Consider the following 72,089-nt stretch of genomic DNA (forward strand, 5'->3'; position numbering starts at 1 on the left):
AAAGAGAATTATTTCTTTAAAATACCTGCACGTAGGCCTATCAGGCCTGGTTTGCAAAACTCAGAATGACCACTAGATAGCAGCAAAGAAACTCCAGCTCTTTGCTGCCATCTGCTGGTACTCTGTATCGTTGCAGTCTAGATCCGGTAGCCCTAGCCCTATGGGACAACTCCTTGCATTATTTATATTCTGTTTTTGCTTTTGTTTCTTTTCTGAAGTAGTAATGGCTAAAGGTTTTTGTAAATTACAGCTAACTCAGCAACAAAAGCAAAAAAAAGACATTGGGAATTCTGACATATTGTCCTATACACTGGTTTATCTCAAATTTAAAACCTTGTTTTACATTGGATGAAGAATCTGTAGATCTCTAGTTGTGATTGAATTATAGCTTCTAGTAATTCTACTCAGTAAGTGACCTGATGAGGGAAGCTGAGGGTTGTAGTTCAGCAGCATTTGGAGGCCCAGTTCCCCACCCTATTTTACACAAAAACCAGTTTCTCAGATTTACAGCACAAAATAGGGCCTTAAGCTTAGTCAGATGCAAAGTCAGTTTATAGTTACTTAACACTAATGTGGTTTCTCCTAGTAAGATCATCCAGATATCACCAGGAAATAGAATTTTTCAAAAGATCCCCGTTGCTTTGGACTTGGCTGACAGAGATGTTGTCTTTGGACATTAGACCTTCATTTGTTTATTTATTCAATTTATAATCTACCTTTCCGTTCAGCAGATTGCTCAAGGCAACTAACTACACAGATACAGAGCAACATATGTGGTATCCAGACAGACAGACATGATAAATATAAAATCAAGATGCTTAAAGCCACCAATACTAAAATCATTTGCATTTAAAAGCAACTTACTTGAAGTCCTGGCCGTCCAAGAGCTGGCGATAGGTCTCAATCTCTTGCTCCAGACGGGACTTGATGTCCATCAACATCTTATAGTCATTGTTCTGCCGTTCCATGTCAGCTCGGACATCAAACAGCTGGGCTTCTATGTTGCTGATCAGGCCTTGGATCTGGCACAGCTGGGTGCCATAGCGAGCTTCTGTGTCTGCCAAAGTGCCTTCCAGGGCAGCTTTCTGAGAAGGAGAACGCACTGGTGAGAACAGAAGTTCAACGCTTTCTGAAAAAAATCTGTGGCATCAGTTTGAAAGAAATGTCAAATGTAGCTATGAAAACTGGGGCAAGATAAGCTTAGGGAAGAGAAGTTAGGTGTAAAATGGTAATAGTTATACAGTGGTACCTCGGTTCACGAACTTAATTCATTCCGCGACTCTGGTCGTGACCCGAGTTGGTCGCAACCCTAATCAAATTTCCCCATAAGGTTCAATGTAAATACGGTTAATCCATTCTGACCCCTCCGAATTTGGTCGCCAACCGATTTTGGTCGTGTCCCGAATCAAATTTCCCCATAAGGTTCAATGTAATTATGGTTAATCCGTTCTGAACCATATGTTTTTTTTTTTAAAACCACAAAAATATGACACAAAGTACAGCACGAAGAGAGAGAACGCTAACCTTGCTCGACGTGACTTCTGGCGTGGAGGACAGGAAGGCGGGTGGGGAGGCGGTTATTGCTTGGAGGGAGAGTCCCCCTCCCTACAGGAAGCCATGACCACGTGTCACGGGAGGGAAAATGGCCGCGGATCCTGTTCATCACCCGATCCAGCGTTCGTGAACGGAGGCAAAATTTTGCGAACGGAGCTGTTCATGACCCGAATTGGTCGTGAACAGAAGCGTTCGTGACCCGAGGTACCACTGTATTTGGCTAACTGTACTGAGCAGTAAAAGTCCAGTAGGTTAGAGAATTGCTGAAATCTGATTCAGCATCTTTTAGAAGCACTGGTGGAACACTTAGAATTAGATTGGTATGATCATTTAATATATACCAGCTATTTCATACTCCACAGTCACTAGTTGTTTTTCCACAAGTTTTCTATGTCATTGCCAGCCCCAAGCCATAAGTATCATGCAGGCTGTAAATACTGTTCTCTGGGCTCTGATGTAGTTGGGTTGCTTAGCATTGATATAGAGCAGTGTTTCTTAACCTTGGCAACTTTAAGATATGTGGACTTCAACTCCCAGAATTCCCCAGCCAGCTTGCTAGCTAGGGAATTCTGGGAGTTGAAGTCCACACATCTTAAAGTTGCCAAGGTTGAGAAACAACCGTATAGAAACATAGGAAGCTGCTTTATAAAGTGCAGTTTTTGTTTTCCAATACCGGCTGGGTTCACACATGCTTTCAGCCTTAATGCCATTTTCTTATTTATTGTATAGCATGTTGATTCCAGCTTCTGTCATTTGTATACTACATTTACAGTTTAGTGTGTTATGGATCCAACCTATTGTGTTCATTCAGTAAGCTGTGCTTAAAGAAATAATGGCTTCATAGAATGATGAATCCTGCATTTGACTAGTAATGCCTCCTCAGTTCTATTGGAGATGACAGGAAACTCTCAAAGCATTTGGTTGATATCCATGTGCAGTCCACACATGCGGGTGCACATACACATATACGTGCATTGCTCAAGAGATCAGATCAAGTTACTTATTTCAGGATTCAGACATTGGAATTCATCCGCCCCCACTGATCCAGGTACCATGCTGAGCTGGGACTGCAGCTCTATCTCCAAGCCCTGGAGAGTCCTTCTCAAATCCGTAATCTCTGTCTTGCTGGTCTGAAGCTGTTCAGTATTGACGGCGACCTCTTTATTCAGTTCTTCAGTCTGTATATTTTTAAAGGGGAGATGACATTTGTAAGTCAGATCCTGATTTGGGGAACCATACCAGCCCAATTTCTCTTCCTGAGTTGCTTTCTTGAATGCTCCCCCTGCCCCATTTCATTCTCTCCCCATTTCTCCATCTCACCTTGCTCGTAAACCATGCCTCGGCATCCCTCCGGTTCTTCTCAGCCAGCAGTTCATACTGGTCTCTCATGTCAGCCAGGATCTTGGTGAGATCAATGCCTGGGGCAGAGTCAACTTCAACACTCACTTGGCCACCCAGTTGCCCGGAGAGAGCACTCATTTCCTTTAAAATGAGATAAAGTCCAAGCATTAACTGGGGACCTGTTTGCACAGCAGCAATCAACTGCATTTAACTTCCCCTTCATTTGCAGAAATAGGTGAGCTACCCACAGGCCAGTTAGGATTAACTCAGACACAGTCTGAGTTTGCTTTTTTTATCAAAAGCATCCAAAGAACTCAGGTCAGTATGAAAGGCCTCTGAAAAATTATTCTTCTTTCTCACTGGACCTTCCCAGTCCTCAAAAGCTGCTTTGCTCTCTCTCTCTCTATCCTTTGTGGATATGCTGGCACCGTCTTTAGTTGACATCCAGAGCTTCCTGTGATGATTCCCTCCATTGTTTGAGAGAGGGTATAAAATTCTTGTCTAGATGACAAGGAAGATGGTGACAGAAAGGTATTGATGGAGAAAGCTCCAATGTATTCTTCTTTTTCCTTACCTTTAAGTAGCAGGAATACAGGGAGCAGCAGCAAGAACACAGCAAAATTAAAGATCATCATGTCTCCTACCAAGTGTGTTAATGACCCCAGTAAGAGAAAGAGAAGGAAAAGCTTAACTTCTCCTCTCACCATATATACCTCCATAGCCAATAATGAGCAGCAACCCTAATAGCTGAATCCAAAAGGCATGCAGTGCTCTGGTATTGGACTAAAACTCCCATCATTCCTGACTATCAGCTTTGGTGGCTGGGTCTGACTGGAATTGGAGTCCAAGAACATCTGGAGGACTGCAGTTTCCTCCTGTCACTTTTCCAAGGCGATAGAAAGCATGAGTCTGGTTACCCTTTGAGAACTAATTTCTAAGAAAAAAATCAACCCCAGGGAATCTACAGCTCTATACTGAATTACTTAAATGGAAGTATGGTGTGCTCAAATTCATCCTGCAGAAATGATTTCTCCTATCTCTTTAATAGCTGAGAAATTGAAGCTATCATATTCTGTAAGGCATTCTGTATGCATAAGCCTGTAGAATGATTTAATTCTGAACATTTGATTGAATCCTGTAGGGCAGGGTTTCTCAACCTCAGCAACTTTAAGATGGGTGGACTTCAACTCCCAGAATTCCCCAGCCAGGCTGGCTGGGGAATTCTGGGAGTTGAAGTCCACCCATCTTAAAGTTGCTGAGGTTGAGGAACCCTGCTGTAGGCACCACTCTACCATTAGGTAAGATGGAAGATGGTGGCAGAAAGGTATTGACAGAGAAAGCTAAGATTTTCTGCTGACTTCAGATTCAGTGCAGCATGTTGTCAATCAGCACTGAAGATTCAACCCTTAGTGCAGTTAGCTTTTGTACATAGAAAGGAGGCTGCATAATGCTTGTAAGTCATACCTAAAAAAGACCGATTTACATTAATAGAATTTAAGTTAGTAACATCCAATTTCAATCCCATTGTTTGTAAATGTTTCTATTTTAATCATGGCAAAGTGAGATTCCAGCCCAGGTAATGGTTGGGTCTTTCTTTACCTCCTCATGGTTCTTCTTAAGATAGGCCAGTTCTTCTTTCAGGCTTTCAATCTGCATCTCCAGGTCAGTTCTAGCCAAGGTCAGCTCATCTAAGACTCGGCGAAGGCCATTAATATCAGCTTCCACACTCATGCGCAGGGCTTGCTCAGTCTCAAACCTGGTTAAAGAAAGACCACAATTTTTCTTAGGCATTGTTTAAAAAATCATCACTGATTCTGTTTAAGTTTGTTGACGCATTTCCTAATGTAGAAATGTTTACAGTGTTAGGCTGGTTGATAGGGAGGGAATAAAGATATCTGGATACAGAAGACTGGCATTATGTTATTTATGTGACCACTTCCTTTTTAACAAGTAACAGAGCTATGCAAGAGATCACCCATGCATAGATTCCTTTTAGATTCCTTCTTCTACTCCCTTCCATAATTTGCAAATAGTTACATATACATTTTCCCCCATTTTCCTGCCCATGAAAGATTTACTTACTTGGTTTTAAAGTCATCAGCAGCCAACCTGGCATTGTCAATCTGCAGGATGATTTTGTTATTTTCAATTGTTGCAGTCAGGATCTGCAAGACAAGAAGGAACACACAGTTGGAGTGAGTCGCTTTTGGTCATAGCACATCCTTTTTTTAAAACTACTTTGAGCTCCATGCGCACACAGTCTATAGTCTATTGAAAGATGGTAGTCATGAACTGAGTTAGCATGGGCATCATTTTTAGGCTTCTTGGAGTGAATGGATTTTTTTTCTAAAGAAAATCCATGTTGTATCTTAGGAAAGGTGATTCAGCTGTTCACCTGAAACAACTTTGATCCATACTAGATTGGATTCAGTATTGAGAATAGTTCCTTTGGAATCAGTGGGGGTAAAGTTCATTTAAATCCCATTATTTGCAAGGATGTATTTTATGACTAAATATGGCTGGTTTTGCCATAATACAATCATAGGACTCACCTTACACTGTCCATTAGTCTAATACAAGCTCTACCAGTTGTACAAGTCAAACAGGTGCTATCTACTGGTTTGACTGGACTATGCAGATAACAAATTGATCACCTGAAAAATTCACCATAAGCTCTCATCAGAGCCTCACAGGCTGTCAGGTGGCATGAAGACATGATTATCACTTGCTCCTTGCAAAGAGACTTTTTAAAAAGCTACAGTGTAAATCCAGGATAACAAAGATCAAACATTAAAAGAAGAATGGATGATAAAAAAAGCTGCTACTTTGAAGCTGCTGTCTAGATATTAAACAGACAAACCCATCTCATGTGATTAACTTCAAGTAGCAGCAGGTATAAGATTAAGAATATCACCCAGACAATGACATAGCACCACTTCAGATATGTTTTCTTTTATATACATATATATGTTTGTTGGATTTCTAATCCCACCTTTCCCCCAGGAGTCCAAGGCAGCTTACATGGGAATCTCCATTTTATTGCCACAAAAACCATGTCAGATAACTTTTGCTGAGAGAGAGTGACTGACCAAGGGCACCTGGGACCTGAATTTCTGGTCCTAGTCCAGCACTTTAACTGCTGTACCATTTTTTTTTTATCCGCATTCAGTCGTGACCGATTCTGCGGCGACTGCCTGGACGAGTCCCTGCAGTTTTCAAGGCAAGGTATTTCGGAAGTGGTTTGCCCTTGCCTCCTTCCTAGAGCAGAGCCCAGCTGGCGAGCTCAGGAGGTGGGGTTTCTGTTGCTTCGCGCCTTTTTCGGGCGTGCGCGGCTTCCGTGTTACCGGCAACTTGGTCCCGTCTCCCATGCAAGCGCCGCCAGCAATTTTCCTCCCACCGGGGTGAGAGTCCCCATTTCTCTACTCACGTAAATTTTCGAGCTGCTGGCTTGGCAGGAGCTGGGGAGGAAGCAGGAGCTCACTCTGCTGCGCGGAGCTGGGCTCGAACCGCTGAAGTGTCGACCATTTCTGGCCGGCAACTTTCAGTGTCATTAAGCCACTGTGCCACCGCGTCCCCTGCTGTACCATACTCAATGTCAACTTTTGCAAAACATTCATGTTTGAGATTCTGCTACCCATGTTGCACCAGATTCTATCCAACTCTACCTGTAACAGGTAAGTTTTGGCCTGGCTCTGCACTTCACCTGCTAACTTCCTTTTGGGCTGAGCTTCAACCTGCCAGGCTCTTTAAAACTAACAGCTAACTTGAAAGATGTTAGTCATGAACTGGTAGGCTGGTACCAATTCCTTTATAATAACTGTTTGTTTTTCTTTTACTCTCTGTACTTTTAGGGTGTATATGTGTGTGTTCCTTTCCAAACAAACTGGTGTTTTAGTGACTCTGCTGTCACAAAATAAACTTTGATTCTATGTATGTAGAAAAAAAAATAGTTTACTTAATAATTATTAGTTTCTTGTCTTCCTTTTCCTCTTTAACAAATAGTAGTTACTGAAACAAAGCCAAAACAGTGCTGTGGAAGTTAAACTGACTGTTGAACAGGAAGCCCTTACTCAGATTCTAATTCAAGATATACAGGAGGCCTTTGGGAATATTAAGACAATGAGGGAAGGGAGGAGCTTCAAAGATCTTTTTCTCAAAGGGTTCTAAAGGAGAATATTTGCACTCTGTTTTCCAGAATGGGGGCTTTATGCATCACTGCAAAATAGGAAAAAAATGGCAAACTCATTGCACAAGTACAGATACACATTTAGTAATAATTCATATAATTTAAATAGACATAGGAGACATCTTGCTGAAATGGAGAAGACTGAGACCAGGTGACTTGTGTACTTCCTGCCAGGACATCCTAAAGGAAGAGTCAAAAAAATCGAGAGATGATCCACCACCATGTGATCGAAACAATCATCCTGACTTTACTGACTTTCCCCCTGGGGATGCCCCTGCTTTCTGTTGTCTAGATGATCACTGTTAGTGTACAACTTCAAGGCCTCTTTTTTCTCTTCATAGACTATTCTTTTAATGTTTAAAGTGGGCTTGTATTAGCAATACCCTTCAAATAAAGGATTGTCCTTGGACAATCTTTCAAACAGGATACCCACAAGAAGAGGGCTATCCTTTGTCCCTTCAAATAGAATGCTGTCCCCTGTAAAACAAAACTGATGGCACTCCTATTACCTGGAGACATATAAGTAACTTCCTAGTACTAGGAGCAAGCTAGCACTGTGTATGTGTGTTGGGGAGGGAACTACCTAGAGTGTGGAAAGATGGAATTTTTGGGCAATCTATTGGACAAGTTGTTATTGGGAGATGTCATATTACATGCTTTGAAGTTGGTGTGGCCTTGAGCTGATAGCAGCACACAATTTGGGTATAAAATTATGCCCATGGAGCAGAATATGAGTTAGTCCATGGCTGGAGACAAATGCCAGGAACAGACAAACTAGCATGCCTGGGCTCCAAATCTAAACAATCTTAAAATAGACTTCAAAGGAAAAGGAATGATGTTAATTATATCCCATTGGTTCATTGGGACTCTAAGCATGACTTGGATTCCATCCAATCCAATGTACACAAGGTGACATGCAAGTATCAACAGAGTTCTTCAGGAGTGCATTTCAATCCCATCATCTTCTCAGCACGCAAGCATTAGAGGACTTAAAGAACACACAATGATTATTTCCCTGCAGCAGTAATGAGGAAGAGAAATTGTGCTAACATGTAGTGGTAGTAAGGAACATCTTAGAAAATGTGGCAGTCCAGCATCTAGCTAACATGAGAGTGGTGCTAATAGCTGAGACCAGCTGCTAACTCAAGAATCTGGAGATACCTTAATTCTCAGCTGCACATGGATCTAAGTTTGGAAAATGCAAGACCTTGTAGCTACATGAGATATATCTGCCTTATGCAGATTATTGTTTAATTAATTATTGAGCATTATTCAATCAATCGATCATTGCATAATTAATGCTCTGTATGACATCCTGATTGACACAGGTGCAGCTAATCTATGCCATAAAAATCTGTCTATGCTATAAAGATCTGATTTTGATTCCTGTCTTATATACATAATCACATTACCTTTATATGGTTTCTTTAATGTGAACTATGCCATAACTATGCTGTACACAGACAGCCATTTTTGTCTGCAGTCTGGTAAAACAGACAGTTCTTAGACCCTTCTTAAATATAATAAAAATGACATACAGGAACTTGAATGCCCCCCTGACTGAAATTGATGCTTTCCAGTGAACAGAAAGTTTTTGCCAACGGTGTCCAATGTTTCAAGGTAAGTTGCTGTTACACCCACTTCACAAATGGGAACAGCGAGTGCTAGGAATTTATTAAAACAAGCTGATCAGTTCTCACCTGAGAGTTACTTGAATTTGGGCTTGTCAGATTAATCCCACTGGGCCATATGAGAATAACTTCTTTGTCTGTAATAATACTTCTGTGTTTTTAAACACTGGCAGAGCAGCTAAATCTTCAAAAGATTGCCTATCTCACAATTTTCACATTGCAAGCCAAAAAAAGGCTCAGGAGTTGAACTTAAGGGTTGAACAAGGGCAGGTATGGGGAATCTGGGGGTGTTAGTAGCTGATCTAGAACTCTCAACCAGCATGGTCAATGGTGAGGTATGCTGGAAGCTGCAATTTAGTTCTCTCTGCAGGGCCACACCCCCCTGCCCATTTTAGGAGCTTCAGAAAAAGACTAGGTTTACACTTTGTGCTAAGTCATGGTTTCTTTAAACATTATTCTTTGTATCAGCTACAAGTGGCAGAGTTTGCACAACATATAAAGTCATAATCCAAGATGGACAAAGCAAAATTTGCATAGCATTAATCCAATGACAGAGAAACCTTTTTATAACAGCCAGTGGCTATCCAGAAACTGTCATTGCTAGAACCTACATAGCACAATCAAAAGACTTTTCACAAGATGCTGAAACATTAAAAGATCCCTCAGGATTCAATTTCCCCAAGTCTGAAGTCCTACCTTGTCTCGGAGGTCTTCAATTGTCTTGTGATATGGGCTGTAATCACGGGTTGGACTCGGTCCCTGTTTCTGGTACCACTCTCGAATTTTAACCTCTAGTTCAGTGTTCGCCTCCTCCAGGGCATGCACCTTATCCAGGTAGTTTGCCAGGCGGTCATTCAAGTTCTGCATAGTTATCTTTTCATTTCCCGAAAGGAGGCCATCATTGACACTTAGGTTCCCACCAAAGCCACTTCCAGCTCCACTTCCAAAGCCTCCACTATAGCCACCACCGCCATAGCTAAAACCACCACCATAGCCACCACTTAGGCCTCCTCCAATCCCAGAAGAGACAAGTCTAGCAGAAGAGACAGAGATACCATGGCCACCAGATCCCCCATGGATGCTTGGAGCTCTGAAGGAGGAACCACCAAAACCGCCACCACCTATGGTGGAGGAGGATTGCCTAAAGCTGTAAGAGGTCATGGTGAAGGGATGTCACAGACCAGCTCCTGACAGCCAAGTGACACACTTTGTGCTCTGGAGACAACAATATGAGTACTTCTCCCCCTCCCTGCCTCTTTTATTCTGTACTGCTGTGGGAGTTGTCTGTCCAACCTGCTGATATGTGAGCCCTCTGGAACCGACCAGCCCCAAACCCTTTGTCAGCACACAAATTCTCCTCATTGGTCAGTCCTAAAGAAATGGGCTGTTTCTTTTCCAAATATTTGCTTAGAAATATTTTCCTCCCCTCCCCTTGTCTAACAATGTGTCCCCCTCCTTCCTTTTTAGAACAATAGTTGTGATTCACAGTAGGTGGCTTTCTGCTCAAAAACAAGACATTGGTAATGCTAGGTGATCATTTACTTAAGCTGCAGCTAAAACCTTGAGCACACACACCTGTCCTGACACACACTGGTTCCTTTGTGAAAGGGGAGGGGGGAGGGAAACAACTTGGAGCAGAAATCCAGCAGTTGAAGCAGGTAAGACATTCCAGTGAAACTGAGACCAGGGTGGCTGCTAAAAGACTCTTGCTCTCCCCCTGCCCCAAGTAACATTCGTCTTGTTAAAGGGCTGCGGATATACTCAGAATATTTCAGTTGCTCTTAACTGCTACAAAAACAGATCCCTTTGAAAGAAGAAGGTAAAAGGCTGACTCTAATCACACGTATAACTCTCATTTATAATTCTTAATATCTTAAGAGTGTTTTAGCTGGGAGGGGAACCCTAGCATACACAGGTTTCTTTTTTGCATAGGAATCAAGAAATTCTTGAGGATATTTCCTCACGTGGATGAGCATTTTCATGCATAGCCATCCCTTATGATTTGTTCTGTGTTGCACTTAATGGTGGAATTCAAGCCACAGAATGTGCACCATGGGATAGGACATGTTTGCTCTTACAGTATGTTGGTGTAGAGAAAAAGTGGGAATCTAGGCTGAAGCTGCTCGGTAGCCAACATCCAAGTTGATCTGGCATTTTGAAAATGGGATTCACCATATACCAAAAGCCCCAAGAAAGGGGAGGCTGCTTGGTCACAGCAAATGTTCTGGCCAGCTTTGTGTTTAAAGATGTGTCATCCTGTGATATGAACCCAGTTTGAACTCTCTCATCTGCCAGCACCCATGTGTAAGGGAATGTACTTGATCTTCAATTGCTGTGAATGGCTCTGAGTGATGGGAGTTGTAGTCTGATATTTCTGGATGAACCCAGTACGGACAGTGCTCGTTTAGCCATAGACTCATTTAGTGACTGTTTGCAGTTACGATGATGATGAAAAAGGTAACTTTCCCACCAATCCTTGCATTTACGACCCTCACAGGTCTGTAAAGCAAACAAAAGCTGAAGTGCAAGTAGTCCCCAGTTTAAGAATTCCCAAGGTCTGTCCTTAAGTTGAATTTGTATGTCAGCTGGAACAGTATTATTGTATAATACTGTATAAGTAGTATTGTGTAATTAACTTGAACCATCGTGCATTTAACTCAAATCATTGTGCATTCAACTCAAATTTTGCTACAAAAGGCTCCATTCTTAACTATGGGTCATCCTTAAACCAGGTGTTCTTAATCCAGGGACTACCTGTAAGATGATAAGCACAGTCATGATTTCACTTAGCAACTGTTTCACTTAACAACCAAGTTGCCAGTCCCAGTTGTGGTCACTAAATGAGGACTACTGTATAGGGAAAGCTGTGCCCTACAATAAAGGTTTTCTTTCATATAACAGATAATTGTTAGCCTACATTTTCCAGAGCCTGGGGGGGGGGGGAACCCATGGGCATTTCTCCGCTTGCCTTGTATGAAAGTCGCCAGAGTCACTTTGTGTGAGATGGGCAGCTATATAAATGTGACAAATAAATAAATAAAGTAGGTAGTCATTCTACCACCAGAGTGCTTTAAACTATTCAGTGAAGAGAATTTGAATTTATTTTCTAGCAAGACATATCCATGCAACTGCTCCTCTAGAACGGTACAGGTCCGGTTCCCCAAGCTTGTGTGACCCTACATTTCCCATTAAGCCAGTATAAAAGTGATTTATACTGAGGCTAATAACAGTAATTCAGAACACCAATCAACTGATCTAACCTACTGTTTGTCAGCCTTGGCCACTGTAAGCTGTGTGGACTTCAACTCCCAGAATTCCCTAGCCAGCATGCTGGCTGGGGAATTCTGGGAATTGAAGTCCACACAGCTTGAAGTTGTCAAGGTTGAGAAACACTGAATTCTAATTTAACTAAGGCAGCTCTAGCAGCAGACAGTCTACAGTGTAAAACGAAAAATTCCCAAGGCCCTCTTGAAGGCCAAGAGGCTGGGGGTATACTTTTCCTCAGGAGACCTGATGTTCCAAAAGTTGGGGACAGCCACTAAGAAGGCCTGTTGTCAAGTCACCCCCCACCCCCCTTCACTCCCAGGGGACAAGCCCTGCACACACAGGGCATTCAAAGAGCACAATGCTTTTAAATCAATAGTAATATGAAACAGTGAAGGACTGTTCATTAAGAAACTCAGCATAAATGGTTTCCCAGGATCACAGCAATGAAAGGGCCAGATGTATGTCATGACAACTATGGATTACCATCAAAAGGCCTGCTTCAAGGGCTGTCTTGTGTGTATAAGCTTCATTTTTACTGCTGGCTAGAAGCACACATGAAGAAGCTTCTGCACAAACCTTTGGAGTCCTATTTGGGGTGTTTCTTAAGGAGGCTCCTGGAGGCTTATGGCATATTTGCAATATATGCTTTATTTAAACATGTGTACAGAATACACATAGGCAGATGTTTGCAGTTTTAATCCTTCTAACAGATATGTTTCCCCTTTATTTTCTAACTGGGGTGGGATAGACTCTTTTCTTTCCTTCTCTCTCTCTCTCTCTCTTTCTTTCTTTCTTTCTTTCTTTCGTCTTCTTTCTTCTTTTGGTATAATTTTTATTGAAAGATTTTACATAATTAAAAGATAAATGACAAAAATATATAAAAAGAAAGTAGAACAAGAGAAAAAAAGAAAGTGCTAGAAACAATACAGGTAAAGAAAAAGATAAAGAAAGTTAAGGAAGCAGCTTCCAATCTTCTTTGCAGCAGTTACACATTTTTACCATTTCTCCCCCTTTAACATTACATTATATAGTTCCCTTCTTCCCATATTCAACCCTTTTTAAGCAGCAAACTCAGAAATCACCAATTCATTTTTGTCCATTTTTGGACAGGGATGGGCTATTCTTGTAGCCCATGAAGGCTTCTTAAGTTCCATCTGGTTCCCTGACTTCGGCATGATCTTATTCTCAATTTGACCTGAACTACATTTCCTCAGAAATCTCGTACTTTATCATGGGCTGAATCAACACATACCTTAGGGGAAGGTGCAGTGAAGAGCCTCATTCCGCTTTTTGCTTAACAATAGATTGACCAGGATAGACCTGTCCAGCTGGTTACACCAGCTTTCTTTTACTCGTACTGTAACCTATTCCTTGATCAAATAACAGAATCATCCTGTTGGAAAAGTCTTTTAAAAGATCATCTGGGCAAAGCCACTATTTCAATAACCTAAAGTAGGAAAGTGACTGGGAATTCTATTCCATCAGATTTGAAGACCACCGGTTTAGGGCTCAGTGGTCTGAGGGAAGAATGGAATACGTAGGTGTTGTTCTCATTCCCAAATAGTTGCACTCTCTAAGTGAAACTCTTCTGGGTTACACTGAAGATCTGTCCAGCATCCTGCTTCTCACAAGGATCAAACTGATCTCTCTGGGAAGTCCACAAGCAAAAAGCTGAAACAGATATCTCCTCTGGTGTTCCCCATAACTTCAGTTCAGTGGCATTTTGCCTCGCATCTTAGAATTAATATATAATTGTCATGACTACTAGCCCACAGGGACTATCAGCAGTCATTTACAAATGCTCTTGATAAATCCAGTGGGATAAATGCTATATAGTAATAGTAATAATATCCCCAGACGCTACCTTAATAACTCTTAGGACCTTGGTTTGGACTTGAATTATTAAATTTTCACCAGTCTTTGTGAATCTAATTGTAGATTACCCAAATAATAATAATAATAATAGTACCAATAATAATAGGCACCTTAGGTGCAATCCCAAAACATTAAGATTACCACTTGAAGGCCCTCGGCATTGACAAAACCACCATTAGTCAATTGCAAAAGGCAGCTTTACTTGGAATAGTTTACATCCTGCGACAATACCTTTAACACCATCAAACAACATCTGCCTATCCCAGGTCCTTGGGAAGGATTCAATAGGTGGATAAAAATGCCAGATCTAGTGTTAACATCTGGCTGACTGTGCAACCAACAACAACAATGTTGTTATTGATTGTTATTGCTATTGTTATTGATGTTGCTATACCGGGTGATGTTAGGATTGAGGAAAAGCAATCGGAAAAAATTACAAAATATTGGGACTTGCAGATCAAAATTGAACTCTTATGGAAAAAGAAATCTGCTGTTATACCAATCATGATTGGAGCCCTTAGAGCAATACTTAAAGAACTCCCTCGATATTTGGAAATTTTGAATTTATCAGACCGGAACACCCGAATTTTACAAAAAAAAATATCCTGCTTGGAACTGTCTGTATCCTCAGATGCTACCTTAATTAGGTCCTTGGTTAGGACTTGAATTATTAAGTTTCCGCCAGTCTTTGTGAATCCAATTGTATATTATCCATATAATAATATTATAGAAATCTACAGAGACTGAATTCTATAGGAACTTCTGCATACTCAGAATTACAAGGCAAATATTCTCTTTTAAACTACTACTGGTTATTATCTCTTCTTCAATCCATTAGTGCACATTTTGGGCATTTGAACGTTTATGCCAATGGAGGCACTTTGAAAACTGGCCAGGCTATTTGGAGCCAGGCAGTTTTATTATGCTTTTCACAGATTGTCTCATGGATCTCGGGATACTGGCATTCATCTCAGACATGTAAAATGTGATACAGTAACACAACAGGCGCATTGTCCTTCTCATAAACTGGCTGCAAATATAATAGGCTGAGAATGTAGCAGGTCTGGCTTTAATCCTATACCTATTTATCTGGGAATGAACTCTCTGATGTAGGAGCTTAGTTCTGAGTAGGCAAGCGTTGGGAGTGATATTATATCAGAGGAATGTGAAGATCTGAGGGAAATAAATTCATCTTAACTTTAAAAAGTTGTGGGGTGCCTCAGGGCTCGATGCTCTCCCTTCTCCTGCTTAACATCTAAATGAAACCACTGGGTGAGGTCATCTGTGATTCGGAGTTCGGTATCATCAGTATACTGATGATATGCAGTTTTATGTCTCAACCCTGGGCTGCGCAGGTAAAGCTGTTTATCTACTGACCCAGTGTCTGGAGGCTGTTTGGGTTGAGATGGGGCGAAACAGACTTCAGTTCAAGACTGAGTGGTTGTGGCTGTTTAATCTCCCAGGGCCAGGGATATTTCCATCATTGGTCCTGGATGGGGCTATACTTCCCCATTCAAGACTTGTGCGCAACTTGGGGGGTCCTTCTTTACTCATAACTATTGCTCGAAGAGCAGGTGGCAGCAATGGTCAGGAGGGTCTTTGCACAGGTTCATCTTGTGTGCCATCTACGTTCCCTCCTGGATGCCCCTGAAGACCTCCAGAAGCTACAACTGGTACAAATGCAGCAGCACAAGCAGTAATGGGCACTTCTTGATATGCCTATGTGTTACCTCTGCTACGTGGGCTGCATTGGTTGCCACTTGTCTTCCAGGTGCAATTTAAGATGCTGGCTGTTACCTATAAAGCTCTATAAGGCTTAGGGCCTGGATATTTGAGGGACCCCCTGACTGTTTCTGCCTACCTGGTACGTTTCAGCAGAGTGGGATCACTTCAGGTCCCTTCTATTAAACATGGTCATCTTGTGGGACTGAGGAAGTGTGCCTTCTCTATCATGGTCCCTGCCCTCTGGAACAGCATCTCCCCCAAGATTTGGATGGGTTTTGAAAAGCCCTAAAAGACCTGGCTTTGGTCTCCGGCCTAGGGGTTAACGTTCATGGGGCCCCTGGTGTGGTTTATTATTATTAGGATTGTTTTGGACTGGACTTATTATGTATTTTGTGTTTTTAAGTGTTTTCATTGTTTTTGTATTTTGTAAAATGCCCAGAGTCTACTGGAGTGGGTGGCTATAAGATAGATAGATAGATAGATAGATAGATAGATAGATAGATAGATAGATAGATAGATAGATAGATAGATAGATAGATAGATAGACAGACTGACTGACTGACTGACTGACTGACTGACTGACTGACTGACTGACTGACTGACTGACTGACTGACTGACTGACTGACTGACTGACTGACGCTAATGGAAACTTTCATGATTGAGTAGTCCATAAAACTCCCTGTCAGTCTTCTGGGAGGCCTGTTGTTTTGTTATTTTTGTCTTAGAGGTGATCACTAGAATAAAATTTAAAATGCATAGAAATTTCAGACTGTCTAGACCAGTGTTTCTCAACCTTGGCAACTTTAAGACGTCTGGGCTTCAACTCCCAGAATTCTCCAGCCAGCTGGGGAATTCTGGGAGTTGAAGCCCAGATGTCCTAAAGTTGCCAAGGTTGAGAAACACTGGTCTAGAAACTATCTTGCAAGAACAGTTGATTTAGAAGACAAGGATTGTGGCAGATTAGACAATGAAGAAATAATTACAGCGTAGCATCTATGATTTCATTTAAAAGACAATAGTGCACTTTCTTGCCAAAAGTGTAAATAACTGATTCCAAAGGACAGTGGTAGAATGCTGAAGTAGTTGTGGTATAGTCTGTCAGGGATGAGCAGACTTTAAGCTTGTGGATTTATTTTGGCACCCACAGACTGATACAAAAGAAATATAGTTAAAATTACACAAATCAGAGTCCAGGAATTTGTTTTGTGTGCCAGAATTCAATTTAAAAAGCCACTGTTTCTTATTTAAACTTGCCTTTACTTTAGCAGCATGATTTAGACTGGAAGGTGAGATTTTCTAATAATTGTTTAAGAGCTGGAAATCAGAAAACCTTACTGACAATGCCAATCATGGTGAGTTAATCAGTAAATCCAGGTCTACATCCTATTTATCTTCTGTTTTAACAAAGACTTTCCTGCTTGCTGAGCTGATTACCCTTTGTTCTTCTCTCTTCATATCAGGAAAACAAGTTGCTGGGTGGAATCTGGGACTGTTCTAATTATTATGAAAATGAATGACTGTGAAAACTAGACCCTTGCAGCCCAATATTTTAAGTTAGTCAGCATACTCTCTGTGCTCTTTCTTCTTCTATCTATAATGACCATCACTCTCTTTTAGCCAACAGCATACAATTCTTCCTTTCCAAAGGCCCCCGTGACATTTTCTCCTGCCACATTTTCTCTCTTTTTCTGTCTCTCCCCTCCAAGTCTTTGTCTGCTGTTTCCTTCACATTTCTCTGTAATCTTTCTAAACCTGCTCCAATCTGATCGTTTCATGGCAACGGGGATGTCTTCCTGAACACTGACAAACAGAAGATTGCCCTGCACCTAGCAGATTATAGTCACTAATATGAATTCTGATGTAATTTTCATGCAAAAAACTTCATATTTTTATTTTCCTGGCCTAATTAGCATCTTTAGACATTTGTAAACATCAGCATGGAAGGGAGACAAGAACATATAGTTGCCATATAACACAGTTATAGTTTCCATCTAAACATCATTTCTCAATATGGTAGTTTGGAGTAGAGGAGATACTTCTTTTGTAGTTTCATTTGTGAACACTTGAAGAAGGGTCTTGTCTACTGAGATAATATCTCTGTAGTTCCTTCAAATTTTCAAGTACAACCTGATTCAGATTTCATTCCCTCCAATACAATTCTTGCTTCTATCATGGAATTAATGGTCTGACTTCCAATGTGGAATCAATGAGTTAGAAGCATTTTGAAAATCTCCAAACTTCAGAACACTGGCACTCATCTTGTGCACCAGTTGCACCCATTCCTGGACTGAGAGGCCCTGCTCGCAGTCTCTCATGCCTTAAGTCACTTCCCAAGTGGATTACTGGAACACACTTTATATGGGGCAGCTCTTGAAACCACCTGCAAGTTAAAACTGGTTCAGAATGTGATGGCATGTGCAGTTCTGGGTGCCGCTCAGTTTGCCCATGTTACACTGCTGTTATGTGAGCTGCACTGGCTCCCAGTTTCCTTCTGGGTGCAGTTAAAGGTGCTGGTTATGACCTTTAAAGTCCTACATGGGATGGGACCAGGTTATCTGACCCTAAGTGTATCTGCCCATCCCACCAGCGTGGATAGGGTAGGCACACTCCAGGTTCCTTTCCTTAAACATTGTCACCTTGTGGGTCCTTAGAAGTGTGCCTTTTCCATTGCAGTCCCTGCCCTATGGAATACCTCCCCCTAGAGATCTGACAGGCTCGCGCCCTGTCAACCTTCTGGAGAGCACTCAAGACCTGGCTCTTCCCCTGGCCTGGGATAGGGTTAGCTCAGAGTAGGATGAGAACACCGGGAGTTGCATCAGGAATGTGTGGCTGCAGCACCAGGTTTTTCTGTTTTTCTTGTTTTTGGTTTTATTGCTTTTTGCTTTTAGCTGTACATGTTGTTTTTATGGTTGGGTGGTAAGCTGTCCAAAGTTTGGTTTGAAGATGGGCGGCAATACAAATGTTTAAAATAAATAAATAAACAAATAAATAAATGTGGGACCTCAGAGACATGCCTTCTCTGTAGCCACCCCGGCCCTTAGAAACAGCCTTCCACCTGAGACCTTTTTCAGCCTTCTGGAAGGTGGTGAAGGTGGCTTTTCCCCCAGGCCAGTGGGATGGGGAGGAGCCAGCAGATGTAAAACTGACAGGTTTTGTGGGGAGTGTGCTGCTCCATGTATGGATGACATGGTTGTTTTTATTGTCGTTTTTATTGATTATGTTGTGAGCTGCCTAAGATTACTGTATATAAGATAGGTGGCTATGTAAGTTTTATGAATGAATGAATGAATGAATGAATGAATGAATGAATGAATGAATGAATAGAAAAATGTTGTCTTGGTAAGTGGTAGATTCCCGTCACTGGGTATTTTAAACAAAGGCTAGACAACCAGCTGTCAGGCAGGCTGTAATATCAGGTTTCCTACATTGGCAGAGAGTTGACCAAATGACTTTTAAGATGCCTTCTAACTTTGTGGTCCTGTGTGCAGTTCAATAGAAGTACAATAATCATGCAAAGAAAGGTCTTCTGCTTACTGGGCTTCCACAGAGACATGAAGGAAAGCAAGACAACCACTTTGATCCATGCTTTTGAACTGGCCCATGAAATGCCCCATCTGAATGATATGCAATGGTGTTCCTTGACAGATAATGACATTGTTCTTTCTTCTATATACTGTCCTTTCCAAGGACAAGGAAAACCTGCCTAACAAGTCATTCTTTCAAAGTTTCTCAAGAAGGTGAAAAGTTAAAATTGATATAATTTATTTACTGAGTCCACACTCCATTTTTCCTCTGAAGAACGATACTTAAAGAACTGGTAAAAGTGGTCAAAACAGAAAAGAAGGTTCAACTATCAGCTATAATTACAAAGATAATGAAGATGATAGATAGATAGATAGATAGATAGATAGATAGATAGATAGATAGATAGATAGACAGACAGACAGACAGACAGACAGACAGACAGACAGATGACAGGCAGGCAGACAGACAGACAGACAGACAGCAGACAGACAGATTATACTCCTTGTAAAAGTTTAGTGATCCCAATAAATGGACTCTACTGTTTTTGCCTTAAGAAAATGCCATATGGCATCTTTTTCTTTTTCATGTAAAATTTAGTTCATATGCCTTATCACACTACATAACCTCATAGCTGAAGAGTGTTATTTGGAAGCAATTTAGGTAGGCCTGCTTTACTCCCTGTAAAGAGCTGAAATGCAAACATTAATGATATGGTCACTATCAACTAAAGACAAGTTTTCTCAAAAGAAAACTTCTCTCAGAACTTCTGGAACAACAGCGGCCCTCCAGCCTTGCTCCAACTGGCAATCTCCACAACTTCTCTGCATCCCAGAAGACCTTTCTTTACTATTCCTGCACTTCTCTGCCATGTCCTCTATCCTGTATCTTTGGTGCTTTATTTCTTACATTTTCATCTCTATACTTGGTCTTGTTATATCCTATACTCTAGCCTATTCCATCCCTTCCCTTTTGTCCTCAGTCAGCCTTAGCCAAAGTTACTTTGACAACCCGTGAAGCTTGGAGCTCTGGCTGGATGGTTGTCCTCAGGAATTGTGCTGCTCTGCTGGTTAGCTCCTCCTTTCTTGCCTGTGATTGTCCTGGGCTAGTGCCCCGGTTTGTCCTACTGCTGGGGAAAGGGTGTGATGCTCTGGGAATCTGCAGCCCTCTCTGCTCACTCCCACAAATGGCCCTGTTGTTCCTCCTGGCTCATGGCTTCTGTCCCCCTCAAGTGGAGCTTGCCAGTCCTCTGAGCTTTCTCCAAACAAGATGCCAGCATCCTGAGTTTCCCTCCAACATGTGATCACACTCTGGGCTTTGATGGAATGGATGATAGTGCTCTGTGCACCCTCCTGGACTGAAGATGCCAACCCTCTGTGCTTGGACGCAGCTCTCTTTCCCAGTTTAAAATCAACGTTCTATACACCACAGACTTAGCTCTCTTTCAGAAGAACACTAAACCCATTTAATAGTAATTTTATTAAAAATTACACTTACAGCGATAAAAAAACTAATACAAATTAAAGAAAAAAGAATTTAAAAAATAGAAGGTGCAGGAAAAAAAAAGAAAATAGACAAAAATAGAAAGTCCATAAGAGAACCTTTTGCATAAAAATGAAAAAAAAATGAACGTGATTTATGGTTTTGATGATTAGATAGGATAGATTATAGAAAGAAGAAGAATATGATATCACTTTAGAGAGAGAGATTAAAATATATTTGTACTTATAATTGCTGTGAAGACTATCAGAAGCCACTTCTTTATAACTTTTTCTTTCTTTTCTATTTTTCTTCAACTTCTTTCTTTTCTTGCACTTTTAGCATTTTCTTTTAATTATTTCTTTTATTTCTTTTACTTACTTTATCTTCTTGTTTAAAGTTTTAATAAAAATTATATAAAAAAGAAAAATACAAAAGAAAGAAAAAAAATAAGAATATAGTAAGGAAAAAGAAAAGAAATATATAAAGAAATGACTTCCCCCTTCATCACAACAAGTACCAACAATTTTAGTAACTTATCACATTCTCTTAAAATACAACAAATTATCTTCCCATATCCCATCTCTTATCTTTAAACAAATCCCTAAAACCTTGTTGTTTCACTCCTGGTCAGCAAAAGCCCATTACCAGAGATTACCAGGTTGCCAGAGATAGCAACATATCTATTTTAATCTTGATCAAATAAACCAACTTTATACTCCTTCCTTTTACTTTTAATGATCTTTAGTCCCTTCAAATAATGTCCTAGAACTTGATTTCTTTTCATTTTTTTCTTTGTTCCTTCTCACAAAATTCTTCAAAGCTTTAACAAGCGTCTTTTGTAAATCCAACATAAGAAAATTATCTAGGTCACTCTCTTGGTTTGTTATTTGTATACAGGTAGTCCTTGCTTAATGACCACAATTGGGACTGGAATTTAGGTCGCTAAGCAATGCAGTTGTTAAGCGAATCATCATGTGACCGGACCCGATTTTACAACCATGTTTGCAGTGGTTGTTAAGTGAATCATGTGGTAGTTAAGCAAATTATACAGTTGTTAAATGAATCTTGCAGTTCCCCACTGATTTTGCTTGCTGGAAACCAGCTGGGAAAGTTGCAAATGGCAATCACGTGACCCTGGGACACAGCAATTGTTGTAAGTGCTTTTTTAGCTCTGTCATTACTTTGAACAGTCACTAAATGAGAACTACCTGTATCCCTTTTAATTATTAAGACATTAGCCAATTTCTTGTATGTACAGCGTAGCATCTTTTTCCATATCATTCTTGTAGCCTGTCATTTTTAAATCTACTTTCAGATCACTCTTTAGTGAGTGAGTCTTTAGAAAGTTCTGATCAGGTGGCCAGATGCCTCTGCAGAAGCCAGGAGTCCATTGTCTCCTGCACAGAAACTGAAGGGTGGGGGTAAGGTATGTCTACTGCAGTCTAATGTGGCCAAAAGCAGTTGGGCAGATCCTGTCCCAGCTGTGTCAGCAACTATAAAGTCAATGAAGGGTGCTAAATTTTATCAACAGTCAGAAAAATATTCAGGAGAAATGGGAAAGCACAACATTAAAACTGGGAACAGCTAAAGATAACTTTAAGCTGCCTCAGCTGTGCTCTGGGGATTAGCCAAAAGCAATGTTGTGAGGACATGTCATAAAAAAACAGTTACTGGGGCATGTTTATACCATGGTTTGAGGGCCATGAGGATGATTCCTTAATTTATAGACTGAGCAGGCATATAGGTCAGCTGGTCACATGCTTCTCTATTATATCAAGGCATGACTATTATTTCTAAATGTAAATCTTCAGATATGTAAAAAGTGTTTCTTTATTTCTGTTTTGCCCTGCCTTTTTATTTATTTATTTATTTATTTATAAATCAAATTTATATCACCGCCCAACTCCCCCACAAAATGTATTATCAAAATACATTTTGATAATGTATTTCCTCTCTTTTTGCCATGAGTGAGCGGGTAATGAATAAGAAGCCACTCTGAGGAACTGGCAGGTGATATAAGATTCATTTCTGGAATCTGTCCCCACAGTTCAGTTGATCTCAGAGGCAACGGAGCATCCCACTAAGTTGAAACTGATACCATGTTGTGTTCAGGTTGAACTGGAAGAACCCGTATGTTGGAGTCTACCATTGTTTCTTTCAGGCTGCTGATTTTGAAGGGGAGGACTGTGTTGCTTTGAAGCCAGCTGTAGCAAGGAGGGAATCCTGTTCATCCATCCATCCATCCATCCATCCATCCATCCATCCATCCATCCATCCATCCATCTATCTATCTATCTATCTATCTATCTATCTATCTATCTATCTATCTATCTATCTATCACCTTCTTCAGCTTCATGTCTTCCAAAGTAGTGGGACCACAGCTCCCAGAATTTTCAACTAGCACTACTCTTCTTGAGAGCCCTAATTGAGTAAGTTTGGCATAACAAGTGTTATTTAATCCTGATCAACATACTTGCAAGGACTCCACCTTCTTCCTCTCCCACTCTTTCTTCACCACCACCAGTGTTACTGCCTGTGATGTTATCTCTAGAAAAGCAATCTCATTTGGCTTGCTAGATTATCAGATGGAAAAAATTGCGTGGTCTCTGGGGTAGATCATTCCTCACTTCTACTTCACTGGCTAGACTGCACAAGAAAAGAAGCTGCTTTAAGATGCTTGCCATCCGAGTCAAGATTTGGCCAATGTCTCTGCAAGATAACCACCCTTGGGGTTTCTTGGATGCATATCCTGTAATTAATCTGGCACCTGCAAATCCCTGGGGGGTTACCTTGCACCGGATATTCAGCTAGAGGTGCCAACAATGAAAGGAAGGCAGGAATGTAAGGATAACTTAAGAGACAAGTCCCAACACCTAAAGCGCACAGCCTGGGAAAAGCGAAGCCTTGCCTTGTGCAAAAGTATGAGTAGTAAATTGAGCATGTGTATGATGTCTCTCTGTGTGCGTAGAGTAATCCTGAACAGGATTAGGCCAGTAATCCTCAATCTTTTCAGACTCTGCACCCACCTTTAACCACATCCTGCAATATAGAACCCACTTTTGACTTTTTAAATCTCTTTTCCATAGTGCTCTTTTTAAAATAGAAAATGAAATGGCCACAGAAATGCTGCTGATGCAACAAATTTAGGTCAGCACATCTTTTGGTTGTGATCCATAATGATCCTTTGGCACCGCCAACCTCAACCCTATCTTTTCTCTAGTGAGTACAAGCCGCGAGGATCTCATGAAAACATCATGATGTACATGATGTTACTTCCCCTCACCTCCTGCAGACTCTCATGTTTTCAAGTGCGTTGGGATGACCCACAGAATGTCATACTAACTGAGGATTTGGGAAGTTGTAACTTCAACTACCTCGAGAGAAGACCAGTTTAAAGAAGGTTGCATTAATTGGAGAAGCATAACAATGGTCACCAACCTGTTACCCTTAAATTCTGTGGATTATTAATCCCATTTTTCTTAGGCTTCAGGAGGGCATCAAGTTGGGGGAAGTTGCCATGTTGTTAACATAATTGTTGCTATTTTGCTACTGTTTTGCTACTTGTTGCTTAAATTATATTACCCAATTTAGGGATTCCTACTAAGGAATTCACTCTGCAAATTCAAATATAGAATGAGCCAATCCCCTCTTTCGGCACTAATACACAGATCAGACCTTTATTATATGATTATAACATTCTCAGTCCACAGGACAGATCAAAATATCTCTTTAAACTGCATTTTTCCAAAAGATAAGTAGTTCAAATGTATATTTGAGAAAAAATGTATATTTTAAGAAAAAATGTTTTTTAGATGGCTGGATAATTTCAGTTGATATATAATTCTTTACTTAAAAGAAAATGATATTAAATGCAGAAATGGAACAGAAGAATTTATGGACTGAACACAGAAAACTGACAGAGAGCAGACAGACTGATTTACCCATTTCTAGCTAAGAATGCTACTATAAAAGGCACTGGAACATTGACACACAAGTATAATCTCTCCAAAAACTGTTCTGGATTTATCGTTCTTTCTCTCCATGCATGCAGTATAATATAATGTCACATTCTGAGATGATAGAGATCATATGTCTTTTATCTAATAGCTAACCTGGTTTTCTATTTCTGCATATTTACCTCTTCATCACCAAACCTCTGACTTAAATATTTATTTATTCAATTAATTAATTAAATTGAATAAATAATACCCAACTCATAGACAGTCACTTGGGATGGCTTACATATAGTTGAAAACATTAAAAAGAGAAAAAACACAAGAACAAAAACACACAGAAGCACACAAAACCCCATAATACAGGATAACCCAGGTCAAACTACAGTATATTCCAATTCAAGTTATTTGAGGATGAGCTCATCCAATCCTCCGGCCCTAGGCCCAAGGGGAAAAAAAGAATTTCTCAAGACCACACTGAAGGCCAATGAGACTGGAGTCATTTGAATCTTAAACATGGGATGGATAAGTTTGTGCAGTGAGTAACACCCAGATGTGTTGTTACAATGGTATGGAAACATGCAATGTGCCTTTATCAGCCAGGGAATCAATCATTACCAAAGGGAAGGGGAGAAGTAATGAAGGTGTGACAGTAACTACATTGCTTAAAGTAAATGAATTCTTTCCCTTGCAGGCAGTGGGAAAATAGGGAGTTGAACTTTGGAGTGCAGCAAAGTTTGGGGATCTCCATTTGGTATCTTTGGTTTAATATGGATGGCAGTGGTCACACACCTTATAACACACAGCTGCTTCCAGGGCTGTTTCTAGTACTAGATAGAATGAAGCAGGGGTGGATAGAGGTCCTGCATGCAAGATCTTATTGTGTGTAAGCCATGGGGCTTTGGTTTGTGCAATACCACAGGTTGATTTGCTGGTTGATTTTATCACACCAGGCAATTACAAATGCTGGTGCCATTCCTAGTTTTCATTTTTGGCTGTGTCTATGTGGAGATCTCTTAGTGCTACTGATTAAAAGATATCTTACCCATGCTGCTTTTTTCCATTAGCTGATTGGTACTTCTGGTATGAAGAAAGATGGCGGATGTAGCAGCAAAACATATAAGAGTCAGGAAGAAGACACGGTGATTCCTGGAAAATTCCATGGAGGAGGCAGGCCAGTTACACAATCAAACCCATGCCTGGAAGCATTCTTGGGGAAACAGTTGTCTCTATCTCACTATTTATGCCCAGCTAGTGAAAGAGCTTTCCCTAGGATATGTTTTCTCAATATAACATTTTTAAAAAGCAATCACTTAATGTGCTTCCTAATTTTTTTTCAACATTCCATACCTTCAAGGGAGAATTTATCCCACAATCCACTGCAGAAGAGCTTATTTTGGTTCTGGCCCTCCACTATGTCCCCAGCTTATTCTCTTTTCATACCAGATCCTTCTTTCGGGGTGAGCCAGAGGTATTCCATATCTGAACAATACCAGATAAAAAATCCCCAAAGGGATATGCTGAGACTAGTAATTTTATTAGATGCCAAATTATGAAAGCAAAAGAACTCTTCTGTCCCAAATGTCAAGTTCAGACAAGCTTTCTGCAGAGGGGGCCTGCTGCCAACTAAATGTCAAGCCTGTCTCCTGCTATATGGAATCCAGTAATAAGTTTGCATATTGCTGGTGTCAGATATGGATGAGTTCTGCCACAGCCAAATTTAGCAATCAAGCAGCTGGCACATATGGGAATAGACTATGGGATTTTCTCATTTCTCAGGGGCTCCTCTCATCACTCGTCTTTTGCTGAGGCATTTTGGCAATTGCAAACCTGCAAAATAAAACCCTTCCTTCCTTCCTTCCTTCCTTCCTTCCTTCCTTCCTTCCTTCCTTCCTTCCTTCCTTCCTTCCTTCCTTCCTCCCTCCCTCCCTCCCTCCCTCCCTTCCTTCCTTCCTTCCTCCCTCCCTCCCTACCTCCCTCCCTCCCTCCCTCCCTTCCTTCCTTCCTTCCTTCCTTCCTTCCTTCCTTCCTTCCTTCCTTCCTTCCCTCCTTCCTTCCCACCTGCAATGGCACCAAGCTGAGAGCTATGGGATCCAAGCCTGCGGGCAGGGCTCCATAGCTCAACCACTTCAGAAATCAGTTTAACCCAGTATGCTATTCCCTGACAAAAGGAGAATATTTTGTTCTAGCAAACCAGAACCTGAAAGATGCCTTTTGCTTGAGTGTGAGCTATACAATGTTTTATGAGGAACATTGGTTTTTATGGAAGTTTTCAAATGGAGCAGGTTGTTGGGTTTGAACAATTCTTCTCTTTTTTTTCTTTTATTCTTTTGCAAAGTGAACCATCCCTGGCGTAAAGCACTTCTACAATATTGTCAGGTCTACAAGAGCATGACCTATAAGGGCAAATCCGAAGACTGAGAAGAAAGAAGCAAACTCCCCATGATCGCCAGAGCAAACACATGAGACTCAGAGTTTCTTAGGAACAGTGGTGGAGATGAGGGATATTAGACTTCATCATGTGACCTACTCAGATTAATGGGGTTCAATCATTCCTGTTGCTGTGGATTGTTGTTTTGTTCCTGCTTTTGCTGCTACTGCTGCTCCTCCTCCTCCTTCTCCTTCTCCTTTGCTCCTATCCACCACCATTCCTACTTGGAAAACTGTTATCACAGCTTAGTGTTTGGGGGTGGGGAGGGAAGAGAAGATAAGCTAAAGTGGGTAGGACTATAATGTAAAACATGTAATGCCATTCACATGTATGGACAAAGCCAGAGTTTTCTGGGGTTCTAGCAGTTATGGGAACAGAATGGTTTTTTTTTTTTTTAACTTTTACATTATTTGTTAATGTTTTTCCTGCCTTAGGACATAGGAAACTACACCATCACTTTGAAAAAGGGCTGGGGAGAGGTCACAAGAATAGGTTTGTAGGCTCCAAGTGGCCCTGGGAATACTGATCATCCACTTGTCAAACTGTCTTTCAAGATGGGTTTCTTTGCCATCTTTGGTTTGTATGCAGCCTGATTAAATAGTGAACAATTCTTATTCAGATCCTCAAATTTCAAACTTCCATGAAGGTATCTGAGAATTTCAACAACTTTATTTTAAATTGAATATTTTATCTTGAACTTCTGAAGGAATTATCTAGTTTTAATAATAGATAGCTTGCCTGCCTCTTGTTCTTTAGAGAGGATAGCTCTCTGTATGAAACTGGCCTTTTATTTGTCCAATCCAAATCAACACTTCTCAGCGTGGTGCTAGGAATTGTGGAAAACTAACAATCTGGAAGGTACTGACTTGGGGACCATTGGTTTAGATATATTAAAATGGTCAAGCAAGACCCTTTTTCATATTCAAGTAACCTTTGAAATTAGTGTTGGGCAGAGAAATTCTCTTATTTTCTACCAGTTCTCATTCAATTTACTGAAAGAGAATATGTCTTAGAAACTATCTTAAAGCGTTGTTGCACCAAAGTTTCCTTGGTGCTATGACCTGAGTTTCCATTTATGTAAGTTACAAATTTTGGCCAAGGAATGCATACAAGTGTTCTCCCGTTCATTGGGTAATCTTTCCTCCACAATTCTCCTGGTTTCCCACCCTTCAATTAAATTTGAAGGGAAGACTTAAGAAAACAACTCCTACCACTGGGTTTTTTTTCAGTGGCAGCGATATTACAGGACTTCTGCCCCTGAAAAATGATTGCAGAATTTCTCCTTCCCCTGGAAACACTCAGAGAAATCAAGCATTCAATTTCAAGAAATCAATCACTACAAATAAAAGGAAAGTCCTTTCAGTGGCTGCACCCAGAATTTGGAACTCACTCTCACCGCCTTTTCCCACCTTGTGAAAACCTTTTTTTTTTTTTTTTGTCTGCGCTCAGTCATTGCTGACCCTGCAGTGACTGCTTGGACGAGTCCTTGCAGTTTTCAAGGCAACTGTTTTTCGGAAGTGGTTTGCCAGAGCCTCCTTCCTAGGGCAGAGCCCAGCTGGCGAGCGCAGGAGGCGGGGTTTTCCGTTGCTTCGCGCCCTTTTCGGGCACACGCGGAAAGCCTTAAACTTCTGCTTTTTCTGGAAACTATGATTTAGTATCATGTTTTAATCTCTGCTGCTCTTGATTTTTGTAATTTTCCTTTAAAAATGGTGTGGCTATACTAATGTGATTGTTTGAACTGAGTGTTTAGTCACCTTGAAAGACAATCAGGCAAATGAAGAAATAGATGAATAGGCTGCAAGGTAATTCTGCCTCTGATAGCTGGTAATTTCATTTTGCTTGCAATCCCTCCTCTCAATGAAGTGAAATGTAAGCTCTGAAGGCACTCTCATCAGCATGGAGACTGACATGACTTAAAGAGCATTGGAAAGCACCATTTTCTGATGACAAGTAGTGTCATGAAGTACTCATAGCCACCCTTACATGTTCCCTACAGCCAGCTGCTCTTATGTGCCCCTGAGCACTGGTTCCTGCATTAGAAATAATTGCAGGGTGCAGTCAACATTTTACCTACTTCAAGCCATAAAATTAGATGCACTGAGGCTGAGGGCTGCTGACCATTGCTTGAGGGCAGGAACACGTGACATTGTCCTCTACCAGCCCCAGGCCCACTTGGCAGGCAACCTCTCCTGGTCCTTTTCTACAATGTGCCAAAAGCAGTGTGCCAGTTCAAGTGATCCTATGTAAAATCTGTCCAGCTTTGTCTCTTTGGAGGAAGTTAGTTGACTGTAGTGACCTGAAACAGAGGCAATAGAGACAGGATAGGGGTCAGAAGTGGGGCAGCAAATGTTATGCCAGTGTAGTTTCCACCAGCTCAAGGATGGTAGATGGTACTAGAACTAGACAATGGGGAAAGGCTCTGTGTCTCATTCTTACTTCACTACGAAGTAAAGTTGCATAGAGACTAAAATTGCTCTGGGCTTCTTGGAAGGACAAGGATACAGATAGGACAAACATTTAACACACGGAGGAATTATGGCATTATAAGAAGAGGCAGTACCTAGAAAGCTGATTACGGGTAGTCTCCGGGTTAAGAATGCCCGGTTTATGGATGACCCATAGTTAAGAACAGAGATTATTGCAGTAAAATCTGATTTAAATACACAATGATTTGAGTTAAATACTCAATCGTTTTAGTTAATTACACAATACTAGTTATACAGTATTATACAATACTGTTGTTCCAGCTTATGTACACATTTGACTTAAGGACAGACCTTGGGAACAGAACTTGTTCTTAAAATGGGGACTACCTGTATTAAGCCATTAAGGGAAAAAGAAGTAGATCTGGACTGTTCGTTATAATTGGAGAACCATGGCACCTTCAGAAAATGGTGTATCTCTCAGGAATGCAGTTGGTGCTGTCCATGTTTAAAGACGCTCTTACTTTCTTACTGTTCTTCAACAAAAATATGAGAAGCAGCTGTTAGAAATAGCACTAGGTTTCAACAGCAACACAGTACAAATAAAGATGGAGAGAGAAATCCTTACCTATCTGGGAGCCACTTGTTAAGAGAGAATTGAGGTAAGCATGAAAATCCACACCCAACACATAGTCATTTCTCCCTGCAAAGCTCTGTACGTTACTACAAATTTCTTTGTGCTGACTAGCCAGAGGGCAATCTGCAGCTGTGAATTTCTGCCCCCATCTGCCTTATTTGATAGAACGTTTCATGGAACCCATGCCAAACCACATCATTATTAACAATTTGCCAGATTTCTCCCTTTCAGGCAATGCCACCTGCAAAATACCTTATCTAATCCTGGAATTCTTCAGCATTTAATTTTGCAAATTAACAGCACTGGGCTCTTTACAGATTTTTCAGATTTCTTTTTTTAGGTATTTATTTTGAAAGTAGTCCTGTTTAATACTCTAGTGATCCAAAGGCCCATAAATTTGGGAGAATAATAAAAATGATAATAATGTAATAATAAAAGAACAAGAACTATAAATGGGGACTTGATTCCATTTCACTCTCACCTGGTTGTCCACTTTTTCTCCCAAGAATCAGCCAACAGCTTGTGGCCTGTAAGTATGCTCAGTCATCATCGGGGGTGACTGCGGGATATAGTCAAAAAAGTCAAGATGGTGGCTGGTCGCCACAATAGTGCAATCGAAGCTCCAACCTTTTTTTTATGTGTGTTGTTTTTGTGACACACATTTAAAAATGGGTAGAGCATTTATTGCACCATCATAGCCACCACCTTGACATTTTTCGAGATACCCTACGGGCACCCCGGTCATCACTGGATATTTTTTTCAACATCCTTGCCCTATTTAGCTTTTTTTTCACTTGAGTTTTTTAATTTTTGGATTTTGACAAAACTTAAAGCCCTGAAGTGTTCATTGAGATCTTCCTTTTTGTGCATAGCTTATGCTATTTTCTCTACATGAGCATCAGTACTCACACCTGGATGTGAAAAATAGAGGAAATCATATTGCCCTGGAATTCCTGCAATTAACAGATACTCTGCAGGCAAAAGAAATGAGTGCCAATTTCAAGCCTCACTCTAAATAGGTACGTCAAGCTCTTCTTTCTGGAGTCTGAGAAACAAGGCAGCAGTCATGGCTGGTTGATTCTTTTCACTGCATTATTGTGAGTGTGGCCCACTCTTTCAGCCCACAACTTACCCTCCACCTAGGCAAGCAGCAGAACTGCCCAGTTTGAGGGGTATTCTGGCCAATGGACATCCAGGGACCCCTAACCCATTTCTCTGGCATTGCTATTAGGGACAGAGAAGAAATTCATTCATGTCAATTTATCAAATCTCAAATTTTCAAGCCAATATACCAAATTGTTTGAAATGTGTTTTTTACTAAAAAATTTGCAATGCATGTGCCATTTCTTTTTTGTACTTTGAAGAAGCAGGTTAGGAAAAGTATTGATGCTTTTGAACTTAGGTGTTGGAGAAGACTCCTGAGAATACCGTGGACAGCCAAGAAAACAAACCAAGGGATCATTGAGCAAATCAACCCAGAGTTCTTACTCAAGAGACAAATGATTACACTCAAATTATTCTTCTTTGGACACGTTATGTGAAGACCTAGCACCCTGGGAAAGGTGGAAGGAAAAAGTCGAGGATGACCCTCAGCAAGATGGTGGGTGCACCATTGGAAGACCTGAAAGACCAGTTTAGGAACCACTCATCATCAAAGAAAATCTGTCTGTGTGGTTGCTAAGAGTCAACAATGACTTGATGGCACATAATCATATTATAGAAAAATCTGAACAAATATAAAAACAAAAATTATGCATAAAAATTATGGAGGACAAATTGTTTGCAAAAACTAAGGCAAAATTAGCAACAAAAATATATGTTTGCCAACATATACAAAAATGCACACACATATATACTTGTGGATAAGCTGAGAATTTTAGGTTCCAAAATACACCCCCAAAAATGGGTTCAGCTTATCTGTGGGCCAGAGCTCAGATTTTTTAAAGCCTGTCATGGACTTAAAATTGCATGAGTTTATAAATGTTGATCTAATAGTTTGCAGTTTCCTGCCTGTCACTGCAGTTAAAAATTCAAGGGTCAGCTTCCCCATGGGTGACACATTTTTCATGGTATTTTGATTGAAATTTCGAGGATCAACTTATCCATGGATAGGCTTATCCATGATTATATATGATAGTTTAATACAAACTTTTAAAAGAAATTTCATGGATGATTAATAGACTTGCATAAATTAGAAATTTATTTACAGATTCCAAAATACGAGAAATGGAAAGAAACTGAAACATTTTGCCCATCCTTAGTTGCTCCCCAACCCTGCCAGCCCAACTACCTTTAAAAAAAAAAAAAAAAGACACTCTCCTTCATTGCATCTGTTCCATAGTCCCTGCCTATTAATCTCCTTGCCTGCCAGCCATTCATGTTGTAGTCACACCCACAGTGTTTTTCTTAGCCTAGGACAAGCTGCATGTATCAATCACTGCTTTGAGTCACATAGTCAAACCCCTGAAGCAGTGAGAGACCGAAACTCTGACCTTCCAGGACCTTCTTGGTGTGAACCAGTTAATGCCCCTGATTGCTGTACTAAGCTAGGGAAGTACATTATATTTTAAAGCAATGCACAACCAGCTGTTTTCAGTTTCAGCAGCCTGGGGAGCATGATTACTTCTTCATCTGGAACAGATTTGGGGGTCTTTCTGGACCATTAGGATCTGCACCAGCCCTACTAACAGCCCTCTAATCAAGAGCTTGGTTTGAAAGGCTGGAAAGCAGAAAGGGTGATCTGTAGGTGGATGAGTCCATCTTTCTCCAATCTGGCGCCTTCCAGAAATGTTGGACTACAACCTCTCCTGTCCCTTGCCAACCATGCTGGGTGGGAATCATGGAAGCTGTGGCCTGGCACGACTGGAAGACAACAGGTTGGAGAAGCCTGAACTAGGGCCTGGGGAAATAAATCTCTATTTTGTAGCCCTGGTTGCAGATGGTGAAAATAGGAGGCATTTGGAAAATTCATTCAGTTGTATACAATATGAGAAGAGGGATACAAGTCAAGTATTGGTTTATATACATTTTATAATTCTAAAGGAAGTGTTTTTCCTTCTCACTGAAAACCCCAGAAGCAATTTAGAAGGAATGCTCTGACATTTTTATTTACTAATGAAACTGTTTTGGGAGCATGTGTTGTACGTTGCCCGGAGTCACTTTTTTTATGAGATAGGTGCCTGTATAAATTGGATAGACAGACAGACAGACAGACAGAGGCAGATTATTACTATGATGTGAGAAGAGAGAAAGCTATAACCCTTTGTTCCTGCAGGTTCCCACTCCAAACTGGGTGTGCTGTTAGTTCTGTGAAGACAAGAGCCTCTAGTACTAGTGAAAACTTCTCACTCAAGGCAAATAGGAGTTATGTGTGGGAGTAAGGTGGGGAGAATCAGGATTAGCTGTGGAGGTGTGTGTCAGAAATTAAAACCCATGCTGTTGTCCCAAACTGGATTTGTTATTGATATAAATATGGTACAATCATGTGATTTGTCTCATGTTTAGTTTAGTCTCAACATATTGCAGGGTTATCAGCAAACTTTCACATCCTCCAAACTTCTTCTAGAAATTTCTGAAGAGTTTTACTGAACCCTGAACATTGCTCACAACTTTGTTATTTAAGCCCCAAGGAAGGCTTTTATTAATGTTCAGATTTTGGTTTCTTGTGCTTTAATAACTCTAACACAGAGCTGGACAGATCGAAGCCGCATGTGGCCTTCAAAATGGTCATGCCCCCAAGAAATTTCCAAAAGTTGCTACCAAATGAAACTCTTGTTGTGACAGAAAAGGAAATTATTAAATGCATAAGTAGAGAATAATTACATTAACTGAACTTAATTTTAATCAACTAGAAATGAAATGAAATTATTTAATGTCTGTCCTTTACCACTCAAAGGACAAATGAAGCCCTGCGAAATGGCTACCTCTGATTTTTGCATAGTGATGGGGTCCTTTTGGGCATGCTGGAAAACTTTCTCTGACTGCTCTCTGAAAGTATTTGGGCAGGTGTCCAACACAGCTTCATGCTGCAAAGGAGGGGAGGCACCTACCATGAGCTGAGCTCTTTTTAATATAAATGTTATTAAAAGTTTAAAAGAGACCATAAAAACTAAGGAATAAAGAAAACAAAGAAAGAAAAGAGAAAGACAAAAGACAAAAGACAAAATTGCAGAATGAAAAGATAAAAAGAAATAGAAGACGCTTCCAATTTCCTTTGCAGCAAATCTAAGTATAATTACAAAGTTATCTCTTGAGCTATGATTACAAAAAAAGCTCACTTTTTTCTATTATCCTTTTTTTTCCTAAGCATCAAAACCACAAATCATAAATTCATTTTTTTTCTGTGTCATGCAAAAAGTCTATAAGGAGTTTCCAGTCAGCAATAAACAAAGATATTGCCTTTTCTCTGATCAAAGAAGTCAATTTAGCCGTCTCAGCAAGTTCCGTCATCTTCACCAACCATTCCTCCATTGTGGGTAATGCCAGATCTTTCCATCTTTGTGCATACAATAATCTCACTGCAGTTATCATATGCAAAAACAAAGTTCCTAACATTTTTCCCACCGTTTTATCCATCCGTCCCAAAAGAAAAACATCTGGCTTGAATTGTACATTAGTCTTTAAAATCTTCTGAATTAGTGTATTTATTTGTATCCAATTTTTTTTTTGGCTTTTTTACATGTTCTCCATATATGATAAAATGTCCCTTCAGATTGTTCACTTTTCCAGCAAACCATGGACTGAACTTTCAATGACCTGAGGTTGGGCTGCCCTGTATCCCCAGGGATCAATCACTGTTTTGTTTTCAGCTCAAGACCTTTTGGGTGAGGAATGATCTGCATTCCACTTGAGTGGTTTCATCTTCCCCTCTGCATACCTCTCTGGTACAACCTGAAGCTATGAACTCCTGGATATAAGAAAAACAAACACATTTAGGTGCTCAAAACACAACTCGTTGCTCTTGGAAACAGAATCAATCTCATCATAGTAGAGCAGTGTTTCTCAACCTTGGCAACTTTAAGATGTGTTCATGGCTGGCTGGGGAATTCTGGGAGTTGAAGTACACACCTCTTAAAGTTGCCAAGGTTGAGAAACGTTGTAGTAGAGTAAAAGTCTTTACTTCCTCCTAGAATAAGTAGCCCAACTTTTTCTTAGCCAAAGGCAGAAGTTGTTTTTGGAGTAACATACCAGTAGCCACTCTACAACAAATCAGAGTGAAGCCAGGACAAAAATTAAATTTGTTTCAAATTCAATATAAAATAACAATTCATAATGTTTTTCATGTATACTTCATCATTTTCACTTCTGTGGCATTATAAGTTAACATTTAGCAACACCTTTTGTAGCAGCTACAGAGGCTGCATCCATTTTCACTGGGCATGTTGGCTGGAAAATGTTGCAAGTTCCCTACCTTTGTCCTTGAAGACACAATAGCTAGATCCACTCACAGCCCCAGTAGCGTGAGTTTCAGCAACAACACCCCCCAGCTGATTTAAGTTCTTCTTTGGGTGACTATGATTCATAGAATGGGAAGAGGCACAATTTTACTCTCTTCTTAGGCAGATCTTGGAATGGCCAAATGTGTCCAATGAATGCTTGAAGCAAGTATTGGGAGCATCACCCTCTGCATGGAGCAGAGAATGGGTTTGTAGCTGCATGGCTGGATCAGAAATTGCATTGTTGGAGTGACACCTTTTTGTTGCAACTGAATGCCTAAAGCAGAAGTAGAGTCATGACTGCAGGCCCTGCTTCCAATCTCAACCTATTTAATGGAAGATGGGAACAGGGCATTATACGATACAACTGCATACAATTCTATGGGTAATTCCAGATGACCAGTCTTCCCTCCATTTCAGAATGAAATGGCTTTTTCAGATCACTAATTTTCTACTTGCATGAGTCCCCTCCTAATGATGAAGGAAAAGTTGCTTGGAGAGAAGACCTGTATCAAGTGTGATTTTTTTGACTTCCCAGTCTAACTTATAACCTCGGTATTCCCTGTGGGTCTCCCATCTAAGTAGTAACCAATTCTGCTCAGCTTGTGCATCCAGACACAGTCAGCCAGATGCTGCCATCTGCTGCCACAGACTCTCTTTGTGAATGTGGTGGTATCTACATTTACACATAGATAACAAAACAAGCAAGATTCAATTTTCAGTAACCCTAATGAAATCCCCTCCTTTGACCCAGGCTTTTCATCTTCATGCAGACGCGTTGTTTGTCTGACCCAAAGCAAAACATTATTGTCTTCTGCTGGAATCTGGGCAGTGTTTGTGATTTGTAGCTTTTTTTTTCTAAAATGGCTGCCCAATTTAAACTGACAGTATTGTGTCTATGGCGCCACCTTGAGGAGCAGGGCCACATGCTCTCCTAAAGCAGTGTGGGGCGTCGAATGACACATAGGGAAGAGATGTTTTGTGCCTGCCGCCTTGTGAGTGCCTGAAGGAAGCATCCTTTACAACATGTCACAGGGCTTGTGAGAGGCTTAATTCCCCATTTCCTGTAGGTGTCACTCTTGTATCTTCATACTAGATACTTAACAGAAACTCTCTAATGCATTAGTCCATCAAGGACAATATGATGTACCCTGACATGGGCGACAACTCGTATCAGTGTACCTGGAGATGGCAGAGGCTTTAATTAGGGCTGATCAAAATATTCTCTCTCTTTTTCTTTTATTCAACACATTTCTATCACTCCCAAATCAAAAGAGTATTTTGAGAAATTGGCCCGATCTTCTCATTATCTGATCCCAGATTGTTTGACAGCAACATTATTGTCGAATTAGCCATTCTTATGAAGTCCAGGAAGCAGTGTAAGACAGAGAGATACATAACTGTGGCCCAAAGTTCTCCAAAGCTTTGAGTCAAAATTCAGAATCACCAAACAAGGCATAATTTTTATTGTGACAGAACAGAAACATGATTAAACATGTGAAAAACAATTGCTTCAGTTCAATGAATACTATTTGATTAATTTATTTTTATTACATTTAGATTCAATTGAATTTTATTTTTGTCCTGGCTCTTCCAACATGCCAATCACCCCCACCTAAGACTTATGCCTTTAAAAAAATCTTGTCTTAAGATATATTCAGCATAGCTTGGTGGTAAATAATCTTGAAAAAGTGGTCACTGGTCATATAGATTCTTGATCCCTTTTTCACCTGAAAGTATTGTGTAGTGTGGGTCTCAAGTGAAACATCATTAGGACTTGATTCTGAAGATGATTCCCAGTTTTTAGCAAGGGTTGTTGTAGGGTGAGTGGAGGAAGAATGTGAAACTTGCAACTGGTTCACTAAGCAGGAGACAAAGTGATGGTGGCTCAGTGGTGGTGGGATAAACTCACTTTGCATGTGTGGAAAAGCCCTCATCTCTCTTCCAAACTCTACATCATATCATAATCCATAAATTGAATTATAAGATCAGAAGCCTGACTGATGTATGCCATTACTCCTAAGTTCAATGGTGTTCATTCACAAGTAAATGCTTTGAACTGGAATTTGAACATGGCACCAAGTAAAACAGCTGATGGAGGATGTCCCTTTCCTGGTTAGCTAGGCAGGTCTGAATGCTTCCTCTTCTTCCTTGACAGTCCCACTAGTAAACCAAACCAAGAAATCAACTCTACAAGAAGGCTAAAACTACTTTTATTGAGATGGGCTATAGCAACAGAAATTTGTAAGTCTGATTACCCTGTACCTCCTGCTCCTTATAGTTCAGTGAATTAGGGAGGAGTCTGAGCTGCTTCCAAGCACTTATCTGGATGTTCTGGACTTAAAAATGCTTTAGACCCTGTTGCCATGTCAATAGAGTCTGTATATCTCCATCAAGGTCATCTTCCTTACTTGTACACACCTCCTCTTCTCAGCTGGGCCTTGAGTGGTACTGCCCTCAGGTCTGTGTTATATTTCTACATTCAGATGAAACACTAGGCAGAAGCAGGTGTGATGGAAAAATAATAAAATAAAGCTGGAAACTCTCCCCCCATTCCCCCTTGCCTCTCCAGCAAACTCTTTACTCCCCCCTCCTCCTTGCCTCTCTTTCTGCCTCCCTTTCCCCTTGCCTCTCCTGCAATCTCTTTTCTCCACTTCCTCCTGCCATTCTCTGCTCATGCAAAACTGGATTAGCTCCAAGCTATTGCATGACCCAAGGGTGACCAGGTTCCGCTGCCAAAAATAGCCCTCTTAACACTATCATACTGAAACAATGGGAGGGCCATCACCTGTCTGCTTAAGGGTTTGCCATGGTTCTTATCTCACAATAGAAAAACCATTTATCCCCCATTTAACACCTATCCAAACCTATCCTCCAATCAGATCCCTCAGATTTCCCACCTCTCAAACTCGAAAGGGTATAAATTCTATGCTTTTCCATTGTTGGGGGTTCCTCTTTCTTGGAAAGCAGGCACCCAATGACCATTGCAATAAACATGGTTCTTCTCCTCAGCCTTGTGCTCCTGTTTTGGGCAAAAATTCCATGACGCAGGTATATTTAACTTTTTGTTTTTACAAATACTGTGGAGGATCCCTGTGCCAGTGGCTATAATTGTTTTAAGTAAAAGCAGTGAAGAAAACCATCAGAAAGAAAGAACAGGGAGATTGTTACTGTCTGATAAAAAAAAAATGTGGCTGTCGTGCCTGAAAGAATTATTCTGGACACCCGACAAAGAGAAGAAAATGACCTCTCCTTGCTTGAACATGTGACTGAGAAATGGGAAGGCGTTTTCTGATCAGACATGCCAGAGAGGTATACATGCAAAGCAGCAGCATCCCCAGGAAAGAGGTCAAAAAAGTCAAGATGGTATTCATGGGTATGATCAAAGCCCTACCCATTTGTACACATGTACAATGTTGATGTGCATACAAGAGGGATGGGGCTTCAATTACATGGTCATAACTGCCATCTTGACTTTTTGACACCCCCCCACCCCCCGGCAGCAGGTTGAAACATGCATATATCAGGAAAATATTGTAGGGGAGATGGGCGGGAGAGAAATTCAATCAATCAATCAATCAATCAATCAATCAATCAATCAGTAAAATGCCTAGTACAATAGACCCAGTCATCTTCCTGTAACCTGTATATGATCTGTATAGGATCTGGGGACCTGAACAGCCAGAGTTCTTAGCAATGGACTTCCATAGTTCTTCTGGAAGTTTCCCAGGTTGGTGAAAGAGTACACTAGTAAATCAAAGCATGAATGAAATGAAGGCCCCAAAGTGATGGCATTTTCTCCTTCTCCTTCTTTATCATCATCATCATCATCATCATCATCATCATCATCATCATCATCATCTTATTTTGCTTCTTTTTCCCCACAAGCTATGTCCTGGCATGTAGTCAAACTAGGCTAAGTGGGATCAGGCTTGGCAAGTATTGGATGGGAGCTTGCCAGGAAATCCCAGATTAGACTAGAAAGTCAGAAATACATCCCAGAAGGAGGCAAATGGCAAACTGTTGCCCCAAACCCTACATGGCTGTCCATGAAGTCATCAAAAGTGAAGCTTTATCCATGTTTGGAACATTTTATATTCTAAAAATGAGAAGGGGAAATATGCTTCTGTGTGGCTAGATTTAATAATTAGTTAAAGGATTGCATTATATTTATATTAATAGTATCTGGATCTTTTCTCTCTCTCTCTCTCTCTTACGTTTTAGGTTATTTTTAATTACAATTAAGTATAATTGTTTGTACTATCAATGCTGTGTTACCTTTTTTTCCTATTATATGTCGCCAATAAAAATATAATCAACAACAATCAACAGATGAACTTAGCTTGGAAGACTTCATTTAATTTCCTCTCAAGGAAATGAGTGTATAAGAGACAGACAGAGGCGTTAGACCTCAGCTTCCAGGATCCCAGTGGACAGGGCTAATGTTCTAGGTTTTGTAATCCAGCCTGGAGGACACCAGGTCACTTACCTCTGTTTTGAACTGTGTGATTACCTTCAGCAACTTTGCTCTGAGAATATGCTGTTTTTTCTGGGGCTGAAGATATATTTCCCTGAATATTTGTGGGAAGCGCATAACTTGTGTCAATGCCAGATTGTATGTTTTTAAAAAGCATTCTTTTAGATCAGCCATATAAAATGTATTTGGGCTGATGGGCATATTAAGAACTTGTCAGTTATTATGTTAAGTTGTCAGAGTACATATTTATTGAGGAATATCTTGTCCCCAAACAGAACCACAATCCAGATTTTTGTGAAATAATTTTTGCTGTTGATAGAATTTGAGCAACGTTTTCCTTTCCTTTGCAAAAAAATAAAAAAAGTCGTTTCTGTTCCTTCAAATAAAAATGGGAATTGGAAAAAAAATGCAGTGCTTAAATTCACATAAACACACACGTAACATCCAACCACAAATACTTTGCTGATGCACAACTTGCCAATGTATCATTTCAAATAGAGGCTTGCATTTTGTAATGGTTGCTCTAATTTCTTGAGACTGCCTCTAGCAGAATTTGGTGCTGTCAGTTGAAAGGTGTGTGGGATTGTTTAAAAAATGGATATTAATTCTCTCTATGACTTTAATAGCAAGCCACTTGCAAAGTCTGGACTACATCTATAGACTACATTCACTAATTAAATGCTTGCGTATCAAAAATAACAAGGGACACACAGATCTTTTGATTGCAACAAGCAGCAACAGAGCTTTATTGGACAATTTTCATCAGTATCAAAAGCCAGTCATGAATGAACTGAAGAAAGAGAAAGCATGTCCTCCAAGAAAGTGCTTTAAAGAATGGATGAAACAAGGATTAAGGAGGGCAGGGTGATCTTTTGTGATGGTCAACAGAGAGATAGAAGAGTAGAGCCCTATCTATTGTGGGGGTTTATGCAGAGAAATTGGGCAGATGTGCTCTTCCTTGATCAGTAGAAATTCTTGGAGGAATTTGGGAGCATCATCGATTGCTAATTGGTTAGTCACAAGGTTTTCTTCCAAGTCCTATTGAAAAAGACAAAGAGGGGAAAATGAATCTTGGGGGAATTGGGAAATATGAGCAACAAGAACTGAGGCAGAACTCATGTGTTCTTGGTGGTCAAATGTGTTTTCTAATGACCAGGACAAAACATGTTCCCTGAAGATATTGTCTCTTTACCCCAACAGAATGAAATACAGGTAGTCCTCAACTTACAACCACAATTGGGACCAGAGCTTCTGTTACTAAGTGATGCGGTCGTTAAAGTGAGTCATGCCCAATTTTATGACCTTTTTTGTCACAGTCATTAAGCAAATCCAACTTGCCCATTGACTTTGTTTGTCAGAAGCCTCCTGGGAAAGTCACAAATGGCGATCACGTGATCCTGGGACACTGCAACCATCATAAATACATGCCAGCTGCCAAGCACCTGAATTTTGATCACGTGACCGCAGGGACACTGCAATGGTCATAAGTGAGACGACCAGTCATAAGTCACTTTTTTCAGTGCTGTCGTAACTTCCATAGTTGTTAAACAAATGGTCATAAGTGAAGGACTACCACTAAACAAGCAACAAGCACTTCAAGGTTATAATTTGTATGTTACTTTAGATATTCAAAAAACTAGTTAAAAACAAAAACATTTCAGATACTGAACAGCAGCAAATGTTATAAAATCATTTAAATTAGAAACCTGTTGTAACTTTTGGGAAAAGTAGACAAGCAACCTTGGGGCTTGTCTTGAAAAGTATTTTAGAACTATTCTAAACCAACAAAACAATATTTTGTTTCATAAATTCATCATTGTCTTTCTGATTCCATGTTCTTTGTTTCATCTCAAATGTAAGCAATCTTTGTTTGGGTTGATGGTGGGGACACCTGCACAGGGTGCCATCCCTTGTTTAGGTGCATCCCACAGTGGACTCTTCTGTCAAAGAGCCTTCTGCTGCCTTTGGGTAGCCCATCAAAGGCAACACTCCAAAAAGGGGCAAGACTCCAGGACCAAAAAGTGATTGGCGGGGGGGGGGGTTAGAGCTGACATCTCTCTTGACCCTAAATCCCACTTGGACTTAACACTTTGAAAGCAAATGTTGCAAAAACCCTGTAACTTTGTAAAAGTGCTTGCAGGATAAAGAAAGTACTTCACCAAATTTCAAAAGTTATAGAAGAAAATAGGGATGGTTACATGTGACTATTAAGTTGGCCAAGCCCTCATTTAAATAATCAGTTTTAGAGGAGACAAAGAAAATGGAAGGTTTCTTGCATGGTGAAGGAGATGCCTGGAACCAGATGTGCTCAGGATTCAATGGTACTCTCCTTGACACAGAAGAACCTAGAGATATGCTACATCCTGCCCCACCCCACAATCAGCAACCTATATGAAGCTTCCAGTTTGGCTGCCATTGGTACACATATTACATTGCCCTAACTTTTGCCCTTATGCCAAGTCAATGAAGTGATGTTCTCTGCCAATTACAGACTCCAGCCTCAGACTTAGCTCTAGTTCCTACCACTAACCTGAGAAACTCTGAACTCTGCAAAATATAGCCTCCATCGCTATAGTTCCAAACTTGGTGGCCCACCTTAGTTGAACAAATGGATGGAACTGAACTCTATGTTTAGGATAGTAGACACAGAGGAATTTGCAAACCCAAATGATAGATAATTCCTTAGAGTGCCAAACAGCTGCATCTGCAGTGGTCAAATGCAGTATGGTTGCTTCCCAGTATTCCCATTTCTGATCTTCCATAGTTAATCAGGATTCTACATATTTTTTCCCATTAAAAAGATTTCCATAATTATAAAAGGAAATATGCCACATTTGAAATCACCTTTACTGATTAATATTACTCTTCCCTGCAAACAGAAAAGGGAAAGAGAACAGGAAAAAACAGCAGTGTCATCTTGATCATGGTAATTCTCACCCGTTTTGCAAGATGTGGGATAGGACTGACAACGCGAAGAACTCCCTCCTCCTACACAGACGCCTCCTCCGCCGATGCCTCCTCCTACACAGACGCCTCCTCCGCCGATGCCTCCTCCTACACAGACACCTCCTCCACCTATTCTACCACCTCCATATCCTCCTCCACCTCCTGAGCCACTGGAAAAAGAGAAATATAATCAATCAATCAACCAATAATTAAAATTCCTTCTCGGGGAAAGAATCCCCCCAATAAAGTAACTATTATGACTTTGGCATCAACTTCTAAGCTTCCTTCATGTTCAGTAGAGTACTATCATTTAATCTGGGAAAGAATTCTACCTGAGTTCTTGGAGAGCTGCTACTAGTTGGTTTTATCAGAATTTGTCAACGTGGACTAGCAGTCTAAGTCAATACAAGGCAATATGGTAGCTTGGTTCACCACACCTATTCATCACCCCTTTTCCTTCTCAACACTCAAGCCTTCTTTTGACATTACACATGCAAAGTTCCCATCTTCTAGGTAGATTGCATAACCCCTGTTTATTCCAGTGACATTTAATGCTGCAGAATTTCAGTTCACTGGAAGCTAACAAGGATAGAGTGCACGTACTTTATCCTTGTTGGCTTCCAGGTGAACTGGAATTCTGCAGTATTTACTCTAGTCCACTCTACTCTACTCTACTCTACTCTACTCTACTCTAATTTACTACTACGCCACACCACATCACACCATGCTACACTACTGGCAATGGTAACTTCTGATGAAAAAAATATCACTGAAGCAGTATCAGCAGGTTCTGCTGATGCTGACATGTTAAGTATACATATGACTTCCTAAAAGGGCTAGAACCTTTCAGAAGATGCTTGTTGAGATCCATTATTGACAAGATTTGTTCAAGACAGAGATCCTAACTTCTGTTTGGAAAGCAATGGATTCACATCTTCTACATTTCCTAGTCAACATACATTTCTTGCTGTCCCTCCTCAAGCAATCGGCGGTATTGGCAGATCTCCTGTTCCAGACGCGTTTTGATGCCAAGCAGCAGCTGATATTCTTGACTCTGACTCTCAATCTCACACCGGATGCTAGCCAACTCTCCTTCTACTGGTTCAATCATAGTCTGAATCTGTTGTAGCTGCATGTTGTAGCGACGTTCCGTATCCTCCAGATTGGTTTGCAGAGACTGGATCTGAAAATAGAAAGGCAACTTATAGGACATGATCTTCAGGAAAGTGCTGAGATGCTTTTAGCAGAAGGGAAGGGATAATAGAAATATTTGGCTGCTAGAAAATCAGTTGTATAACATGCAGACTATAGTTATTTCCACATGCTGTCACATACCATGCTGATTTGAGACTGGAGCTCAATCTCAAGGGCCTGGTACTCTCGTCTCAGTTCTGAAAGTTGTTGATTGCCTGAAGTTAACTCCTGGTCACTTGTAGTCACTTGTTGGCGAACCTCTTCCATCTAAAAGATACAACAGAACAAGAAGAAAAGAAGAAAGAAAATAATATAAGTTGTGGCATCTGGCATGGGAGTGGTGGTGGAATAGACCATGTTAGAATACTGATATCTTCTTCTTAAAATACTTTCTTCCTCTCCAAACTACTTACTGGCCAGGTGGGCTTCCAACCAAACCTCCAGTTCTCTCTTGAGAATAGAACACTTCTGTGCACATAAGACACTGCCAACAGTTGACCAGATTTGTATCTGACTGAATATCCCACTTCTTGAAAATATTAAGTCTAAATCTGGGGATAGGAAACTTCCAGTCCATGAGCCTGATCCATTCAATCAGGATAGCCCATCTGCCTCTTCCGCCAAAGCCCCTCTCCTCCCATAGCCCTTCTCCCATAGCATCCACGCCAGTTACACTACTCCAACTACGCAACCCTTCAAGGTGACACAATGGCACTGGTTGCTATAAACAATGCATGTGTGTGTATGGGGGAAGGGGAGGAGAAGGGGTTGTTGCTGTTTGTTCTTGTTTATTGGTTTCCCATGGTTCAGCTATTGCTATTAATGAACTATTGATCTGATCCCTACAAGCTCTTCTTTTCTTATGTTAAGAATTATGCTAACTACTTTTTACCCACTGCCTGAAACTCCAGATTGGTATCTGACTGAATATCCCACTTCTTGGGCTCTGACTCCCAGATTTCTCGCTTTTCAGCTCCTATTTTCCCAACTTTTATTTAGATTGCTTCCAGGATGTCTCTGGGATGTACAAATTCATATTTAGCTATTTCTTGCAACCTGAAACCTGGGCTTCTCTTAAGCTCTTGTCAGCAAACCCCACAAAGTATTTCTAACAGTGCTGCTGGTGAAAGGAAATTGCATTTTCTGAATGCTAGGAAAAGGGAGTACTTAAATATATTTCACTTGCCTTGCTTTCATACCAGATTTCCACCTCTTTTCGGTTTTGCTCAATGATGGTTTCATATTCACACCGGAGTTGATCCAGACGTTGTTTCAAGTCTTGTCCAGGGGCAGCATTCACTTCAACACTGACATCACCATGACCTCTCTGGCTTCGGAGTCCTCTCAGAGTCTGTAGCAATGGGGAAGGATAAATGAATCATAAGAAACTGGCATTAAAACAAACTACTTTATGGGCAGAACAATCCTATTTGTAATGTGAAGAGCCTAAACAGAATAGAAGAAGGATGCTTTATATTTCCTCCTCACGGAAGAAAAATTCTTTGTGGCATCTCTGTGGCTGGCATACATTAATTTTGTAGTCCAGCTATACCTGTGGACAAGATTCTTACAGTTCTACAGTACTGTCTCTCATTGCAGGCCTGGAAAATACCCCCTTCAGTCTTCTCCCTTCCCTCTCTCTGAAGTTAGAGTTCTGACATGGAAAGCAAAAGGACTCAGTATGCCTTTGGGTCCCACACAGTAGTATTCTTAGAAAACAAAATAGTGGATGATTATTCCTAGCAAAGAACATCACGGGTGGTTGTAGCCAGTATTTTTTTTTTCCTGTTGTATGAGTGCTTTGTGATTGCCCATACCCATTGTGGCAACAATTTTGTGAATGTGCAAGCCATAATTTGCTCCCCAAATTCTGAATTTGCCCACTGAATCAAAAACGCTAGGGAAGTCAATTGTAAGTGCTTCCAGGTCTGTTTTATCCACTTTTTCTTCACAGTATGATATCATTTCTGTATGTGGAAAAATTAAAAGAGGAAGTAGGCCTTTAAAATGTGGAAATATGAGATTAGGTGAGAAGGTAGATTGCTGCACCTTCACAAAAAAAGAGGGCAAGATGCCACATGAAAGACATTTGTTTTCTGGGTACAATTTGGTTGGGAATTATGCCATTGACTCTTTACTAGAGAAGTGTTTCCTGGTACAAGATATACCAAAGAACAGCAGGGAAGGATTTTGGGTGTCATAAAAATGCATGCTTTGAATTTTGTTCCCAAACAAAATGGATGGTGGTGGTATATTATCTGGAAAATAAGGGTGGGGGAGCTCTGAATGTTAGAATTCTGTTTACTGCTGACTAGTGCTCTTACCTCCTCATGATTCTTCCTAAGACATATCAGCTCCTCTCTGAGGGACTCACACTGCATTTCCAGATCTGACTTGGCAAGAGTGAGTTGATCCAAGAGTGGGCGCAATCCATTAATGTCAACCTCCACATTCTGACGGAGACTCGCTTCAGTGTTATATCTAATCCGAAGGAGGGTTTAGGTATCATTAGTGACCACATTTGCAAAAAGCGTACCAAAAAACAAATCCTTTATGAAAAAAAGTCAACAATCCCCCCAAATACAATGAAGAGCGAAGATGTTCAGAGATTGTTGAATGTTGGCTGTTTATTTAAGGGGTAAAAAGAATACAGGGATGAAGGGGGATGAAATGGAGTATCCTCCCAGAAGAAACCACTTCCAGACAGAGAAATTTTGAAAAGGCACACTCCACACTCTATGATTGTGTGAAACCCCACTTTTGAATTGTACTATTATTGGCCCCTTGGAGTTTGTAATCAAGAAAAGTGGTCTATCCCTTCCTCAGGTCAAATCAATGAATGCAGCAAGAGTGGAAGGAGGCGGGTGAGAAATGCATCATACTCACTTCAGTTTAAAATCTTCAGCTGTCATCCTGGTGTTATCAATATTCAGAAGAATTTTGTTATAATCATCTGTTTCACAAATAAGCTGGAAAAGATAAATAATAGAAATGTTTATGACATAGTAGTAAATAGACTGCCATGGTTCTTTTGATTGGTTGGTATAACTGATGCTGAAATACTTATTTTGACTCATTTGTAAGATTATAACTTAAGAAATGTGAACATCTGATAAATAACATTTTCTTCTTCTTTTTGTTTTCTTCTCCAACTATCTTTTTGGTATGATTTTAGTTCTGCTTTTCAAACCTGATTTTTATGGGTATCTGCTGGATTTTGCTTATGTTTGAAGACATGGGCTGGTGCTTCTATGTGCCAACATATTCATTTTCTCTGGCAGTTGCATTTGTGAATCAGTTCCCATTGAAAACCATTTTACTTGAAAAGGAAGGATCACTGATTGGCCAACCACACACATGTAGCCAACCATTTGGCATTCCATTTATGAACTATTGAACATACATATTTGAATCAGCTCCTGCATGGAGAGCCTAAATTCAGTTCTGTGCCCTAGCACATGGAATCACCTGGGCTGCCCCCCTTCTCTGAAGTGATCCCTTTCACTATGGCAAATAAGGATTTGGATCAACTTCCCAAATTGATGCCTACCAATAGTCAATCTAGTGGTTTCATTTATACCTTTCAAGGAAAGAGATCAAAGATTCCTAAAACACAGAAAGTAAGACTAAAGGGAAAGCTAACATCTCCCAGGTTAAAAGATAAACAAATGTGTGTACTTCATAGCTAATTATCAGTACAAGTTTCCATGTCTGTCCCACTTTTGCCTAGTGCCTCTCTGTTGACCTTTGAAATATTTCTTCCTTTTTGTTTCATCACTAAACAAATATTTCTAAAAAATTCAATCTTGTTATATATGATGTTCTCAACAGATTTAAAAGAAGAAACTAAAATCCTTCCCAAAATATACCTCTTGGAACCCGTACTTTATTTTTACAGTATATGACAGATCCACTGTATTAAATGTAGATTGCATTATTAAATTATGCATTTTCAGGACTAAGAATATTTAAGCTTTAAGTTATCACTATCGTTATTAATCACAATCTAACAATAGAATGAAGCATTAAAAACTTCAGACTTTGTAGCATCTGCTTAAAAACATCACAATGTGGTGGGCTTATTTAGTCAGAAGTGACCTACTTTCTCCTAAATTTATTTTGGGGATAAAAAAAATGAGGTCTTTGAAGTGATCCAGATTCTAAGGGCAAATGTGATTTGAAGCCTGCATGGCTGTGCATGTAACATCTGACAAGAATACCTCCTTCCTGGTCTGCTATGCATGCCCTTCTCACTGTACAATCTTGGGAAAAGGCAAGATTGGTTCAAGGTGGTCTTAGCTGTTGTCAACTCATATTTGAAACTTCAATAAATCACCACACAATCCTAATAAATAATTTAAAATCTTGCTGCTACTACCACACAATAACAAATTCTTATACTGATGTTGTTTTCTTTCTTATCAGCTCTTTTTCTGTAGAATAAGGCAGGAAGCGGTAGGGATGTAATTGTATTTGATCTTCATTTACTTAGAGAAGCTGTAGATTATGAAGAATTTGATTTTATTTAACAATAGCATGCAAGAAACAATTACTATAGGGTGCAAGTTGTTTCTAGTTAGAGGTTCATCAACAAAACTCTATGCTTATTTACAAAATGATTGTTTCTGTCTCAGCTCAGCTCATCTCATCATCTCAACTTATCTCATCTCATCTCCTATATCACTGATTGGGATTTCTCTCCTCCCTTCTTGCCCCTCTCTCCTTCCAAAATCTCTTTGGTTTCTGCTGGCCTTCCTTCTAAGGAAGTTCCCACTTCACCCTTTAAATAATGAAACAAAAGCAGCAATCTACCTTATGATCACAGATTGAATACATACCTCATTGTAGAGTTGGTCAATTTCTTGGTAATAGTGGCTATAGTCCTTATCTGGTCCAATATCACCATGCTTCTGATACCATTCTCTGATACAGATCTCAAGCTGACAGTTTTCATCTTCCAGCCTTTTCACTTGGTCCAGATAATTAGCCAGGCGATCATTAAGATTCTGCATGGTTGCCTTGTCACTGCTGGAGAGGAGGCCCCCATCACCACCACCAAAACTACCACTGCTGAATGGGTAGCAGGTACCATCACCATAGCTGCCACCGCCATAGCAAATACCACCATAACTTCCACCGCCATAGCTGCCACCTCCATAGCAGCTACCTCCATAGCTTATTCTCCCTCTAGTAATTTTCCCACAGCTACCACTGCTGAAGCCACCCCCTCCATATCCACATCGGGATCCTCCTCCATAACTTTTTCCAGAAAATCCTCTTGAGGATCCTGAGGATGTAATCTTGATGCTGCCTCCACCACAGATCCTGCCACCACCAACACTACTTCCACCACCCTTAATGCCACAACTCATAGTGAATTCGGTTTAGAATCCAAATCCTAGAAAAGCCCCACTTAAGCTGCACAGCCTGATACTGGGATTCTGACTGCAAGTGCTTCATCCTAAGTATCCGTATTTATATCTCCTATAGAGGGAGTTGCCACAAAGGCTGTTCCTGGTCCCTCCCATGGCATTTGCCAATCCCTTTGTTTATGCCAGAAATTATCTCCCAGTGGGAGAGGTTTTTTTAAAGCTATCAAAGGCAATCTAGTATGTAGCTGGCTTTGTCACTCTCACAGAAATTTTAAGTGGTGATAAAGATACAGGTACATATTCAGCCTTACATTTTGCTTTTTCTCCTGTATGTTTCAGCTGTTGTGTTCCAGCACATCATCAACTTTGACAGTGAAGGAAAATGCCTTCATAAAGTCTGTACATGAAAAGAAAAAAGGTGAATTTGTCTTCTGCTGGTCATCCTTGAACGGACTAGTTATGCTTAGAGATGATCCATTGAAATCAATGGGGCAAGGGTTCTGTAATTAATTTTGTTCTTCATTTTACATTCTAAAATGGGCAAATAAGGAACAAATATATTTTGCTAATTCTTACTGCTCAGTATCACCACTGTGGTTTTATGGAATGGGGCAATAGATATTTTGTACACCCTTTAGCAGAATTCTTTTGCAACTAAATGTAAAAAACAAATATCAGAAATGTTCCTTTGAAAACCCAAGTATCCAGTCAAGATTATCATAATTTCATAACCTATGGCTAAAAAAAGATGGAAATTCATCTTCAGAGAAAGAGCAAGAGAGAAGGTGAAAGAGAGAAAGAGAGAGATTACATATACATACATATATATTATGTCTAAATGTGAGTGTCAAATGTAATAATTACAATGTTCTCTGCTCTTCTGATAGTTAAAAGTCTTAGAAGAACTTTCAGAGTGTTCATCATTAAAGTAACATAAATGGTCATCCTACTTCCATAGACATATAGTTCTTCCATGTCAGGATAAATTAAAGGAAAATCCACCACCACCATCATCATCATCATCATCATCATCATCATCATCATCATCATCTCCCATACCTTCATCCAGAAGGTAGTTGCTAGTTTGGAACAGAAAATCTTTAAGCAAAATAGATTTTAAAATATAGCAGTTAGCAATTAGCAGCACAATCTTACATACTGTATATATCTACTTAGAGGCAAACTCCAACTTCATTGAACTTTAGCATCAAATACAAGAAAATTAAAGACACAGCAAATAAAAAATAAAAAAGGTTTTGTCATTGTCCTAATCTGAAGAGAGTTTATTCTGGAGAATGATATACAGTAAGTAGCTAACCATATGTGTACCCCTTTGGTATTCTTCAAGTTTTTCAACTATTATTTTTTATATGTTCATGGTGCCAAATTGTGAAACTGTAGAACGGACCCCATAACCTGGTATCTTAATTCTAAATTCTATATGGATGATGATGATGATGATGATGATGATGATGATGATGATGATGATGAAGAACAAGAAGAAGAAGAAGAAGAAGAAGAAGAAGAAGAAGAAGAAGAAGAAGAAGAAGAAGAAGAAGAAGAAGAAGAAGAAGAAGAAGAAGTCAGTGTCAACTCTTAGTAACCACATTGACTCTTAGCAATTATAGTTGTTGGACATTGTATATTAATAAAGAAAGATTTTGGAGAGGATGAGCTTTACACTTCAATGCATTTTTAATTAATATAAATAGTTTTGTGGTTTCTTTGTTTTGTTTTGATGATAGTTAACATACACAAAATTAATCAGATAATAAAGCATTTTTTTTCATAATATGATACAAGGGAGAGCAATTTTGGGGCAATAAGGAGGACTACTTTTAAATTTTGGAAGAAGGGCCAAGTCCCCACAGGAAGGGCAGTAGTATACTAATGTCATCAAAAAAAGTGGAATTAAGATTTTTAGCCTGATTTTTATTGTTCTGGAGTTGAGGTTCTGGATTATTTTTTTTCTCCACTGTTTATATCCCATGATGTAATGGCAACAACTTTTAACTCAAATTTCTTGTCAGGAATGTTCTTCAGTAGAAGACTTTGGATACTAGGAGGCTAAATGTAAGTGGATCTCCAGCTGAATGAAATTCTTTTTTTAGATATTCTTTGTAATATTTCTTATTCACATTTTTCCTTCCGGTAGTTCTTTTCCAGTTAGCACAGCATGGGAGTCTGCATTCAGGACCTGTGCATTGCTGGCAGTTTTCTGAATTTTCATACTCACAATGTCCTATTTATATTACCACTTATCTCATTCAAGGAACTGGGATTTCGCTCCTGAAACATTTTCATAACCCAGCTGACGTGGCAAACATGGAGGGGGGGGGGGGAGAGGCCTGAGGCACACCTGTGCAAGCCACCTTTAATCCACTGACCACCTTTTGAGACAATCTATTCCATAGCTTACCATATTTCACTTTATCACTTTATTGTGGTATTCAGCCAGATAATGTTGATATCTGAAGCAACAAGTTCAACAGATACTTCTGTTTTATTCAGTCTTTCCTAATGATGTTCCAGTTGGGATCAAGATCTTTTTGTAGTCCATCTCTCCATTTTGTAGGATGTTGTCCAAGTGGGCATGTGTATTACCATATAACCACATTTGGGCTGCAAAAATCTGGATGACTACTAGATATGAACCACCTAGTAGTTTTTCAGCTCTTTCTATGATGTACTTACTATAGAGTAGTATACAATGCAGTTATGTTGTACTCCAATAAACTGACATAAGTGGAAGCCATTGCATACATTTGAACGCTTATACATCTTTTAAAAGATGTATAAGATGCTGTGAGTTTAAAGGCTTTGCTAGTGAGTGTGACCATAAGTCCTTGAATGCTTAAAAAAGCTTCTCTGATAGTGGTTAAATATGTGGAGTTGGATCTAGACAGTTGTACTAAATAACTGGATTTTAATTTAACTGTTTGGGGTTTTTTGTGCACAGTTTTATTTTATATCTGAGACAGATGAGGAAACAACATGATCCAAACAAGCAGTAGGAAAAATGAAGAAGCAAGGAAACTGAAATGTACAAAACCATCTCTTCTGATTTATTACATATCCATGTTGTTTGATTCAGACGTCCTCCAAAGTCAAAAGGCCAATATCAGAAATTTTTTTTTCAGTTAGATTTGTCCCTCCCGAAAATGTCACAAATTAGAACTTTTGGTAAGAGGCAGCGTACTGTAATTAAGGTAGCTAAATCAGGTTCAGCAGCATCAATCAGCTCTATTGCCAGTTAACTACTTTAGGAAGAGAAGAAGTAAAAAAAAAAAAGAGCAGCAGTCTCAGCCTTCTTTTGTTCAATGGGCTGTGCTGCTACGGGTAAGATTTAAACATCTGATAAAAGAAGCATTTTCATCTTGTGTGCAACTCACAGTGATCACACCCAGCATTTCGTCATCAATTACCTTTCCTTACTAAGCAACAACCCATTTAATAAGACTTGCTTGAACTGTCTAAACCAGTGTTTCTCAACCTTGGCAACTTTAAGATGGGTGGACTTCAACTCCCAGAATTCCCCAGCCAGCCATGCTGGCTGGGGAATTCTGGGAGTTGGTCCACCCAACTTAAAGTTGCCAAGGTTGAGAAACACTGCTCTATAGATACCGATGCCAGGTTTCTCAATGAACACAAAGGGGGTGTGGATCTGATTTGGAAGGGATCTCATGCCATTCAATCTAAAGACATATATCTCTCTCTTAAGATGGCTGGCTGGGGAATTCTGGGAGTTGAAGTCCACCCCTCTTAAAGTTGCCAAGGTTGAGAAACACTGCTCTATAGATACCAATGCCAGGTTTCTCAATGAACACAAAGGGGGTGTGGATCTGATTTGGAAGGGATCTCATGCCATTCAATTGAAAGACATACATCTCTCTCTTAAGATGGCTGGCTGGGGAATTCTGGGAGTTGAAGTCCACCCATCTTAAAGTTGCCAAGGTTGAGAAACACTGGTCTAAACTATTCAGCTGTGGCTTTGCTAATATCATCTACGTGTATTCCAGTGGTGTGCTTACTTCAACTCTGCTTTCCCCCAGTATGACTCCTTAAAGAGGGTTAGCAAGGATGGGATGGTTTTCTAAGTCCTTTCTCTTTTGGTTTCATGTTTTTCGTTTGTTTTAGGCAACCTATACAACCACATATACCATTTTCAAAGAAGAGATCCTCCTTAAAAGAATGAAGCCATGGCTTTATGAGCATTTCCTTGTTTGATGGTGATGGCCTTTGAAGGGCCATCCCTTTGTGATGATTTCTTGTCATTTTTGGTGCTTTATCACTTCATAATGAGGAAATCCTTTCAACCCTTCATCGCATGGTGTGCAACATGGCAGTACATGCTTCAGAAATGATTAGGAAGAAGAGGTGCTTCAGGAGATGACCACATCTGGACACGTGGACAGATGTGACTGCTTTAACAGCCACTTTTTAAATCCCACTCTAATCCAATGTTGTTCATTGTCAGTATCCATTAATAAACCCATTCCAACTTTTTTCTCCATTAATCTGGGGCAGAAGGATTAAAGCCCACATGAAAATTTGCATTTGAGTATGGAATTATCTATTTCTTTTTAAAATGTATTTTTCTCAACCGCTGCATTTCCAAATATTCCCCCGCGCACACACCTTGAAATGCTTCAGATGCATTTCCATGTGTGCTTTAAACTAAGGACTGCATTGGAATCTGCAAACGCTCATCTTTACATTTACACATCCGTGTAGAATATCAGATTAAGTTAGTTCATGTTAAAGAATTCATCACAGTCAAATACTCTGAGCTTCCCATACAATGTAGTTCTCATGGTAGAACTTGCATCTAGCGAATGCTAAAATTGATACCAAAGACACCTGAAATAAAGAAAATTAACCCCAACACAATGGTTCTTGCTATTTGTCTCTCTTATTTTCTGAATCCAGAAGGGCTATCATTTCAGGTATTTCTAGGGAGCTATTCTGTACACTCTAATTACTATCCTGAAACAATATGGAAAATATTTAGATCCCTGGGCACTTTGGAACTGGACAATAAAATCTGGATTATATTCATAGCGGGTACTATGAATAAAGCTTCCCTATGTGCTGTGGTATCTTCTGCACCAATTCCCTGGGTAGGTGAGGATTTCTGTTTGCCAGAGGGCATTCTAGAAATCTTGTTCCAACTTGTGCATTAGAGAGCTCTCCAGAAAAGAAGTGGAAATATCAGATAGAATCTGAGGAATTGCAACATTTGATGCTCACTTTAAACAAAGAAAAGCTGATCATCCTGATTAGAATGAGTATAGCAATCACAGCTCACAGTGAGTGTTGGGTTTTCCATAGCAGGCAGCTGAATCTGATCTCCAGCAACCTTTGGATTCTCACTGTGTGGCAGTGCCTGCATGCTTGCTGAGAGATTGATGCTTGGTTCAACTGTCTGGAAAATACCTTGAAACAGTCAATCTGTCCATCAATAGTTTCTGTATGCAAACATCCTATCTTCAAGTAGGAGCTTTCAACATAATGCTTAACTGGAAGGATATTAAACCTTGAAACCCTTCCAGAATTTGTGGCTCACTGTGCAAGGTTAAAAAGTGGGAGAGACCCAGTTGAAATTAAATCTTGTAATTCCAGAAGTCTTCTAAGCTCATTAGGCATTTCTTGATTAGCAGCACTGGATACATTTCCCTTGTCTCCTGCTAACTCTATCAAGAGGCGACAAGGTCAGTGAAGGGCTCAATGTTCCTCGTCAAAGTCCTGCAGGTCCTAGCTATGTTGCAACCTGCAACATGTTCCCATGGCTTCTGCAAGGCACAGAGTTCCCAAGGGATAAAAATTAGAGTAAGAAGACCAACATTTCCCTGAAAATAGATAGTAAAAAAATACAGACATACATGACTCAGGAATTATAAGGCTGCAAACTTTAATACACAGACAATGGTGAGAATTTAACTTTTTCATTTTTTATTTAAAAAATGACAGAATTTGAGATTTAATAAATTCAGACGTGGAAAACATGTAGCTAAGAGATTTATCTAGCCCTACAAAAGCTCAGATTAGAAGAGTACATCTCTTTTGGGCTATTTTGTTTCAAGTACATTAATTTAATTGAGGATGGAAAAGATTTAATTGAGGATGGAAAAGAAAGGAAACAAATAAGAATATTCTAATTTTTTTGCTAATGATTTTTTCTTTTCTGCACTTTCTAGTTTTTCTTTTTATTCTTTTTTTTAGTTTGCATTAGTTTTTACCTTTTTAATTGTAATGTTTAATAAAATTATTATAAAACTTAATTGAGGATGAAAAGAAAACAAAAGTAATTTTCTCCTAACAATAGTGTTTATTCTTCCTCTCTGTCTCTCTGCACATACATAACCCATCCACCCATTTATTCCTTCATTTACAAGTATAATTTCTATGAATATCTCAAAGTAGCCAAACATGCACCATAAATATTAGGAAAGGATGCTTTGGGATCTGGATCCAAAGTAGACAAAGCAAAGATCTGGATCCAAACCAGATGAAGGAACTACAGAAAGATTTGAACTTACAATACCTGGGATGAAAGGATGACCTTAAGGCAAATGGTACTGAGTTCAAAGCAGATTTGTTCTCGTGTGTGTGTGAAAGATTTTATGGAGAAGGGGGTGGCATTGTTGAAATACTTCACCTCATCCCTACTTTCATTTGTTCATTCCAAGTTCTGAGCAGAACCTATATAATCAGGGATTATGTATAACTGTTCTGCAATATAGAAAGGAGATTGAACACCTAGAACAAGGATGCCTATGGAATTTGTTGGCACCAATGTGCTCTCAGATACCTGCCTCGGTTCCCTCTCCACCAGATTTTACTTTTTCAAAGACTCTTTTCATTTACTGTTTTTCTTTTTTAAGGAAGTGGACATAGCAACAACTTGGTCCCATTGTTAGAACATTTAAAAAACAGTAGCTAGCCCAATGTTTTATTTGGAATGTTTCAACTTGCCCAAGGGGGAAAAAAAAAAAGCTAAGGGTAAGCTGAGAATCATAAGGAACAACTGTGAGCTGGAAGAGATGGTGATGATCAATTTCACATGTCTTTTGGTAAATGACTCCTTTACTGTATACAGCATTCATTTTAGGGCAAGTCAGCTCCCTCTCATGGTAGCCATTTGTTTCATGTGTCCAGAGTATTCAATATTCCAAAGGTGCCTTCCAGCTAAAAAGTTGGGAATCCTTTATCTAGAAAGAAGTTTAAGCACAATTTAGAATAATTTTGTAGGTTTCCTGTCACCTTGATCCATGCCCCCTCCTGGCTCCTCTATGAGGCTGGAAGGGTTGTGGTGGGCTGGATCTGGGAGGAGATCCATCTCTCAAGAGGCTGCAGCACATCCTTAAGAGCTCTTCCCTGGATCCATTTCTTCTTGATGATTATCACCCAGCCTCCAACCTCTTTTTGGGAGGAAGTTTGTTGAGCAGATGGTGAAGATTCAGCTGCAGAGTATCTTAGAAAAAGCAGATAAACTGGACACATTTCTGTCAGAGTCCAGCATAGGACTAAGACAGCATTGGTCACTCTGATGATCTTTGGCACTCTAGATGGGAAGTGAATTTCTTCTTGTTCTACTGCATTAGACTTTTCAGTAGCCTTCAATACCATTAACTTTGATATCCTTCTGGCCTGTCTGCAAGGGTTGGAAATTGGAGACACTGTTTTATAGTGGCTCTGCTCCTTGCTTAGTGGGCAGTTCTAGTCAATGGTTATGAAAGAGAGGTCACCCTGTGTCTATCCCTTGTATTCTGCCACAGGATGTACTCTGCCCCTATGCTTTATAACATCCCGAACAAGTCACTAGGAAAAGTCATCTGTGGGCTCCAGATGAGGTATCATCAATATGCAGATGATATGCAGCTGGACATCACTGCATTAGGTCCCTCTGGACATGTCACTAAAATCTAGTCATGGTGTCTGGAGGTTGGTGGATGGGATGAAACAGGCTAAAATTTGAACCCAAGCAAGACAAGGTTGCCATTTGTACAGTTCATCATAGCTGTTTGTTGGCTGCAGTGACATCTCATGAGGAGGAAGCACTACTCCTAAAGAAGCATGTCTGAGACTTGGGTTCCTCCTGGACTCACTATTGGAATGGTGTTCCAAATGTTAGTGCAAATAAACCCCTCCAGAGGCAATTGGGGTTAATGGATGTGGTCATTTGTGTTTGCTGGTTGTTGTTCTGCTTTGTTCTTTATCTTTCATTTGTTTACTGTGGATCTTTATATTTCTGCATTGTCTGGTTATAGTTGTTAACCTCAGGGAATTCTTGTAAACATTGTTGCTTCAAACTATATGGAAAGACTAAAGCTTCACTTCTAGCATTATCTTGATCTGCTTATGATCATGCTGTTTGATTTAGGCGACTGTGGGTGTAGTAAGACCAGAGTTTTGAATCTCAAAAGGAAGGCACTCTTGCCTAAGAGGAAACCTACTCAAAACTATGACTTGAGAGGGCTTGGCAAGGCTCCACCCAGGTGGGGTCATCATGATGCTCAAAGAAGAGACTTGCCTTGGGTGATTAAGCTGACTGAAGAGGATGAGTAATGGCAACAGTCTTTAGGCGCCAGCTGACTCCAGATATCACAGTGGAATTAGGGGTTCAAAATGAAATGTAAGCAGTGCCATCATTTTTGGACCTGGTGGCGGGTTTCCAGGACAGACCTGTGCGAGGGAGAGGGCTTACCTCCCAAAATTCTATCTGCTTCTCTCGATTTTAATTCATCTTAAAAGGGCAAGATTAAAAGCTTACCCCCACTTTTTGGTATGTATCTTGAATGTTTAGGCAGCTATAAGCCTGGTAGAAAATTTATTTTAGCACAGTGAATTGCAAGATTCCCAAATGTTTGTGGCTGGTCATATTTTGAAGTAACTGACTGTAGAGGGCATAAGAATGGCCTTGAAGGACACTACCAAGACAATGGTCAGATAAGCAAGGCTTGAGCCCAGGCCAAGAAAATAACTTGAGAAAATGTCTCAGACAAGCCCCTCCCTAGTTCACATGAAGATAAAGTGAGGAAGAGAGAAAACACATTCAGACTTGCAAGATTCTGTTACTATAGCTGCTACAATAAAAATAGTCCTGATCTACATGGCATTGGTTTCTTAGTCTGGTCTACCTTGTAAGCCTGACACTGACACAATGCACATTATCAACATAAAAGAGTTTCCCATTGTATAATTAAATCCAAAGTCTAAGCTCCAATGAAAATATTGCCCACTGTCAAATTCCTTCTGTTATCTGATCATGCCTTCTGTTATCTGAAATTCCTTAATACATTCTGGGAAGTGTAAATCTTATAAAACATCCATTTCAAAAATGTACCAAAGAGAAAGCTTGGGCTTCATGAACAGGACAGATTATAGAAATCCCTCCCTTTGAATTTTAATACCAAAATATTCTGTGCCCCACAGGTACACATTCTGTGGACCGCACCACTGAAAGCTTGGGCATAGTTCACAGCATTCTTTAAAAGGTACCACTGATTTAGAACTTTTAATGTGACAAAATGGGGCAGTTATTCAATACACAGAAGTAAGCATGTTAAATGAATTTAAATTAAAGTTAAATCTCAATGAAATCAAGTAAAACTGGGCACAGAGAGAACTGCTCCTGTCTGTGCTCCTGCACTCTGAAGATGCCGGTCACAGGTGCTGGCGAAACGTTAGGAAACAAAACTTCAAGACCACGGCCACACAGCCCGGAAGACCCACACCAGCCATCGTATGCCAGCCGTGAAAGCCTTCGACAATACAAGTAAAACTTAGTTTTTCTTCCAGCTCTGCCTATTTCGGAGGAATGTGGTGCCCTGCACACTAATCAAATACCCAGTGCATCTCTCCAACTGAAAAAAAAAAGGTATGCATTCTTGTTCACCATATCTGAATATTTGATGGGAGTTCCTTGAATATTTGATATCCATCAAACAAATAAGGTATAAAATTAGGATCTGTGATATTTCTTAGTCGCGAAATGCCAGGATTTTCAGGAGACAGTTGAAAAAGTCAAGATGGCAGTCAGAACCATATGCTCAAAACCACAACCCTTTTTAAAGTGTGTTGTGTTATGCACATACAGAAGGGGCAAGACTTTGCTCATGTGGTCCTACCCACTATCTTGATTATTTTTACTCCTGTGGATGACCCTGCTGTATGCTTTCAGATTGGATGCTCATTTAAGATATTTTACATCTTGCTTTTCCTCAAAAATAGTACATAATTTTTCTTGGTATCCAAAAGTATATAAAACCAAACCACCATTAGTATTGGACTGTAACTGATCCTGGGATATCACATTTGGACTGCCACTGGTTTTGACGGGAGGGGATTTCTTTTTTCTTTTAGGAACAACAAAAAAGGGGAACGCAGAAAGAATTTGAGATGCATGATAGAGTGTATGGATTTTCAAGCTATTTGTGTATCACTGTTCAGGCTACAAACAGGCCTAGAAGAAAAAACAATTAATATGTTTTTGTAACCTACTAGGTTTCAACATATGCTGATGAATGCAGTAAATAAATAAACATTTATATCTATTGGGTTTCATTTGGTTCTACGTGTTGCTCTGCCCTTCTCACACAAAAAGTGCTACTCAATTTATCATTCAGATTAATTAAATTATTAAAATAGTGATGCAATTACAAGAGTTATGGAATACTATAAACCTGGCCAGGGAGGAATGTGGGCTGTCATTCTCTAGATGTGGAAGAACAGCTACATAGTTACAGAAGGACACACAGACATGTTTATCCTTCCTTCCTTCCTTCCTTCCTTCCTTCCTTCCTTCCTTCCTTCCTTCCTTCCTTCCTTCCTTCCTTCCTTCCTTCCTCTCCTCTCCTCTCCTCTCCTCTCCTCTCCTCTCCCTGAACCTTCCCAGCCGGTCTATCAAGGATTTGAACTAATCAGCAGTAAAAGGCTTTTAAAATTAAGCCAAAGGCAGTGGCTGCCCAGCCCTAATGTAGGGATTAATTTAGTTCTGTTCACACATCTGTCTTCCTGACTTTTATCTATATTTCATTTATGAAACAGATTAACACTTATATTTTTATTAATGTATTGCTTTACAAGAGCTTGCTCACTATGAGACATGATAATAGACCTAACAAGAAATGAATGGAGCAATTTTCATTAGTGTGGGTAAGCTGTATTTTGCAAAGTGCCTGTCAGAAGAGTTGTTGTTCATAACAGATTTCAGGTTGGGGTGTTTGTGCCATTACCCAACTCCGTGACAACACTCTTTCTGGATAGGCATGAGCAATCTATGCAACACTGAACACTGGATGCATCACACAAGGCTTAAGAGAGGATGCAGAATAAGCAGATCCTTACTCTAAATGCCACAACACGCAGGGAGGGATGCAGTGCTTTCTCTCGTGTCCTCTGCCTCCTTCAGGATTTCATTGATGGTCCTGCCAAGAGACTCTTCTGCAAGCTGCTGTGGTCCAAGCTGATAGCTTCATGCAAAATGTTGGCATGCTAGCTAAGAACCAGTCAGAGCCAATGAGATATTTTTTAAATATCAGCTTCTTGAATACAAAATCCCAGGGAATTAGGGTGAAGTCTGGCAAATCAGAATGAAACCAAGATGGAATATCACTGGCTCATATGCATAGGAAGGCAGAATCTGTTGAATTAAGATTGGAGCTTGACAGAATATAGCATTTGCTATTCTTCCAGACTGGCCTAACAGTTCTTTGTTCAAATATAGTTGGCAACCCTACCCTTATACAGAAAGAATGGGAATGGATGAAGGGGGGAGAGTGAACAGTTTGGCCTTATTTTGATGTCCCTAAATATGCAGTGTATCAAAATGTCTGATTTGGGAGAAAGCTGAACAAAAGACAGCCCACGTGAAAGACTTCAAAAGGGGTAGAGATCTTCATCTATTGCAACAAAAAATAACAGTGACTAGCATTAACCTAGTTTATTATAGGAGAAGCTTCAATGCACTAGAATCTACAAAAGTTTATACTGTAATATATTTGTTAGTCCTTAAAGTACAGTGGGATATGTTGTTGTTTCATATGACATTTTTCATAGTAAAACACTGATCTCTTCCTGGACTGGCCACCATAACCAGTACAGAATTTTATTTCCTTGTCCAGAGTCCTCCAGAATAGCTTTTAGGATACATACTTATCCTGGTATAAAAATATGCAATATAATATCTCACCAAGTGCCTTTTTTCTGCTGGTTGTGCACAGGACTGAAAAATGAGCCGATTATCTTCCACCAACTATTAATTGTTTTGAAATGCATTTGCATGTTAAATAATAAGTTAATAAAGTTAAATAAAGTTAAATAATTTATTTAAATAAATAAACCCATGCCATAATCTACCGCTGAACACATATAAGCAGATCATTGTTTTTCCATTTAACATTACATTTCTAAACTACTTAATGGATGATAAAACAAAAATGGGACATCAGTTGTGTCACCCTAAGACAAGAGCTTAGAATAATAATAATGGAAGACTATAAGGTTGTTATATTGTGGCCTTTTCCAAGGTAGGATCTTCCATAGATTGTTTAGAAGCTAGAGTCTAGCAGTGATCATTCATCAGGTTGCTTCCAGTTGGTCTAGGTAATTTGGGATGGGAGTTGATGCTGCAGAGCAAACAAAGTAGGGTTGTCTGTTGTCTCCATAAGCCTGGTTTGCAGAGGAAAGTTTGCTTATTAGTGGTTGAAACAGCTTTTCCTTTCCCGACCATTAGGCCTGACCCTAGATGTAAATGTGTGTGTGTGTGTGGGGGGGGGGGGATGCAGGAGTTTGACTTGAGAAATGCTTCCCTAACAAAAGGACCCCCTCCTTTTTGACTAAAACATTGTGGTTTCTTTTGCAGGTGCTTTTTGAAAAGTGCAGCTGTGAGAAAGGAAAAATAGCATCCTTGAATCAGCACAGGAAAAGAAAGACCAACTGTGATTATGAAGATAAAGGAGGAGTCAATTGGGAGGAGTAAAGGAAAGATTTTGCAGATGGAGGTAAGTGTTATTAACATTAGGAAGATAAGCTTAATTGCAAAATGTAGTGCCAGGTTGCTCCCACACCCACAACAAACAGGTGAGACATATATATTGAGTTAACTTGGGGTACAATTGTATTAAAAAGGAATCTGGAATAGTGTTCCTTCCTGTAAAGAATAGGCTTAAGAATTTGCAGAGGATTAAGGCACCATTCACCATTCTCACCCATGCCTTGAGCCCTCCTGTTTTTGAACTGCAGACTTTCACATGGCTCACAGATCCTAATGTGGCCTTTGGGGCAACTGGAGTTGTATACTCTTGCTATAAAAGGTTTTCTCTATATAAAAAGGTAGCCTCTCAGGGGAAATGAGGTTTCCTGGTATCCTGTTTTCTATATACAGTTTATTTCACTATTCTTTTTCATTTTTTCCCCTTCCTTTTCCTTTCTTTTTTGTATGAATGATAATTCAGATATATTTACAAGCAAGTTGATAGTTAACAGGCAGATTCAGGTTTAGCACCTCATTGAAAATTAAATCTGTTGGGAATTAAAAGGACATTGTTATGAGGAGGCAATTAAGGTTGTAATCTTATGGCTCAGAAAGGGTCCTTGGGGGCCTAGATTACTTCTCCAAGAGCCAAGAGATTTACCTTCAGAGTAGATCCAACCACTAGTTTCTCGCTCTGGTGAAAAAAACCTCAGTGTCAGCCTCTCAAAAGCAGCCATGTTGGGAGAAATATAGAGAGGGTAGAATGGAAAAATCCATGGTGGCTTTAGGTCCGCTAGATTTAAAACTTTCCCATACTTAACCATGCCCCCAACATGAAAAGCCAGCCCTTAGCTGGTTTCCCTCATCTTTCTCCCATTGCTTACACTGAGAAGGAAACGTAAAGAAATAAAACCCCACAGAATAGGAAGAACAAAAGGGAGCGGAAATCATTCTGCCCTCACTTTTCCCCTGACAGCTTGAATCTAGTAGGGCTTTAGATAAATCAGAGGTTTCAGTGATGAAAGGCAGGGGACATTGCCCACTTCACATTGAATTAGTGCCATCTTTTCTCCTTAACCATGTGATTGTAGAACAATATCTCTGCTTTGTGGAAATACCTGAACTAAAATTGGATTTCACTGCTGTACCGAAGATGTGTTTCGCTGTTAAGCTGCTGCATCCTCTAATTCAGATAAAGATACCACAGAACCAAAGATCCCCAACCTTTATTGCCAGTGAGTCCAACACGTACTCTGACTCCCCTATGGCATACATAACGAAACTCGAAGTACCTAACCACCGGAGGGCCTTCACTCTGGCACAATGCCGTGCCCTCCCCTCAGCTGTCCCTGAAGGCCGATACAGGAAGATTCCTTACCCAGAGAGACAAGGCCCCTGTGACTCTGGACACACGGAAACAACACAGCATGTGCTTCTCCAGTACCTGTATCACAGAGACATTCATACTAGCCTCATCTCACCATTACTGCATCAACACCCAGGGCGCACAGGACAACTCTACACCTCCCTGCTGCTTTCAGATACCAACCCTGCCACAACATGTAATGTTGCCAGATTCTGCACAGCAGCAATTAAAATTCGTCAGATGATGACCTGTGCCACAAACTAATCTAAATGAGCATCTAGTTCATCATATTAGTGTGCTCTGCAATTTGCTAGATGTAGTCTGCCACATACTAACCTCCATGCTCCCCTACACCCATCTAATGCTCCTACCCCACCTTTTGGATTCTTTAAGACTTTTGGTTTTTTATATATACTTTCTGTTTTAATCGGTGAACTTTTTATATTGTCTAGCTTTTCATAATTTTTTCTTTAGATCCTTTTTAGATATATACTTTCTATTTTATATCCTTTAGCCTTTTATTATTTTTCAGATGTATTTTCTATGGTTTTTAAATTGACTATACCCCACCCTCCTTATGCTGGTCTTTGACCAAAATAAAGATTTGATTTGATTTGATCTGAACCTTTGAACCTTGACTTAGAAGAATATGCTTTTCCCCTTCACTTTAATTCCAGTATTTGATTGTGCTGATAATGAACCTCTAATGCAGCACTGAGGCTACCTAAAATGCAATTTTATAGGATCACTCAGCCATCCCTATGCTGATATGGCACGAAAGCTGATTATAGTTATGTCACCCCAACAAGAGCTGGGTGATGCTATAAACTGTGGAGTCCTTGGTGCTCTCTGAGCTTGGTTGTTTGCTTGCAGACATTTCATTACCCAACATCATCAGTGCCACTCCACAGTTCAATCCAGTATGTACGTATATATACATATTCTCCTCTAGTGGGATGCTATAAACTGCTGATGTGGATAGCCACCTTGACAGGCCAGCATGGCTGGAATGGTGAGAATCTTCTAAAGCAATATGTTCTCTTGCCTCCTATCTCTTCCTCATAGTTATCAAAGCAGCAGAATTGGTGGGTGGGTGGAAGTCTGACTGAAGGAAGAATCCCTTTGAAGATCCAGTTTTCTGGTTGCTTCATGTAGAAGTAAAGTTTTATTAGAGGAAAGAGTCTAGCAAAGTTTCTATGAGATGTTGAGAACAAAAAAGCAACTAAACAACATACCTCTCCTACAGCAATCCTATACTCATTTACCCTGGGAATAAATTCTATTTAAGAGGTTAAGAGGACAGGGTTTAAATGAATATGAGTAAAAGTGCTTTTTAAAGACTACACATAGCCTTGCTGCATTTCAGACTTTCACCAAAACACTGACATGTTAAGCAGAAGCAATCTAGAATTTTTGGATTCACAAGGTATTTAAAGACAATTCCTTAAAATTAATTCTATCATTAGATTTTAAGTATCTCTCAAAGTCAAATTTCAAAGCTGAATTATGAAGCATTTGAAATCCAGAAAATCAGATTCTAATTCTAAAATTCTGTTAAATTTTTATTACACGCACAATTTCCTTTTCAGTCTAATGCTGAACTTAGATGTCTTTGTTTATGACATTTATATTCCACTTTTCCTCCAGCAGTTCAAGGTTGTATATTGGACAATCTTCCCATAATTTTATCCCCACAACAACCTTGTGATTGAACTGAGACAAAATGAATAGCCTGAAGTCACTTTGTGAACCCCAAGATTGAGTGGGGACTTGAATGGGTCTTCCTGACTGGCATTTTGGCCACTACAGGGCATTTTAGTAGGCATATTAGTTTCTGTCACTTAGTAATTTTTGGGTAATGCTGAAGCATAATCTCATTATTAGTCCCTTTGTAGCATGTAAGGCATCCTTGGCCTTTATTTTTAACTTGAATAAAAAAAAAAAATATTGGCTGAGAAAGTTAACACCATTCTCTTAGCAATAGTAATTAGAGCTAAAACGACATTTTCAAATTTTCTCCAAATCAGATTTTAAAAGTGAAACAGGCTGGCTTCATAGAACACACTAAAACCCTAATCTGGGTTAATAGAGTAGCTACGTTCACATAACATGGTATGCCCAAAGAAGTAAACCCCATTATGGCTTAACATGATGGCCTGGTTCACAGAGTTCTATCATACTGGCTGGCTTCTTACAACATGCTCAAGCACAAACTATTCAGTTCCCTTTCAGACTCTAGTCAGAGCTTGAGTGAAACCTGTCTGAAATCCAGAAAGTCTGTTTCTAGCAGTATCGGCTGAGATTCTAAGAAGGACTAATATTGTGGAACTGCATTTGTGTTCAGCAGTGAAACAAAGCTCACCTCTCGGTGGCATGTTGATTTTTGAATTCAGAGTCTTCTTAATGGCACTATTCCTTATGGCAGGGATGAAAAAAACCCTAATTCATCCACATCTTTTTAATACAGTCACACCTTCCTAGACCTTTCATTGCCCAAAGCATGGAATGTAGTCCCTTCTGGTGGTTGAGGGACTACATTCCATGCTTTGGGCAATGAAAGGTCTAGGAAGGTGTGACTGTATTAAAAAGATGTGGATGAATTAGGGTTTTTTTCTCTGTCTTTTATGATAAAAAAAAAAAAATAATGTTAAGCCTGTTTCATAGTTGTTTTTCAGTAACTCAAATTTGTTGAAAATCACCCAGAGAACTTTGGCCATTGGGCAGTTTAAGAACTTGCACAGTATCAATCAATCAGTCAATCAATCAATCAATCAATCACTTAATTACTGTGGTGGAGGGTGACAAGAAATGGATTCAAAAGCCACATAGGGCCATAGGGCCTCATCCCTGTCCTATAGCTTATGTTGTGCATGCTGTCTGCTCTCTACTTCTACTACAATCTCTTCTGTCAGCCATGAAAAGAAGCATTCCATTTCTCCAGTATTTGTGGGTATCCAGTCAGAACTAACCTCTTTGATTATATATAGCATCAAAAGCAACTGTGAACTGGAAGAACAGCTTTCTTCATTTTTTAATGCAGTGGACAGTCTTGCTTAATCAAGACTTGGCAGGATTTTCTGGAAGCGTAAGTTCCTGGGGTCCATGAAGCTTAGCACATTTAAGAATAATCTGTGAAACAGAGAATAAAATATGTCTTCAATAAAATTACCAAATCTCTGGTGAAATATTAAGAGAGGGTTTGGCAGTGTTTTGAGGGCTTCCCCCCACCCCACCCCCACTTTTATTTATTATTTATTGCTTTTAAAATAATGACAAAGAAAAAGAAAAAAACACAGAAGTAGTTATAATAGAAATACATACATTGTCAAGGAAAAGAAAAAAAAACATATAGAAAGTACTGTTTTAAAAAGTAAAAAATACAACAAAGAAAAAAAAGAAAAACATGATATATTATTTTAACAGTAAATAGTTACAAATCTATATATACTTATCTAATACAAGTATTATTCAAATGCGTAAATATTTCTAATACATTTATGTAACTGTCATGTTTTCCTAACCTACTGTGTTTTGTATAAATGAGTCCCATATTTCATTATACTTGTCCATACAAAGTCTACATCCATAGGCAATCTGCTTGTAAATAGCAAGCACAATCAGGTCTTCAATCCATTGAATAAATGAGGCATACATTTATCTTTCCAAAGCTGCAGTATCAGTCTTTTGGCCATAGTAAGGGCACAGAGAATCCATTTACATTGTCCAGTTGTCAGATTTCATGTACTAGGTATATAGTTCAAGAGAATATTATCCTCTGAAAATTTTAGCTTTTGTTGCACAATTGTATTCATATAATCCATTACTTTCTCTCAAAACATAGGACATTGAAAAACATGTTTTAAGGAAGCATTGTCCTTATTACATCTCCAACAAAATGCTGTTTTTAACAGTCCTTTTCTATACAAACGTAATGGAGTCCAATAAATTCTAAATATTATTTTTTGTTGTATGTCGTAATTTGAGGTCCGTTAACACTCTTGCTATGGAAGCTAAGACACTCTCCCATTGCCTAGACAATATATGAACCTCTAATTCTTTATTCCATTCATTTTTTAGCATCTACATATCAAATTGGTTTATTGATAATAAATATCTATAAAAACTAATAATAGGTTTTTTAAAGGATTTAACAAGTTGTTCTAATATCTCAGGTGTCTCAGAAGCTGAAAATGCTGCTGGTCCAAACAATGTTGTTAACAGATGTTGTAGCTGTAAATATTGCCATTGAGTTACATCTGATAGATGATATTTATCTCTTAACACGGTGTATGTTAAAAATTCATCTTCATCATCTATCAGTTGGCCCAAAGTCTATAGCCCTGCTTCCATCCAGCTTTTCCATATCACCATCTTTTTCCCAATTTTTAAAGTTGGGTTTCCCCATAAAGTCAATTTAGCATGGGAAAAAAGATCAAATGTCATTCCATAGCTTTCTAACTGATGTAATTGTTTCCAGGGATACTAGAGTTTTAATACAGTATATTTAGATCCTAATACTGTCCATCCAACCAAAGGTGCTATATATGTATATTCCAAAGTTGCCCAAATCAGAAAATTAATACCAATTGTTGGCTTCCAATATTTGCCTTTTCTGTAAAGATATTCTCAGAATTGGAGAACCCCATAAAAATTTTCTAAACAAAGAATTTATTTTCTGAAAATATTTTCCAGATATATGAACTGGAATTACCCTCAGAATATAAATTAATCTGGGAATAATATTCATTTTGAGAGTGTTCACCTTTCCCCAAAGGGCGAGGTTTAATGACTCCCATCTATTGATATCTGAAGAAACCTCTCAATATACTTAATTTATATAACATACTACTGAGTTATATCTTTTGATATATACGTACCTAAATATTTAATGGATTCGGTACAAATACGGAATTAATATTCTTTAAATGGATGGGTAACTGACATCAATTCTGATTTGGACCAGTTAATAGAGTATCTTGCTATTTTACTAAATGGATCTATCATTTGCATCAACACTGGAATAGTAATGTGAGGTTTAGAAATAAACATTAAAATGTCAGATAAAACCAGTTTGTATTCAGCTGAATTATGTACTACGATGTATCTACGATCTCCCTATGTTGCCTAATACCACAAGCCAAGGGTTCCACACAAATATTAAACAGCAAGGGCAACAGTGGACATCCTCTAAGGGTCCAGTGGACCCTCTAAATAAAGGGAAAGTAGGAGAAAACATTCCGTTAAGCTTTACTTTAGATGCGGGCAACTCATATAATACCTTGATCCATTTTATGAATTCCAAAGGAGATCCAAACTTGTTTAGTAACAGCAAACATGTACTGTTTATATATTTTGTCAAATCCCCCCCCCCACACACACACACACACTTGACACAAAGTCTCATAAGAACACCACATCTTCAGGATTTTGAAGATCTTACCTGAGATTTCAAGTACGAACAGTGACAGGTTGCATGTGCTCCACACCATTGGCCATACTAGCTGAACCTATTGGAAATTGAAGCAAATGGAAGGCTACAGCTTTCTACACATGATCTTACCCAGTTAAGGTTTGTGACTGAGTTGCTTTGCAGCAATAATTAATTATGGAATACTAAGTTGCAAAGTGCCAGTTTGGTGTAGTGGTTTAAGAGGCTGTATTAGAAGCTAAGAGATTGTGAGTTCTAGTCCTGCCTTAGGCATAGAAGCCAGCTGGGTGACTTTGGGCCAGCCACCTCTCTCCCAGCACTAGGAAGAAAGCAATGGCAAACCACTTGCAAACATTTTGGCAAGAAAAGTTCATGGACTTGTTCCAGCAGTCATCAGGAATCAGGGAGGGCTCAATGGGCCATAACAACAAGAAGCTACAAAAAAGAATGAAGTTTGCTAATATTCTATCACATCAGGTAGGTAGATGACCAGCAAGCTACACTATCATAAATTCCTTGCTAGCATAGCAACAGATCATGCTGCACCTCTCACATCCCTAATTTGCTGCTTGTTGCTGAAGTATCAAAGAATTGCATAGGTAATGTTTGCTGCAACTTGTGCTTCAGCAAAAGTCTGTAGTGAGCCAGGAATCAGGAGCAATAGAACAAGTTGTTGAAGCTCTTGCTCCTTTGTTCAGTCCTGATTATTATGCTAGACTTAGCCCCTAGATATTTGATTTTATGGCCTCTCTGATCTTTTATGATGTGACCCATACTGGTTTGGGACAACTCACCTGTTCCTGGCCCTCTTGGGCTGATAAGTAACTTACCCTGGATCCTCAAACCAACTGTTTGGAGCCTATCACTTGCCAAGGCTAACATATGGCTACTAATCTGATCTCACTTTCTGGATAAGCATAAAGGTATTGATTCCGGATTCTAAAACATCCCTGATTCCCACACCCACTCCAGAAAATTTTGCTAGTTCTATCAAAAATCTTTGGGCTTTTTTTTTAAAAAAATATTTCAGTAGTTTTGTCTCAGTGATGTCCAAAATCACTGATTTCACAGTAGGCAAAAACTGATAATCTACATATGTATGAGTAAAGAATTCATCTTGCCTTGTTAATTTTACCCCCCCGCCCCCGAAAAAAGGCTTCTCTTGACATTTCTCAGCTATTTTGCTTAAAAAACACTTTCTGAGAGATTTTTTTTTTTTAATGGACAAACTGTCAAATGGATGAATTCTTTGAAATAGTTAAAATAGTGGTCTCACTGCATCCCTAATCACCAGCTACTTCCTAATTTCCATAACTTAAAATAAATTGATTGAAATTTTTTTAACATGGAGTATTCTTAACTTTTTTTCCTCTTCCTCCTGAACTCCCACCACCTTCACTTCCTCCGTCCCTTCCTCCTTGCTGTATTCTAGTCCTTTTGATAAATAAGAGATGAAAGAGATATCATTTCATTAGGACAGGAAAACTTTACCAACCTGGAGATATCCACTTTCACACCTTAAAAATAGTAGCTGGCATATTATTTGCCTTCAGAATTTCTACATACGCAAGGTTCTTCCCTTCCTCAAGCAGCTGGTGGTACTGGTGGATCTCCTGTTCCAGATGGTTCTTGATACCAAGAAGCATCTGATACTCCTGATTTTGACTCTGAATCTCACCCTTGATACTGGCTAGCTTTCCTTTCAATGGTTCTACCAGATTCATGAACTGTTGTATATACATACTGTTGTTTACTTCTGTATTGCTCAGGTGGCTTTGCAAAGATTGCCTCTGGCATCGTAAAAGAAAGATAAAGTCATCAACAATCCTTTCTTTGAGCTTGATCAAACAAAGGATTAGTTTTAATTCAAACAAGTACAAATACTCATACACACATACATCCAAATTACTCTACATGGGTAACTGAATTGTGAAAGGGGGATAAACATTTGATATGCTACTTTTCTGTATGTAAGAAAAAAGACTGCTAAATTTGGTAAGCCCCATCACCTTCCTTTCTGCAACCTATATATCAATGACAAAAATTGTCAGTGTAGGTTTTGCTCAGTTCTTCATTTTCCCAACTGTAAGCTTGTTTTGGTTTACTTCTATATTCACTATTACACTTTTTGAAAACAATTTTCTCATAGAATCAGTTTTTTCTTTAACACACATATCTTAGTATATTTTTGACTTATGAACTGCTTTGCAAAATTCTGAAAACTGAAGATATACACATTCAAGTGTGCTTTGATATATAGTACAGGGTAGCAGAGGTACACAGCTTTTTCAGGTCAAGGAGCCACATTTGATCTGAGTGGCATACCAGGTGTTGTCCTACAAAGTGTGGGAAAGGGTTAAGTAGAAGCTAATTTTGATTTAACTGCAATTAATTTAAATCTGATTGCTCTCCATTGCTGAATATTTTTTTCTTTCTCTCCCTTTCAATTTGATGAGGTTCTGAGAACCACATCTAAGGCTTAAGAGGACACATGCATTCCTGGGACCTTAATTTGTACATTCCTGGCATATAGGTTTGGGTGATACAAATGATCTTCACATTAAAATTCACATCAAATCTATATCTCATCACTCCCTAGCCCAGCCATACATTTTACATGTCATCTCCTATTAATTCAATCTAGGCCAGAAATGTATGCAACATCCAGAGATACTATTGTATAATAATTTGGGTCAGCCTTTAATTCAAGACAGAAACAGGACAAAAGTCAGCATGGGTAAACAAGGCATCTGCCTAAATGATGTACCTTTTTGCATAGCAAGAGGTGGAGAGGAATGGGAAGACGATTCAAAATAAAGGTAACCAACTTGGAGAGAAGTTGAAGAGCACATCTAAGTCCAGTGCC

The 72,089-nt window shown here is 39.6% G+C and overlaps 2 protein-coding genes across 2 annotated transcripts; both read right to left on the reverse strand.

Moving 5' to 3' along the window:
- Positions 1–860: 860 nt before the first annotated feature.
- LOC103058948 (keratin, type I cytoskeletal 19) lies at positions 861–9,966 on the reverse strand. The gene is made up of 6 exons (XM_007433445.3): positions 9,409–9,966; positions 4,978–5,060; positions 4,495–4,651; positions 2,875–3,036; positions 2,607–2,732; positions 861–1,085 (listed from the first exon to the last, which is right to left on the reverse strand). Exons 1-6 carry the CDS (start codon positions 9,871–9,873, stop codon positions 861–863), a joined length of 1,218 nt encoding a protein of 405 aa, XP_007433507.2. The 5' UTR covers positions 9,874–9,966.
- Positions 9,967–40,770: 30,804 nt separating this feature from the next.
- LOC103058701 (keratin, type I cytoskeletal 19-like) lies at positions 40,771–49,453 on the reverse strand. Its single transcript, XM_088143256.1, has 8 exons — positions 48,920–49,453; positions 46,968–47,050; positions 46,406–46,562; positions 45,268–45,432; positions 44,223–44,348; positions 43,847–44,070; positions 42,879–43,057; positions 40,771–40,979 (listed from the first exon to the last, which is right to left on the reverse strand). The coding sequence occupies exons 1-8, from the start codon at positions 49,451–49,453 to the stop codon at positions 40,954–40,956; spliced, it is 1,494 nt and encodes a 497-aa protein (XP_087999382.1). The 3' UTR covers positions 40,771–40,953.
- Positions 49,454–72,089: the final 22,636 nt, after the last annotated feature.

The sequence above is a fragment of the Python bivittatus genome, unplaced genomic scaffold, assembly GCF_059951505.1.
Source record: "Python bivittatus isolate LINGU-HERP-01145 unplaced genomic scaffold, Pbiv_v1 ctg000410_np1212, whole genome shotgun sequence".
NCBI lineage: Eukaryota > Metazoa > Chordata > Lepidosauria > Squamata > Pythonidae > Python > Python bivittatus.

Bases quoted from the DNA above. Each gene is read 5' to 3' on its own strand.
- LOC103058701 (XM_088143256.1), bottom strand. From the start codon at position 49,453: ATGAGTTGTGGCATTAAGGGTGGTGGAAGTAGTGTTGGTGGTGGCAGG. The intron at 44,349-45,267 runs GCAAGTGAAATA...TGTATCTTTTAG, and splicing joins AAATCTGGTATGAAAGCAAG to ATGGAAGAGGTTCGCCAACA. The intron at 40,980-42,878 runs GTGAGAATTACC...CTTTTTCAATAG, and splicing joins TCCCACATCTTGCAAAACGG to GACTTGGAAGAAAACCTTGT.
- LOC103058948 (XM_007433445.3), bottom strand. From the start codon at position 9,873: ATGACCTCTTACAGCTTTAGGCAATCCTCCTCCACCATAGGTGGTGGC. The intron at 5,061-9,408 runs GTAGGACTTCAG...CTTGTCTTGCAG, and splicing joins TTGAAGACCTCCGAGACAAG to ATCCTGACTGCAACAATTGA. The intron at 4,652-4,977 runs GTAAGTAAATCT...TTCTTTAACCAG, and splicing joins GCTGATGACTTTAAAACCAA to GTTTGAGACTGAGCAAGCCC.